This window comes from Meles meles, chromosome 1 (genome assembly GCF_922984935.1).
Source record: "Meles meles chromosome 1, mMelMel3.1 paternal haplotype, whole genome shotgun sequence".
NCBI classification, from domain to species: domain Eukaryota; kingdom Metazoa; phylum Chordata; class Mammalia; order Carnivora; family Mustelidae; genus Meles; species Meles meles.
Window position 1 is genome coordinate 153,381,066 of NC_060066.1, and position 61,542 is coordinate 153,442,607.

General features: G+C 37.7%; 1 protein-coding gene and 1 pseudogene across 1 annotated transcript; one reads left to right on the top strand and one right to left on the bottom strand.

Annotated features, from left to right (window-relative positions):
• Positions 1-3,582: 3,582 nt before the first annotated feature.
• On the bottom strand, positions 3,583-29,183 carry ACADM (acyl-CoA dehydrogenase medium chain). Its single transcript, XM_046021819.1, has 12 exons — positions 29,034-29,183; positions 25,597-25,684; positions 22,519-22,616; positions 22,320-22,389; positions 21,218-21,318; positions 20,346-20,426; positions 18,346-18,476; positions 14,439-14,547; positions 9,712-9,852; positions 9,027-9,122; positions 5,557-5,805; positions 3,583-4,398 (listed from the first exon to the last, which is right to left on the bottom strand). Exons 1-12 carry the CDS (start codon positions 29,061-29,063, stop codon positions 4,327-4,329), a joined length of 1,266 nt encoding a protein of 421 aa, XP_045877775.1. The 5' UTR covers positions 29,064-29,183; the 3' UTR covers positions 3,583-4,326.
• A 16,710-nt stretch (positions 29,184-45,893) lies between these two features.
• On the top strand, positions 45,894-46,976 carry LOC123950549 (annotated as a pseudogene).
• Positions 46,977-61,542: the final 14,566 nt, after the last annotated feature.

Genomic DNA, 61,542 nt, shown 5'->3' on the forward strand with positions numbered 1-61,542 from the left:
TGCTGCTTCATTATTGGTGTATGGACAAGCAACCTATTTCTTCTGTGACTTTGCCGAATTTATGTATTACTTCTAGTTTGTGTGTGTGTGTGTGTGTGTGTGTGTGTGTGTGTAGTCTTTCAGGTTTTCTACAGAGTAACGTGTCTGCAAATGGTGAACGTTTGACTTCCTTGGATTTGGATGCTTTCTATTTCTTTTTGTTGTCTAATTGTTGAGGCTAAGACTTCCAGTACTATGCTAAATAGTAATATAGTGGACATCGCTGTCTTGTTCCTGACCATTGAGGAAAAGCTCTGTTTTTGTCCATTGAGAATTATATTAGTTGTGGGTTTTTCATATATGGCCTTTATGATGTTGAGGTGTGTTCCAACTATATCTACCGGGTTGAGGGTTTGTATTAAGAAAGGATGGTTATTTTGTCAAGTGCTTTTTCTGTATCTATTGAGAGGATCATATGGTTCTTATTCTTTCCTTTATTAATGTGGTATATCATGTTGATTGATTTGTGAACATGGAACCACCCCTGTAGCCAGGAATAAATCCCACTTGATCATGGTGAATAACTCTTTTGATGTATTGTTGAATTTGATTTGCTAGTATCTTGTTGAGAATTTTTCCATCCATGTTCATCAGGGATATTGATAATTCTCTTTTATAGTGAGGTCTGTCTGGTTTTGGAATCAAGGTAATGCTGGCATTCTAGAATGAGTCTGGAAGTTTTCCTTCCATTTCTATTTTGGGGACACTTTGAGAATAAGTATTAACTTCTTTAAACGTATGGTAGAGGGAGACCCAGGTGGCTCACTCAGTTGGGTGTCTGACTCTTGATCTTGGCTCAGGTCTTCATCTCAGGTTGTGAGTTTGAGCCATGCATTGGGGTGCACTAGATGTGAAAACTACTAAAGAAAAGGGGGTCTGATAAAATTCCCCTTGGAAGCCCTCTGGCCCCAGACTTCTGCTTGTTGGGAGATTTTTGATTACAGTTTTGATATTGTTGCTGGCTATGGGTCTGTTCAAATCTTCCATTTCTTCCTGTTTCAGTTTTGGTAGTTCGTATGTTTCTAGAAATTAGTCCCATTTCCTCAAGATTGCTCAGTTTGTTGGCATACAGTTTTTCATACTCTCCTGTAATTGTATTTCTGTAGTGTTGGTTGTGATCTCTCCTCTTTCCGATTTCTCTCTCCTATTCATTTATGGTCTTTTCTTTTTGATAAGCTTGACTAATATTTTATCAGTTTCATTAATTTTTTCAAAGAACCAGCTCTTAGTTTCATTGATCTTAGTTTCATTCATTGTTCTACTGTTTTTGCCTTTTTTTGCTTCTATATTGTTCATACTCTAATTTTTATTTCCTTTCTTCTGCTGGTTTTAGGCTCTATTTGCTATTCCTTCTCTAGCTCCTTTTACATGTAAGCTAAGGTTGTATATTTGATACTTTTCTTGCGTCTTGAGGTAGGCTTGTATCAAAACTTACTTCCCTCTTAGGATCGCCTTTGCTCCAACCCAAAGGTTTTGGACTGGTACGTTTTCATTTTCATTTGTTTCCATGTATTTTTTCATTTTGTCTTTAATTTCCTGGTTAACCCATCCATTCTTTAGTAGGATGGTCTTTAATTGCCATGTGTTTGTGATCTTTCCAAATTTTTGTCATTGACTTCAAGTTTCATAGTGTTGTAGTCTGAAAATACACATGGTAATGATCTCAATCCTTTTGTAATGGTTGAGTGCTGATTTGTGACTAGTTTGTGATCTATTCTGGAGAATGTGCCAACTGGACTTAAAGATAATGTATATTCTGCTGCTTTAGGGTGAAATGTTCTTAATGTATTTGTTAAGGTCATTTGGTCTTGTGTGTCATTCAAAGCCATTGTTTCCTTTTTGTTTTTTTGTTTTGTTTTGTTTTTACTTAGAAGACATGTAGGGGTACTATTGTATTATCATCAATGAGTTACTTTATATTTGTTATTTATATATTTGAGCACTCCCAAGTTGGGGGATATTTACCATTGTTAGATATTCTTGATGTATTGACCCCTTAATCATGATATAATGTCCTTCATCTCTTGCTAAGATCTTTGGGTTAAAAATCTAGTTTGTCTGAAATAAGTATGGCTACTCTGGCTTTCTTTTGATGTCCATTCACATGATAGAATTTTTCCGATCTGCTCCTTTTAATATGCAGGCATCTTTATATCAAAAACGAGTCTCTTTTAGGCCACATATAGTTTTTTTTTTTTTTTTTTAATTTCGTGATACTCTATTTCTTTTGACTGGAGCATTTAGTCCATTTACATTCAGAGTGATGACTGATAGATATGAATTTAGTGCCATGTGCTACCTGTAAAGGTGATATTTCTGTTGGTGTTCTCTGTTGCTTTCTAGTCTTTTTTGCTTTTGGTGTATTTTTTTTTTCCCCACACTCAAGGAGTCCCCTTTAATATTTCTTGCAGGGTTAGTTTAGTGGTCATAACTCCTTTAGTTTTTGTCTGGGAAACTTTTTGTCTCTTCCCCTCTATTCTGAATGACAGCCTTGCTGGGTAAAGTATTATTGATTGCATATTTTTCCCAGTTAGTACTTTGAATGTATCCTGCCATTCTCTTCTGGTCTGCCAAGTTTCTGTGGACCAATCTGCTGCCAATCTGATCTGTCTTCACTTGCAGGTTAGGGATTTCTTTTCCTTTGCTGCTTTCAGGATTCGTAACTTGTCTGTGTATTTTATGAAGTTGACTATGTCTTGGAGATGGCTGGTTTTTGTTGAACTTCATGGGTGTTCTCTGTGCTTCTTGGATTTCAATGTCTGTTTCCTTCCCCAGATTGGGGAGGTTTTCAGCTATCATTTGCTCAAATAAATCTGCCCTTTTTTCCTCTTCCTTTTCTGGGATTCCAAAGACATGAATATGCTTTAAGGAGTCACTAAGTTTCCTAAGTCAACATTTGTGTTCCAATCTTTCTTTCCCTCTTCTTTTCAGCCTCATTATTTTCCATAATCTTATCTTCTACATCACTGATTCATTCATCCTCATCATTGTATCCAGTCAGTTTTGCATCTCAGTTATGGAATTTTTTATTTTGGCCTGACTGGTTTTTAGATCTTTTATCTCTACATTAAGGGATTCTCTAGTGTCTTGTTTTTCTCAAGCCCAACTAGTGTCCTTCTGATTGTTGTTTTGGGACAGCCTGGGGGCCCAGGATGTGTGACTGGTACCTGAAGTGAGTGTTGCTGGTGGGACTGAGCCCATGGAATCTGACGCTAACTATTTGGAGTTAATGTCAGAATAGGATTGAACCACAGGATGCCCAGCTGGGTGTCAAAATCAAAATGGTGTCAGAAATAGCAGTTGGTATAACATTTTGTCAGTATTTGATGTTTAAGATTACAAAGAAATATTAAATTCACAAACTTTGTTTCTTACATTATTTTGTTTTTCGACATGTCTAATAATAGCATCTCGTGAAAAATGAGGAGGTAACTTTATGGAGTTCAAAATCAGACCCATGACTTTTTTCCATTACAGTAAATAAATCAAGCATACATTATTACATGAAGTAATAAAACTTCCTGGAAAGAATACAAACAGATATACTAGTAGGCATTCAACAATTTTATTTCTTTTTATAATGTATGCACATGAAAAGAGATTGTATACAACAGACCAAAGCCTACCCGGATACCAGGACTCATATAAAAATATTTTAAGGCAAATTTTATTTATTTCTAAATAAGGCAAGTAAAATGCAGATTTAGAATTAAACAAGGTTTTCAATAACTTCTGGTCACTATATGGTGAGAGAATTATGAACATCTAATTTTTAAGTATTATTGTACAAAACTGAAAACAAATGCTTTCCAAATTGTAGCAAAACAAACTCCCCCAATACCATTAAGTCTACAAAGACACTATCAAGTTATCTGATGGCATCCAAATCCTATAATGCTTTCTCAATGTAAATTTTGAAACATTCTGAATACTTTTATAAGCCCATTTTTCAAAAATGTCATTGGAAAAATATTGAAATCAAAAGAACTTCTGTTTCTTTAAGTGCTTAACGTAACAAAACAAATATGCTTTTAGGTTAATGTAATTCAAGTACAGTAGTACTAAAGATAACACATAACTTTAATGAAACCTAATCTTTTTGTGAAAAAGCAAGTCAAATTTAAACAAAAGTGGAAAACTAGTATTAGAATCAGCTGCATGAGTTTAGTGTAAGAGTACTTAAAAGTTTTAGCAGAAAAAATCTTAAAGCTCATTCGCTTCTTTGGAGCTTAAACAGTAGGTTGTGTTCTAATCACTCAACAGTTAATCATTTCTATAGCTATCTCTTTAATTTTTATACCTGCCAATGTGTTCACGGGCTATAATAAGTCTTTGAATTTGTGCTGTACCTTCATAAATCTGCAAGAAGAAAGAACACACATAGGTGAAATATCTTCAGTACATAAATACTTCAACTTATTCAATATTTTGGACAGTACCATAAGCTCCACTGTAATACCAAATTGAATCAAACCATATATAGGGTCTGTAATCCATAGAGATTCTGAAACCTGATTTTGTGAAATCATGAAAATATAATTCTCTTATATAAAGTCATTTACCAAAATTTTGGGAGTATCTTAAAATCAAAGGATATCAATATTTCAAAAAGTTTGGGAAATCTGAAGTTTAATGTTGCTAAAATATTTATCCAACTTTTCTGAACTGTTTTTAGCTAGTTGTCATTTTCAGTTATTTTCCATTTTTACTCTAACACCAGATTTTCTCTCTTGCTAAGAAACAGAGTTTCTAAAGAAAAAAATGCTGGAAGGACTTGGTTTTAACTTAGATATTCCTAAGTAGCCAGTCCTTACTTCCAGTTTAAACATCTACCCCCAGCAATTTGTTATATATGGTTCATCTTCTCAGATGAACCTCTATCAAATGGTTAATATCACTTTATCACTATCTCTTCAAGTTGTTTTACTCCCAAATAAGGCTTCAATTGATACAATAGTTGTCGAGAAAGATTCTAAGTAAAATAGTTTATTTTAAATGATATGCGTACTTTTAGGACAGCAGAGGGTGGATTACAATTAGGTAGGATGTTAAGATTCAAGATGGCTGATCCAGACATACACATACATGTCTAACCATTTACTTTGTTAGCCTATTCTCTCAGCCATATACTTGAAGGTAACATTCTTCTGTGTTAATTAGTTTTTAAAGTTTTGGTTTACAGCCATCTATTATAGCTTACTATTTTTTTTAAGATCTCATTTATTTATTTAGAGAGAGAAAGAGCATGTTGGGGGGAGTGCAGAGAGAGAGAGGAAGAGAGAGAATCTCAAGTAGACCCACACCCTGTGCAGAGCCCAATGCGGGGCTTGATCCCAGGACCCCGAGATCATGACCTGGGCTGAAATCAAGAGTTGGACGCTTAACTGACTGAGGTACCCAGGCACCCCTATGATAATTTATTATTTCTAATGGCATAAAATCCCTAAATAATTAGAAATTTGTCATCTGTGAATATTCTTTTACCTAAGAAACAACAAAAATAATTTTTAACCTTACCTGATAGATCTTAGCATCCCTCATTAGTTTTTCTACAGGATATTCTGTATTAAATCCATTGCCTCCAAAAATCTGCACAGCATCAGCAGCTAACTGATTTGCAGTATCTGCAGCAAATGCCTTTGCTATAGAGGCATAGTAGGTATTTCGGCGACCCGAATCAACCTCCCAAGCTGCTCTCTGGTAACTCAATCTAGCTAGTTCAACTTTCATTGCCATTTCAGCCAGCAAAAATGATATTCCTTGGTGCTAGAATTAGAAAGAAAAAAGTTTAAGGATAATAACTATTTAAAAGTTTTTCTCCTAGAGCTTCTTTTAACTTTAAAACTAATTTTAGACTTAAAACATTAAACTCTGCTTCCTCTAATGTTAACATATTACACAACCACAGTATAAACATCAAGACCAGAGTATTAACATTACTATAGTAATATCAACTAAACTATATACTTTATTCAAATTTGGGCAAGTTTTCCACTAATGTCCTTTTCTTTTCTTTTTTTTTTTTTAAGATTATTTATTTATTTATTTGATAGAGAGAGATCACAAGTAGATAGAGAGGCAGGCAGAGAGAGAGAGAGGGAAGCAGGCTCCCTGCCGAGCAGAGAGCCCGATGCGGGACTCGATCCCAGGACCCCGAGATCATGACCTGAGCCGAAGGCAGCGGCTTAACCCACTGAGCCACCCAGGCGCCCCTAATGTCCTTTTCTGTTCAAAGATCCCATCCAGAATTTCAACTATTATTTCTTCTTAGTTTTCCCCAGACTGTTAAGATTCTTCAGTTTCTCCTTGTCTTTTATGACCCTGGCACTTCTGAATAATACTGAGTAGTTATTTTTTTTTGTAGAATGTCCCCCAATTCAGGTTTTTGTGATGTTTTCTCTGAGTTGGAATGAAGTTATGTATTTTTGGCAAAAATACCATAAAAATTATACGTATTCTCCTCCTGATCTGCTGGGACTTTTTTTTTAATGTATACATGTATTTTTAAGTAATCTCTACACCTAGCGTGGGGCTTGAGCTCACAACCACATGCTCAGGAGTTACATGCTCTACTGACTAAGCTAGCCAGAAGCCCCTGCTCGGATTTTTTTAAAAAGAAAATTATTATAGACACAGTGAAAAATGATGTGATACTTTATCAGATGCTAACAGAGGAAAGTAAGCACCAAGAAAAGGACAAATAAAAAATGCTTTTTATCCCCCCTCTAGAAGTTCATAATCAAAGAGAAGACCTAAGACAAACACCTTCAATAAAAGACAGTAAGTATTCTATTAGGTGTACAGCCAAACTATTATAGGATAGAAATATGTTCACCATGTATAGGTAAGTGAAAATTTCAAATATACAGTATGGTTACAGCATTGGAAAAATATATAGTCATAGAAAAAAAGAATACAGAGCAAAATGGTCACTGTAATAATCTCTGGACAATGGGATTATGGAGTTTTATTACTTAATTTGCTTGTACTATATCACATAAGTTATTCTACAATGAACATGGAATGGAACATATGCTTTAAAATACACATTAAAAAAGGACTATAGGCATTTAGAAACAAGAACACTAAAATTATTAAAAAGATGCTTTGTATCATAGGCAACACCAAAATGGGTTTTGAAGACTAAGAGGTTATAAAAACCACACAAATTATGACTGTGTACAGACTAATATGCACCAAATGTCACATAAAACAGAACCTGAGCTGTTCAAGTTCATATATTTACAGTTTTTAAAAAACAAACTATTCCAGAATGTGACAAACTGTTTGAGAGTAGCATGGTACATATGTCTTAAGAGGAGGCAATTATTAAACAATATAAGTAATTCCTACGTAGAACAAGAAGAGTAATATCCTCCCTTATTTCCTTCTGCCTGATTGTGCCCATTCTTCTAAGCCAATGATTCTTTCAAGTTGTTTTTAGTTTTCACTTTTTTTTTTTTTTTTGAATAGGTAATACATCTACCAGTTTGAAGTTCAAACTTTCCTCCTTCTATCAACCCTGCCATCTCCAACCCCATTTAATTCCCCTTCCTGGAGGTAACCAGGCTATTTTTTCATCTTCTCAGAGATCTTATAAACACATATAAGCAAGTATATCTACAGTCTCTCCCTTTTTTACATATATGTTGGCCTACCATGTTGATGGTTCTTCATTTTGCTTTGCTTATCAACAAAGCTGAGTGCTTTCTATAGTAATGTATAAAGAACTTCTTTACACCTTTTTTTATAGCTGTAAACTATTTCGCCGAATGGTGGATAAACATTTTGGTTGTTTCTATATTTGGCTGTTTCTACACCATGTTGAAATGAATAAGCTATAGACATGTCATATTGCACATACGGGAGTAAACCTGAAAGATACATATGAAATACAGGTGCAGAATAACCACTTTTGATATATAATGCCAAAATGTTGTTCATAAAAGGTATAGTGAATTATATTCCCACTGGCAATAAATAGAAGTCCTTATATCACAACTCTGGCAACCTGGTATAAGATACCCATGCTTCTCCCATGAGATGTTAATGAAAAAAATCCCAGTGAGTCTCACTCAGTTTCTTTTCAGCCCATGCTTTGAGAAACCCTGTTCTAAACATAATCCCTGTAATGTCTCAGAACCCCTGTAATGTCTCTGGCCCATCCATGACAGTTTCACCTTTTGGTTTCTCTAACCCAGTCTATAAGCCTTCACACAGGACTTAATCTTATACAGCTCTATATTATTTCTTAATATTTGTTTTAAGATATGTATCGTATCTCCATAGTAAAGTTAAAGGTTCTTGAGTACAGAGTCTATGTCAAACTTCTTTTCTATTCCCAGAAATAGCTCATGTACTGTGCAAAAGGACAGACTCTTTAAGTGACTGGCTGTGTTCAAATCTTGGTTTCATTACGTATTAGGTGAACCTAAAGTTTTACATACAAGAGTACTCACTCCACGGTAATGTGAAGATTAAATGCGTTAATACATGTAAAACCCCTAGAACAGTGCTTGGAACAGAGAAAGTATCCAATTACTAGTATTTTAATATCGTAGGTGTTCAGTTACTATTTGTTGAATGGATGAAATTAAGTTCTTAGTGGAAATGTATTCTAAATGCTAGGAGCTTAAGGGTTACCAAAACAGAAATTCATAGCCTATATGGTGCTTACGTTCAAATGAGAGTAAGGAGAGACTTATAATAAACAAACACATACATGATATAATGTTGAGTGGTGTTAAGAACTATGGGGAAAACAAACCCAAGTGGGATTAGTATATACAGTGTTGGGAGGTGTTGTTTTACACTGGGTGACGAAGATAGACTCATTAGTAAAATGAATGAGGAAGTGGGTATTTGGGGGGAAAGAGGAAAGGTAAAGACAACAGCAAAGGGCCAGTGTGGCTGACAGAAGTCCACTGTAAAAACTCTGGATTTTAATCTGAGTGCTTTGAACACAGCAAATTCAGTAACAAAATTACCTCTACAAGCAGCTTTCCAAAAGTTTTCCTCTCCAGGGCATACTTGGTAGCTTCATCCAAAGCTCTTTGTGCTAGTCCCACAGCACCAGCTGCGACCTAATATTTTAACATTTTACAAAGCATAAGTTCCTGTTGTTTTTAAAACACAGTTCAATGACTATTTGCCTATAATTCTAAGCTAAGGACTATATAAAGAGATGATCTATACCTTTAGGCAACAAAAGAAGGGTGGGGGAGAACAAGCATTTCAATTTGTATTTTTTATGAACCGAAGTATTTGTGAAGCAGAGGATCACAGCCTAGAAAGTCATTCCTTCTGTTTAACAAGGGAAAGCTTCTTAGGGAACTTATTCCTAATGAGTAAGGGAATAGGAAATGAGTACAATCAGCAGGAATGATTAAGTATGGACTGCCTCTCTGTAACAACCTAGCAGTGACTACAGTAATTCTGTATTTGCTAAAGTAATTTCTATAATAGGCAGTAAGACAGTTGAAGAATTCTAAAAAAGAAAGAAAAATGATAGTATCTCTCCAACCTTAATTAGATATTAAAAAGGAAATACACACCAAAGAATGAATAAATAAAAGAGAAAATACATGCAAAATATACCCTGTTCAAATAAAACTACTCAATGTAATAAATAAAAGATCCTCTAAAGATTGTCAAGTCACTGATATTACTTACTGGAGGTCTAGTTTTATCAAAAGCTCCCATTGCAATTTTGAAACCAGCTCCTTCACCAATTAAAACATTTTCTTTAGGCACTCTCACATCCTCAAACACAATTCCTCTTGTATCTGAACATCGCTGACCCATATTCAATTCCTGATAAGGAAAATAGTATATATTAAGGAACACTTTTTGAGCTAGCATGAATTTTTGCTTTAACCTCTGTTTTAGGACTTTCTGCAATTACCTGAAACAGGGGTTAACAAACGACGGGTTGTAATACCTGTTTTGTATTAAAAAAAAAAAGCTTTATTGGACTAGAATCACTACCTATTTGTTTACATATTATCTATGGCTACTTTCTTGCTACAATAACAGAACTGAGTAGTCTGGGACAGAAATCTTGTGGATCTCAAAATCTAAAATAGTTATAAACTGGAAGTTTACAAAACAAGTTTGTCAACCCCTAATTTAAAACGTTTCACAAACTTGAAACCAACAATAGTCTAAAGATATACATGTACATATTACACTACAAAAGCAAATTTCTATGTTTGAAGGCTATCTTTTTTACCATGAATGTCTGGAAAAGCATTTAGCAAACATACTCTGATTTAGGATGCTTAATTTAGCTTAATGGAGCTAGCAAAATAATACATCAACTCGTTCTTAAAATTAGGTTTACTGAAGTGGAATTTACATACAGAAAAATTCACCCTCTTTACATATAAATCTCTAACAGTTTTGACAAATGTATGTGTGGAACCACTACCACAATCAAGATACAGAATACTTCAGCACCCCCCAAAACTCCCTTGTGCTTCTTTTGAGTCAACTCCCTTAGTTTACTCCCAACCTGAAGCAATGACTGATGTGACTTCTGTTCATATAATTTTTCTTTTCCCAGAATGTCATGTTAAGTAGAATGATAATAACAAGTAGTAAGTGCCTTCTGTGTCTAACTTTTCACTTAACAAAGTGCTTTTGAGATCTACCTATACTGCTGCTGCTCAGTACTTTCTTTCTTTTATTGAGTAGTATTCCACTACGGGGATGTACCATATATCCATTATCTATTCACCAGTGATAGACATTCCCCTCTCACTCCAGTTTTTAGCAATTATATAAAGTTGCTATAAATATTTGTGTATAGGCCTTTGTTTTCATTTCTCTTGGATAAATACCTAGGAGTGCTGGGTATGTGGTATGTGCATATTTAATTTTATAATAAACTGCCAAAGTAACTATAGTCCCTCAACTTTTTATTTTGAAAATTTTCAAACAGAAAAGCCATAAGAGTAATGTAACAAATACCTATGTACCCTTTAATTCAATTCACCAATTATCATTTTGTCACATTTGCTTTATTTCTATGTTTTGTGTGTGTAACTAGTAGCATTATTTGCTGAATTATCTGAGAGGAAGTTGCAGATATGGTGACTCTTATCCTTAAGGAAAAAAATTTTAATCTCATTTTTAATCAACATCGTAAGAAGCAAAGAAAATGGGAGCACAGAGCTGTAAATAAACTCTTAAACTTGCTTGCCTTAATAGTATTAGTCTGCTTCTAGGCTTGAAGAAATGGTAACAACCAAATATATAGTTTTACCAAGAAAGAAACCAACATTTCTTTTTTTTTGGTCTTTTTGTTCTTTATAAATCAATAACTCAGACCCTCACTCAACATAATGAGAAAACACTGTTCACAAAAATGGTTTACTTTAGCCTATTTCCCAGACTCACTCCAAACACTAGAACATTTTTTTAAATATTTTTATTTATTTGACAGAGATCACAAGTAGGGAAGAGGCAGACAGAGAGCGAGGAGGAAGCAGGCTCCCTGCCGAGCAAAGAGCCCGATGTGGTGCTCAATCCCAGGACCCTGGGATCATGACCTGAGCTGAAGGCAGAGGCTTTAACCCACTGAGTCACCCAGGTGCCCCTAGAACATTTTTTTAAAAAGGTTTATTTTAAAGAGAGAGGGGGAGAGAGAGAGAGAGAGAGAGCCTGTCCTCCTGTGAGCAAGGGTGGGGGGAAGGGGTAGATGAAGAGGGAGACAAAGAATCCCAAGCAGACTCCCCTCTGACTCACCTCTGGAGGTGGTGGGGCTCAATCCTAGAACCCTGAGATCATGACCTAAGCTGAAACCAAGACCCTGATGCTCAACTGACTGAGCTACCCAGGCACCTCCAAACACTAAAACATTTAAAACCAAAATGCTTCCTGTATCCTCTCAAGCCAGATGACATATAAAACAAAAAGTATTTTTAAAAACATTAAATTTCACAAATCTATAAAATGCCCATATATTTCAAAAAAAGATTTAAGGAGGTTTAAATATATATAATATAATTATCTGTTTTTCTCACTAGAAAGTGAGCTCCCCAAAGGCAGGGATTTTTGTCTGTATTGATCCGTATGGTATCCCCAATAACAGAATAGTGCCTAGTATATAGGATGAACTCAGTAATAAATATTTGTTGAATGAGAGATATTTTTTAAGTGAGAAAATTGGGAAAAAAGAGACTAGAAATAGCATGATAAAATCCACAAGTGGGTTTACTACTAAAAACAGTGTAAGTTGTTAGGTCCTTTGCACTTTTTAGAAATGGCCATAAATTTGGCCTTAAGTTTTCTCGCAACCATCCTTAAAAAGAAAACACGAGGGGCGCCTGGGTGGCTCAGTGGGTTAAGCCGCTGCCTTCGGCTCAGGTCATGATCTCAGCGTCCTGGGATCGAGTCCCACATCGGGCTCTCTGCTCGGCAGGGAGCCTGCTTCCCTCTCTCTCTCTCTCTCTGTCTGCCTCTCTGCCTACTTGTAATCTCTCTCTCACTGTCAAATAAATAAATAAAATCTTTAAAAAAAAAAAAAAACACGAATAGAACATAAATAAAAACAAACCATTTACTTGGAAGAAGCACATCCATTCTTACAACTTACACTTTGTTATACACAACAACCTCACTATAATTTCACTGGTGAAGTACAGTCTACCTTTAATATCTACTCTTGAAACAGAGTATAGAAAAACAGAGTTAGGGCGCCTGGGTGGCTCAGTGGGTTAAGCCGCTGCCTTCGGCTCAGGTCATGATCTCAGGTCCTGGGATCGAGTCCCGCATAGGGCTCTCTGCTCGGCAGGGAGCCTGCTTCCCTCTCTCTCTCTCTCTGCCTGCCTCTCTATCTACCTGTGATCTCTCTCTGTCAAATAAATAAATAAATAAAATCTTAAAAAAAAAAGAAAAAAGAAAAACAGAGTTAGAAGCCACATTGGGGGGCGCCTGGGTGGCTCAGTGGGTTAAAGCCTCTGCCTTTGGCTCAGGTCATGATCTCAGGGTTCTGGGATCGAGCCCCGCATTGGGCTCTCTGCTCATCAGGGAGCTTGCTTCTTCCCTCTCTCTCTCTGCCTGCCTCTCTGCCTACTTGTGATCTCTCTATCAAAAAAATAAAATATTAAAAAAAAAACTGCTATAAAAAAAAAGAAGCCACATTGGGCAAGTTCCTAGGATACTTTAGTAGTGATCTCAACTCCGCCTTTAAGTGTGTAAATCATTTACTTGGATCTCAGTTTCAACATTCAGTGAACAGACTGAAATAATGTGTATATTTTCCACCTTTAATATTCTGTGGCCTCAAAGCAAAGTTGCCCCTCTTCCATATTCTAGTAAATGCTTCCATTTTCAAGAGGCTTGAGTACAACAGAGAGATTCTGATGGCTTTTAATAAAACAGGATTACGCAACCTTTGATAACTATTAATAAACTTCCAAAATTTCTCCTTTCCCTTCAATATAGACATCATTTGGTCATCATTAGGTTTTCTTTTTTACAAATTCATTTTGCAGAGAAGAGTTTTACAGTTGTAAATTTAAGTCTCCTCTTCCTAGTCTCAAAGTTACAATCTTAGCTCTCACTAAAAATGATTTTAATGACTTCATTTCTTCCTTCTTTGATTTGCTAAATTTTTAAACTTTTCTCTTTAGTCTACTTGAAATGTTAGTGCTAAATTATCTCCACACATTCAGAATTACACCAGTTCTCAAATATGTTACATTATCTTTTCTTATTTAAACAAAATTTCTAGCCTTCCCGCATTCAAGGTTCTTTACCATTCCCATACTTTCCTCAGGCACAGAATTTTCTCTTACTGGTGTTATATGATCTGGGGTATTGTTTTAATCACTACAGTGGGCATAATACTAGTTATCCTACCAAAAAGGCTGCTGTGAGGAAGGGAAAAGAGTGGGGAAATCTTCTGAAATCTAAAACTCCATTACTGGGCAGGCCACATAAATGGCAGCTGCATTTCTGCTTCATTATACCTCACAGCTATTATAGACTGGCACCAGGAACAACCAGTTTTCCAAATCATGAATCAAAAGGATTATTCTGAACTTAAAATCTTCAGCTATAATATATAGACTATTTCACCTGATAATATCAAAACATAGCTTTTAAGGGATGGGTTAAATACGTGATGGGGGTTACAGAGCAAACCTATCTTGATGAGCACAGGGGTGACGTATGGAAGTGTTGAATCACTAAGAATCCTGTACACCTGAAACACTGTATGTTAACTGGAATTAAAACAAAAACTTAAAAGAAAAAAAAGGGGGGAAGCTTTATTTTTATTGCAACTTAGTACAAAGAAAATGTTTTCAATAAAGGAAGCTAAAAGAATAATTTTGAAATTTATAGTTAAAATAGTATTTGAGGCCTTAATCACCAATAAATACACACTTTACCTTTCTTCCAATCTGCACCCCTGGGGTATCTGCTTCCACAATAAATCCAGTAAAGGCTCTATTAGCAGGAGTCTTTGGATCCGGATCAGAACGAGCCAGTAAGAAATACCTAATACATATATAATATGGATATGATGACAACACAGTGACATGAATAGACAACACATGGTGACAGCTATCTCATTTAGTCCTTCCAACAATCCCAATTATTATTCTCCCATTTTACAGATTAAGAAATGAAGAATCAGGGCCCTGGGTGGCTCAGTGGTTTAAGCCTCTGCCTTTGGCTCAGGTCATGATCCCAGGGTCCTGGGACCGAGTCCCGCATCGGACTCTCTGCTTGGCGGGGAGCCTGCTTCCTCCTCTCTCTCTCTCTGCTTGCCTCTCTGCCTACTTGTGATCTCTCTCTGTCAAATAAGTAAATAAAATCTTTAAAAAAAAAAAAGAAATGAAGAATCAGAGAGGCTCAAAAGCTTGCCTAAGTCACATACTTATGATGTGACAGAGCTAGTGTTTTAACCCAGGTTACTTCTTACTTAATACTGTATTTAACTTTTTTTTTAGTAGTGTGAGTTCTTAGTAAAAATTCCTCTTATCAAAATTATACAATATAAAAAGAAAAATATGTATCATATTGGAAATGGCATTTTTCCCTTCCCAAAACTAGTCTGATTCTTTAAGGGACAAGCTACCTGGAAAAGGACAACAAATAGAGCTGCCTGCAAAAGGAGTAACAAATGAAATAAAGACACCCGTATTCTGCCTACTGTCTTCTTCTTGCAGCAAAATCACTGTTTTTGTTATAGCTGAATTATTATGAATATTTACCAGGCTTTCCCTCCAGAATTTTCCCCAGAATTGATTTTTTAAAAATTTTTAAAGATTTTATTTTTTTATTTGACAGAGAGAGATCACAAGTAGGCAGAGAGGCAGGCAGAGAGAGGGGGGAAGCAGGCTCCCCGCTGAGCAGAGAGCCCAATGTGGGGCTTGATCCAGGACCCTGTGATCATGACCTGAGCCAAAGGCAGATGCTTAACCCACTAAGCCACCCAGGCACTCCTCCCAGAGGAGGAGTGATTTTTAAAGTGAAACTAAATGTAACCTATGTTCTAAATAGCCTGACATAGGACAATTTTTGAAAAATTGCTTAAACAGGGACGCCTGGGTGGCTCAGTGGGTTAAGTATCTGCCTTCAGCTCGGTCATGATCTCAGGGTCCTGGGACTGAGCCCTGCATCAGGCTCTCTGCTCAACAGGGAGCCCGCTTCCCCTTCTCTCTCTGCCTATTTGTGATCTATCAAATAAATTAATAAAATCTTAAAAAAAATTCCTTAAACAAATTTATATCCTATGCTTAACACTAATAAGTTATTTATAATTTACTCTACAATTTTCTTTGATAGTAGTAAAAATAGTAAAAATTATCTTCTAGTTTCTTATATTACCTAATTTGTCTTACTACATGAGAATTATACCTAATGAATTCTTAAAATTATAAGAACTTTTTTTTTTTTAAAGATTTTATTTATTTATTTGACACAGAGAGAGAGATCACAAGTAGGCAGAGAGGCAGGCAGAGAGAGAAGAGGAAGCAGGCTCCCTGCAGAGCAGAGAGCCCGATGCGGGGCTCGATCCCAGGACCCTGAGATCATGACCTGAGCCGAAGGCAGCGGCTTAATCCACTGAGCCACCCAGGCGCCCCATAAGAACTTTTTTTTAAAAGATTTCATTTATTTATTTGTGAGAGAGAGAGAGTACATGTGCACAAGCAGGCAGAGTGGCAGACAGAGGCAGAGAGGGAAGCAGGCTCCCTGCTGAGCAAGGAGCCTGAGGCGGGACTCAATCCCAGGACCCTGGGATCATGACCTGAGCCGAAAGCAGTGGCCTAACCGACTGAGCCACCCAGGTGTCCCAAATTATGAAAACTTTTAACTGCACTGTTAGATTTCTCTCAACTTGTTAAATTTTAATAGTTCCTTCATTTTTCTATTACATTCTGATATCATGACGACTTACTTAAAGATAATCATCTAGCCCTCCTTAATACTGGACAGTGATAAAGGGGTTGATAGGTACTGTTTAAAATAAATAATTTCCTGGTAGGCTCATTCCCAGGAATAATGCTTTACCTGCTAGAAAACTGCTGAATCAGAATTTTTGCAGACAAGGAGGAACAGCCCATTTAGTTCATTATTTCAATCACCAGCAAACCCTTATCCTAGGAAGTCTCTATCTATATACTTGCAGTCATGGGTAAAAACATTATTTCCCATGACAACTCAATAACACTGGACAGCACTGTTGTTGGAAAAGCTTGTTTTTATGTCTACAGTTTTCTAACTTTTTTTCTTAAGATTTTTATTTATTTATTTGACAGAGAGAGACATAGCAAGAGAGGGAACACAAGCAGGGGGAGTTGGAGGGGGATAAGCAGGCTTCCCGCTGAGCAGGGGGCCTGATGCAGGGCTCAATCCCAGAAGCCTGGGATCATGACCTGCGCGGAAAGCAGATGCTTAACAACGGAGCCACCCAGGCACCCCATTTTTCTAACTTTGACCCATTAATTCCACTGGCTTCCTGAAGCAAATGTATAACACTGCTCTTTAGTCTGTGTGATGTTATTCCAAAACTTTCAAAATTCTTCTAAACTAACTTAATTCCTTTACTCTTCACTGGACATGTTTTCTAGACTCTTCTTAATGAGGGATACTTACTTGCTTCTTAACTTACTCCATTTTTGTCAACGCAAGTCTTAAAATGTGTCATACAGAACTATTACCACTTTTCCCTCATTTGTGTTGTACTTCTATCATTTCAGCCAGAAATTACATTACTTTCTTAGACATCACAGTGTTGATTCCTACTGAATCTACAGGTATCCATTTTACTGTCACCTTTTTTCCACAAATAATGGTATAAATAGGTTCGTCAACATTTTTATTTATGCAGGTGATTTTATGATCCTTTGTTGAACTTCACATCATTGTTTTTAGACCTATACACTTTGACCTTTAGATTTTACTAAAATAACATTCTGTCTTTTCTAAAAGATAATCTGAGTTCTAAGACTGTCTTCGCCTATTGTTCAGAATCAGAGAAATGTACCATACCAATGGCTTTCCTTTTCCACAGTCTTCAGAGAACAGTTCCAAGGAGATGCTAGTATAGCCAGTGGAGATACTAAGCCATGTAGATGGATTCATGTTCAACCAGAGCAGGTGTTTTTGTTTACTTTCTTTTACAAATTAAACTTCTGAAGAGTTAGGTTGAAGAAATAATTCAGGGCTTAAAAATAGTTTTTAAAAATAACTATTTATGGGGCGCCTGGGTGGCTCAGTGGTTTAAGCCGCTGCCTTCGGCTCAGGTCATGATCTCAGGGTCCTGGGATCGAGTCCCGCATCGGGCTCTCTGCTCGGCAGGGAGCCTGCTTCCCTCTCACTCTCTCTGCCTGCCTCTCTGCCTACTTGTGATCTCTCTCTGTCAAATAAATAAATAAAATCTTAAAAAAAAAATAAATAAATAAAAAATAAAAATAACTATTTATTTTTATAAATAATAACTAAACTATTTATGATCTTTTATAGACATTCCAGTTCCATGAATAAAACTTACTTTTTCTAAATATTTTATTTATTTATTTATTTATTTTGACAGAGAGACGGTGAGTGAGCGCATAAGCAGGGAGAGCAGGAGAGGAAGCAGCAGGCTCCCCACTAAGCAGGGTGCCACAGCTGGATACCAGGACCCTGGGATCACAACCTGAGCCAGAGGCAGGTGCTTAACCCACTGACCCACCCTAGGCACCCCTAAAACTTATCTTAATTGTGGTGCTTTAATAAGAAAGGAGAGAAGACTCTGATATGAAGTAATTAACAAGCAATAATATAGAGATGTTTTAAACAACATACCAATTAGCTTTTCCTCCATTGGTTATCCACATCTTCTGACCATTAATAATATATTCATCTCCTTTCCTTTCAGCTTTGGTTTTTATACCAGCTACATCAGAGCCAGCTACAGGTTCTGTTACGCAGTAAGCCTTAAATATATGGAAGCAATAAAAATAATTTAAATTTAATTATTAAATTATGAATGTTTAGAACCAGGAGTGTATTTTATTTTTGAAGCCAGTATTTTAAATATTTTTAAATACCTAAAAATAAGATGTTCTCAGAGAATCAAATAAACTGCTCAAATGTACCAACATTTAATACATAACTCAAAACTAGATATAGGATATCAATAAACCATATAAATCAAAATGTTAGATAACTTCAAGTTAATTCATTCACATGTAATCATTCATTCAAATGTTTCTTTAATATCTACTATGTACCAGGTTATGAACCAGGAGATGGAAAAACTAGAGATAAAAGACCGGTCTTCAAGATTTCCACAAGAGTGGAGATGAATACTAACTATATTCTAATTACATATCTACATACTACAGTCATACACAATGGTCTTGTGAAACTAGTTTAGCTTTAGGATGTCAGGAAAAGCTTTCCAAAGGTGATGCTCACATCAAATCTCAAAAAGGAAAAGGTGTCCTTTGGGGATAAAGAAGGAATGTGTATTCCAGGCAGAATAACAAATGCAAATGATATTAAGATAAATGCAGGGTTACCCAGAGTTTGTAATTCCAAAGTAGCAGAGTCCCATAACATGTAAATTCTATGCATGTAAGGGAATTGACTATTTTCATTTTCATCCTTGACTTCATATTCTGGGTACATTTACTGCCATTATACACTAGCAGGGGAAAAATGTATAGTAAACCTTTATTAATTCAGAAGTTAGAATAACATAGGGACTACAGTAAATTTATTTTTATATATACTGAAGTATTGATAACACACAAAACAGCCAAAAAATATTTAAAATACTTGAACTATTTTTAAAGACTTTTATCTTAGAAATACGTATTTATAAGCAACAATTATAAGTATTCTTATCAGTGCATTAATGTAGGTTTTCCTAAGCAACTCCATACTAAAATTTTTTTAGCTTATTTCTAGTATTATATAGGATACAGAAAAACAATCTAAATGTGTCACACAATCTTAGACAATATTGAGAATTAGCCTACTAAACTCTGATTTAAGAGCTACCAATTAATTTAAAAAATCTGTATAAATGTTTTTATTAAGCAGTTTGCCTAAAATTAAGGTACCTGAAAAGAGAAACCTTGATTTTTAACTTTCTAGTCTTTCAGACCTATATTCACAATTAGTTCAAAACTGATAAAATTTACTATATTTTGGTATCACAATCACACACACCCTAAATTGAAATCTGTTCAGCTGATAAACAAAATTCAAAATCCTTATGTAAAAACACTTTTAGAATAGGTCCTCAGTGTGTGTGTGTGTGTGTGTGTGTATGTATATGTATTTTTTTTAAGTAGGCTCCATGCACAGTGTGGGGCTTGAACTCATGATCCTGTGATCAAGAGTCACCTGTTCTACTGAATGAGCCAGGTGGGGGCCCCAATAACTATCTTTTAAAAATCCAATTTAAATATTTGTTGAGTAGTGCTCAGGGAATTAAATAAAATCTATATTCTTTCCAAGCCACTTGCTCAACAAATAGAGTAACTTTTCAGTCATGTTAATTTCTTCTTAGTTCAAAAGACTATTAGTTCAAACACCTACTGTCATACATTCAGTCTGAACTTTCTGACACACTCACTCAGGTCCTGAACTGCACAGTGCTCCATTAAACAGCAAGTATTTCTTTCTTGGCAATAAGCTAGGAGATTATGACATTTGCCTTGTACCCCAGAAACAACCATTATACCTAAATATGTTGCTAACTTTTGTCTTCATGTGTTACATTCCAGTGTACACATACGTATTAGAAAGAAGAAATAGCACTCTTGTTCCAAGCAGCAGCTGCACATACTCACACACATCAGTGGCTCCTCAGTCAGTCTCCCCAAATACTTCTTTTGTTGTTGGTCATTTCCAGCAATAAGAAGAGGCATTTGCTACCAAAGAAACGTGACATTGAAAAAAGCAAGATATTTTTATTAGGTATGTAAATTCAGAGATACTTTAATTCAAAACGAGAGTACTACTTTCTCCCAAGGGATAAGTCCAAAGAACTGTCTAGCCTTTATTCTTCCTTTAAGAGAGTAAAACCAAGAGGAAATAAATCTGTGAATCTAGTATTTTCAAAAATTAAGTTATATTGGGCTTGTTGGTAATATGTAAAAATCCACTGTAGTAACATACACCAAGAATTAAATTTGGGATAAATAATGTGCTATATATGATCAGCCGTCTTAAGAACTGCTCACTAAATTCAGCACTGCCAGCAGTGGCAGCAAGCCTTCCTGATCCTTCTCTCTGGAATGCTAGTCTTTGGCCTTGCCCTTACCTAAGAATTGCCACTGACACAGCAGCCAAAGCAGACAGTTTCCCCACAAGGACAGCTAGGACTCCAATTACTGGGGACAACAGGAACAGAATGATCAACTTATGCAGTAAGAACTCTAGGCTTCACTGCACAATCTTGTGTTCCTTTTATTCATTTATTTTTAGAAGATTTTGTAGGCAGAGAGAGAGGAGGAAGCAGGCTCCCCGCTGAGCAGAGAGCCCGATGTGGGGCTCGATCCCAGGACCCTGGGATCATGATCTGAGCTGAAGGCAGAGGCTTTAACCCACTGAGCCACCCAGGCGCCCTTCCTGTATTCCTTTTAAAGAAAATTGTGCTGGCCAACTAACCTAACCTAGCAGTACGGTTTCACTTAGGCAATTAATTTTCTAAGAAACTTACCCCCAAAGAATTTGCTTCAATAGCAGTCTGAACCCCTGTGCATCCATAAGCCAATTCTTCAGTAATTAAACAAGCATCAAAAATTCCAAGTCCAAGACCTCCTATAGAATCAAAATATTTTAAGACCCATTGTAATATGTAGTAGATCTTAGAAATAAAGGTGAACTATTTTAATTACCAAGAAACTAAAAAAATGTTCTGGTTAACACAGTAATAAATTACACTTCTCTAAAATAGTTTTAAATATTTCAAAAATTTTTCTATTTGTAATCTGGACCTGCCTTCCTGTTTCAACTTGATTTTGTAAAAATTTGATTCAACTGTGCTAAAACTTTGATTCTTTCACCTGAAGGAGTGACTATCTCACAGAAAAAAGTCTGAACAAAATGTAAAATCAAAGGTAGAACCAAAATGCAACAAATTGACTAATTCTAAAGAAAAATTACCAATGTCTAGGATGAAGTTAAGGTTGAAGTGAGTTATAAAGGAAAAATGCCTTGAAGTATTAATACAGGTTTCTCAAAACAGGCAAATACTCAAGTCTGAACAGAAAGATAAAGGTAGAAAGCCACTTACCATAAATGACTTAAGATGAATGGCAGCTAATATTTGAAAGAATGAGCAGAGTTTTACCATTTTCCCTGTTCATATGCATTATAAGGATTAAAAATGTGAAGAAAAATGAGGACATGGAGAAGCAACATGGAGGGGTAGGGGGATAGGAGAAGAATAAATGAAACAAGATGGGATTGGGAGGGAGACAAACCATAAATGACTCTTAATCTCACAAAACAAACTGGGGGTTGCTGGGGGGAGGTGGGATTGGGAGAGGGGGAGCGGGCTATGGACATTGGGGAGGCGAGGCGAACCGTAAGAGACTATGGACTCTGAAAAACAACCTGAGGGTTTTGAAGGGTCAGGGGTGGGAGGTTGGGGCAACCTGAGGGTTTTGAAGGGTCAGGGGTGGGAGGTTGGGGGAACAGGTGGTGGGTAATGGGGAGGGCACGTTTTGCATGGAGCACTGGGTGTTGTGCAAAAAGAATGAATACTGTTACGCTGAAAAAATAAATAAAATGGAAAAAAAAATGTGAAGAAAACTTACCACAACTCTCTGGAATGTGTGTATTCATTAAGCCAAGTTCCCATGCTCTTTTAATTAGGGGGACAGGGTACTAAAAGGAAAGAAAAAAGTAAAAAAGACCTTTAAAAAAAAAACCAATTACATTAAAAATCTACATAGTTCAATTATATAATCTTAAAAATGTAGAAAACTCTTTTCTCCTTAAAATGCATATACCTACCTCGCCGCTTTTATCATATTCTGCAGCAACTGGGATTATTTCTTCCCTGGCAAATTTACGAGCAGTAGCTTGAAACTCTTTTTGCTGTTCAGTGAGCTCTAAGAGTAAATCATTTAAGAAATATTAAAACAAGATAATGAGCTGAGGAAAAAAGTCCTATGAACTCAGTATGTGAAAATTTATAATGGAGTCTTTAACTCTTGATTAACCAGAAAAGTCCACAAATAAACCACAAAGATCACAACACACTTTTGGACTAGAAAGATTTCACTATATAATATAAATAAACCTATGTCAATACAAGTACCAAAGGACGTAGGTAAGATTTCTATCTTTTACAAATTAATAACAGACATAAATTTGTTTTTCTCTTCTAATTGGTGAGAATAAAAAAAAAATTGTTTTTACTTGTTATTAGTTCCTAAGCAGATTTATCAAATGTTTAGTAATCCTGAGATGAAACTAAACATAAGATACTCCCTGATCTCAAGAATCAGTCCAAGCAGGGAGATGAGACATGCTCAGTGACCATAAACCAATAAAACTTGTTCCAAAGTATCATATAAGAATACCAATATGTGGGGCGCCTGGGTGGCTCAGTGGGTTAAGCCGCTGCCTTCGGCTCGGGTCATGATCTCAGAGTCCTGGGATCGAGTCCCATATCGGGATCTCTGCTCAGCAGGGAGCCTGCTTCCCTCTCTCTCTCCCTCTGCCTACTTGTGATCTCTCTCTCGCTGTCAAATAAATAAATAAAATCTTAAAAAAAAAAAAAATACCAATATGTGGGATGCCTGGGTGGCTCAGTAAGTTAAGCATCTGCCTTCGGCTCAGGTCATAATCTGGGAGTGCTGGAATCGAGCCCTGCATGGAGCCCGGCATGGAGCTCCCTGCTAGGCAGGGACTCTGCTTCTCTCTCTCAAATAAATAAAATTTTAAAAAAAGGAAAGAAAAAAAAAAAGGAATAAAAAAAGACTACCAATACTACAATTTCACTCTCCCTTTAAACTCAGATAATTTAAGGTTATAAATTAGCACAAAGCAACTGGTAAAAAAGTGGTGGGAGGGTTTCTCAAAAGCTAACAGTAAGATAGAACTCTAATTCAACTGTAAAAAATATGAGGTTCTGTTGTTATAAAACTAATGAAATGAATGTGGTGGTTGGACTGAGGACAGGAGCTGATCATTTGGATTTTTTCAAATCCATACTATCATAGGGTTTTAATGTGGTTGTGTCAAACATCAAAGGATAGGTAAGATTTAAAAGAGATATAGGGTATTTCAGGTAAGAACAATAAGAACAAAAACAAAGAGATAAGAATGAGCCATCATATTCAAGACTATAATAATCATTTTGTATAGGGATATGAGAAATAAAACGTAAAAGACATGAGAATTTTGGTGTTGGATCAAATAGCCTAAAATCAAACCTCTCATTTTATAGATAAGGAAACAAAAGCTCAGAATGAGGACATGATAGCCTCACAGTCTTACCATGAATTAGCAGTAAAAGTATACTTGAGTTTCAGTCACTGTTCTCTATATCACAATTACTTCCAATATTGGAACCATTAGATACCAAGGTTGTGGGTGAGTAAAGGAAAGGGAAGGCAGGACCTAGTTTCTATTATTTATTAAGAACCTACTTAAATCTGGTCACTGTGTACTATGGACTTTACATATGCAGTATATTAACCTTCAGATAAATCTCATGTTGTAGAGATTATCTCCACTTTATTTTTTTTTTAAAAGATTTTATTTATTTATTTGACAGAGAGAGATCACAAGTAGATAGAGAGGCAGGCAGAGAGAGAGAGAGGGAAGCAGGCTCTCCGCTGAGCAGAGAGCCCAATGCGGGACTTGATCCCAGGACCCCGAGATCATGAACCGAGCTGAAGGCAGCGGCTTAACCCACTGAGCCACCCAGGTGCCCTTATCTCCACTTTAGAAAGAGCCAGATACAACTGCTCACAGATGTTATCTCTGGTCCTTAAGTTTAATGACTTCACTCCTGAACACCTGGATCTATCCCATCTTGTTACTCAATAAACCACCAGATTTCTCCAGCTGGTTTCTTACTACTAAATATGAATCTATAAGTGACAAACTGAAACTAAATAGCAATGATACCTATGTTAATAACACAGTAGGAGAAAATCCAATGCCCCAAGCTGCTATCCTCACATGGCCTGAAATTTCCCATTTAATTCTCTTTCAAAAACTGTAAAGAAGCTAACAACCTTAAAAAATAAAATGAAAACCAAAAATGATAACCCTGGTGAGCTCTGAGCTTGTCATTTGTATTGGGGTATGAATTATCTGAGCTGACTTGTAATTATTTTCTGAGACCAAGAAACCAGAGAAAATGGATTTTTAACTAAAGGAAAGGTAACAATTTTAAGCAAGAAGCACTTTAGGAGGTGATGGATGCTAAAAATAGGGATTATTATTTCAATTTTTTTTTTTTTGCTCAGGATCTGCATTTTAGAAAGCAAAGGGTGTGCTCGCTTCAGCAGCACATATACTAAAATAGAAAGCAAAGGGTGTGCTCGCTTCAGCAGCACATATACTAAAATAGAAAGCAAAGGGAAAGGGAGATCTTATGCCTTTTCCTTCCCAAACCACATGACTCCCTGATCCCAGGACTTTAAACCCTATCCATTAGCAACAAAACTGCAATTCAGATATATTAGGGTCTAAACAGGCTTTGGCTTCTTAGCAGGTTCCTAGCACTGTGTATCTAAGTGTTCAAAACGTATCTTTTGCATTCAAATTTCTAACTTGAAGACTGTACCTATCAGTAAATTTGTTATTTTAGGGTTACATACTTAGGAAAAGGGGCACAGATATTTATGTCTGCTGCTAACACAGGTCTCTACATAGAATATTACGCTGAAAAAAAAAAAGAGATCAGGAAGAATGGGTGTGACTGGAAATCTGTGGATGGTAATTGGTTCTATTTATTGACAGACAATACTAAGATGATTTACAAATATATTCCAGACAAATACATATACAATGCAATAAAAAATGCATATATATAACAAATATGTTTAAAGTCAAAAGACAGAACAAACATACCAAAATTAAATCCCAATTTTGGTTCATGCTGTAGGGCAGCTTTTTTATGTTGTGATCTCCAGTCAAAACGAGAAACACTTTTTAGGATCTGTAAAGGATAATTTTATTAAAATAAATTTGATAAATTAAACATCAAATAAGAGAATACTGGCAATTACAAGTGAGTACACGTACTTGTTTGACTATACTCAAGAGCATAGTTTTTTAAGTCATTACTTAAATGCCTTCAACTATAACTTGATTTCTATATTAAATAAGCCAAGTATTAGATGTGTGAACACTTACTACAAAAGAAATTTTTTTAAAAAACAATGAAAATAACACTAATCAGCAGTATTAGTACTACTCAAGTGGAGTGTCTCTGAGGCAAACAATAGTCAGGGGTATTACCAGACATAGGACTGCTATCCTGGAAATCTCACAAGCTTTAGGTCATTTGTGATTGAGAAGTTGGGGTGGGGACAAAAATAGGACGGAATAGTACTGTGTTCAAGAGTTCCCTAGTCTTATCAACTTTGATACTCTGTCTGGTGAGCCTCACAGGTATGCCTCTGGGAATCTTCCCCTTGGAGGATTCCATTTTCTAAGATACCTCACTTTATTCAACAAAACAAATTAACCTAAAACTATGTTCTATATTTTCTGCTGCTGTCTATAGGCATTCTTAGAATATTCTAAGGCAGTGGTCAGCACACTATGGCAGCCACCGGTTTTGTAAATAAAATTTTATTAGAACAACATACTGTCTATTGCTGCTTTTCCAGCAGAGTTGTACAGTTATCAGAAACCATGCGGTCCATAAAGCTGAAAATATTTAATGTCCCTTTACAAAAAGGTTTGCCAACCCTGTTCTAAACTATTGCTATGCTACATTTCTTAATATCTGCAATATACCATTTCTTTTAAAATATGTATAAAAAGTATCATATATATATATTGTTCCTTTGCAGTCTATTTTTATACTCATGACAATTTTAATGTACACAAAAATAACCATTTGCATTTATTAAAGTTAATGGAAACCATACCGTAACTCCTTCCTGAAAATGTTGGAGGACAGCAAAACATAGTTTACACTTCAAAGGATTTGATGGAAATATCCCTATGCAATTCTAATATTCCAAAGAAAAAAGAAACTGAACAATATACTTATGTTTGAAACATAAGTATACATATGTTGCTTATGTTTCTTGAAAACTATAAAAAGAAACTGTCCATTTTGTAGGTGACAACTTCAGCTTATACAGAGAATCACCTATATTTGAAGTGACAATAAAGATCATCAAGTATTTTTTTACATTTTTTAAAAAGATTTTATTTATTTATTTGACAGAGTTCACAAGTAGGCAGAGAGGCAGGCAGAGAGAGAGAGAGAGGGAAGCAGGCTCGCCGCTGAGCAGAGAGCCCGATTCGGGACTCGATCCCAGGACCCTGAGATCATGACCTGAGCTGAAGGCAACGGCTTAACCCACTGAGCCACCCAGGCGCCCTGTCAAGTATTTTAAATAGCTCTTTCAAAATAACACTTTATAATTTGGGGGGGAAAAAAACTACAGAGCATGAAAATTAACATTTTCTTTGCAACTTTCATTAAATTTACTTTGGAAGTAAAACATGGTTTCTCTAATCCTTAGTGTTCAGTCATCAAAGACCAAACCTATACTTGTTTACAGTCACATTCCACGTATTAATTCACTGAATCTCTAAGTCAAGCCTAGGATTAAGGCACTACTTTTATTCCTATTTTGCATATGAAGAAACTGAGACTCAGAAGTTCAAATGGAACCAGGATTCTAACATTTACTATAGCGAATCCATACCATCAACCACCTTGCTATACTGCTCTTTCAATTTAAGTCTCCTAATTGGTTATTACATTGAATAAAGAAAAACGTCATCCCACAAAAATCAGACCGAATAAACTCGGCTCTTCTAAATGTGTGTTTAGATGCCAGTGCACAAAAATCAGACCTTACGAAACAGGTAAAATAGTCTGCAAGGCTTTAAATAGGGAATTATTAGTGGATTTAAAATAATGTATAAAAAGTTTACATATTATTTTTCAGGAAAATGTTATATAAAACAAAATACAAAAGTAGCTACAGCCAGGGAACAATCCCCATCTATCTGCTAATTACATATAATGTTAGCCATTTAGAGAGGTGGGTCAGTAGACACAGAATACAGAAACTGTAGACTATTTGGATTTAGGATGGTAAGTCTATATTCCACAAGTATTTCTCAGAGCTTGCACCAATTACTAACTTCCTGTAGCTTCTTTATGAACCTAGAAAATAAGGCCTTTCTTACTGGATAACTTGTTGACATAATTAAATAATGCATCTTGGACACATGCCATATAAATATTGATTTTATTACTTTGGGCGCTCTGCCCAGAACAATACAATTCCAAATCTCCAAAAGACAGCACCTTCAATCAAGCCTCAATTCTGCAATAACAGCACAACTATAATTAAATGCTTTTGTGTATTTCTTAGGAATATAAGAATCCTTAAATTTTATGGGAATGTCAAAGAAGAGATACAGAGGTGAAGTTTTCTGGATCAGGTTTTTCTATATTTTTCATTGCAAATTGAGAAATCGGTCTTTTTTCCCCCTGGTGTCAGAGGGAGTTAAAATTCATTTTTAAAATCCCCCGATTTCTCCCCTCAGGCCCCTTAACGTGTATAGCAATAACAAATATTGGACAACAATCCGTTAGAATTCTTATACATTCTAAAATTTCTACTCTTTTTGGGTCAAGAACGTGAATTTCTTGACTCAATTATAAATGACATTTAAATTGCAGTTTTGTGTTAATATATCAACAATACTTAAGGCACAGAGCATCTAATGATTGAGACAAATTAGAATCTGTGAGCCACAACACTAGAATAGACAAGCTTCGAGCAAAATACTGCGGTAGGTTCTTCTTTTTACTTTGTAATGTACGGAACAGAAGTGTTCTCTTCCACAGTCCAAAACCAAAGATTATTAAAGATATTAAGTATCCCAAGAAGCGGCTGCTTCGTTTTCCTTTTCCCGGTGACTCTGCAGCCCCCCAAGACAAGAATGTCTGAAATCTACACTTTCTAGCATTATCAAAAGCACGATGAAATTTAACTTTTATGATTTCTTCTTGGGCTAGAGATAGCAAGCCAGTAGAGTTTTCTCTAAAACATATTGCAAAAACAAGGCCTTTGCTCTGAGATCCCCGCCCAGTTCAGAGACAGGTTCACGTTCCCCCGGCCGGGGGCGGGGGGGGGGGGGGGGGAGGACATTCTGAAAGTGACCAGCGCCTATATTGGTCCGAGGGAGTCCCTCCTCCCCCAACCCCGGCACAGCACATATTTTCACCCCAGGCTTCCCACCCTCCCACTCCTTCCAAACACCACAACCTCCACTTCCCAACCCCACCGAGCCTTGCTCTCTCTCACCCTGCAGCTACGCCTAAACACCGCTGCCATGTTAACTCCCGGTCCGGACACTCAAACGCCAACTCAGTCCGCGGCGTTGACACTGCTAGGGTCGTCCCCGACGCGGGGCGCTTGATCCCTCTGGCCCCGCCTACATCCTGGTCCCGCCCACCGGCATTGTTGGCGGTGGGGAGGGAGGAGGAGCGGATTGCACAGAAAGGGGGGCGGAAGGGGAAGAGGAGAGAGGGGGAGGGGTTGCGTACGCCCTTCTGGACGCCTGTGGGGCCGCGTCCGTACGACCTTGGGCGAGTGGGAGAAGGGTGTTCGATGATCTCCTGGGGCCTAATGGGCCCCGAGGGGTGGTCCACGAAAAGGCTTCATTTCCCTCGAGCCCTGAGTTCAGACTATGCGACCTCTCGAGTGGTAGCGAAGGGTCATGCTGAGAGGGACCCAGGATTCGCGGTCCGTAACTGGAGCCCGCTGGCGGAGCGGGGCCAGCCGGGAATCTGGGTGAGAGGGCACGGCAAGCGATCACTGCGCGGTGTGTGCCCACGCCTGGCGGAAAGATACCTTTCTGGCCGGCGGCTTTGACCTTTGTTCGGGAAACCGATTGAACCAACCTCGTTTTTGTGCTCTAAGTAGTCCAAGAACACAGACTCTTGGTCCAAAGACTAAAGGATGGACTGTACTTCATAAAACAGGGGAATTGAACCACTTAGGTAAAATTGACCTTTTCTAATATTACCGAGGCTATTTATTACTACCCACGTGCGTGGATGTGCAGTGTTCTTGAAAATAAGAATTTATTTTGAAAATTAAAGCTCCTGGTTCAGCGAATGAATGTTGGCAGTGAATGTCCACGTGAAGAAGTCTACTTAAAGTCACCTCTTCCAGTTAAACCCTGAGTTGGGAGACGGAAGCTGTAATGTTACAGTGCTGGGGGCTTTATAAAGCTCTACAGGTTTGGCTAGCTTTTTTGTGGAAGCTAGTAAGAGCCCCAATGCAAGGGGAGTGTAAATGTTCCCCGTAATTACCAGGACTTTTCTTCCTTCCTTCCATCCCTACTTCCTCCCTCCCTTTCTTTTTTTAAATATTTTTATTTATTTCTGACAGCACAACCAGGGGGAGCGACGGGGAGAGGGAGAAGCTGGCAGAGCCAGATGTGAGGCTCAATCCCAGGATCCGGGATCCTGACCCCAGCTGGCGGCAGTGGCTTAACCTTAACCCACTGAGCCACCCAGGTACCCCAGGACTTTTCATTTTTATTGCTACCATCCTACTTTAGGCTCTCCTCACCACTAAATCTTGTTAACTTGCTAAATAATTCTTTTGCCTGGGGTCTTTAAGACCAGCCATAATCTCATTCTAATTTAGCTTTTTAATTCCAATATCCTGTTACTGTAGTCTCCTACAGGAACCTTCCACTTTGTCCTCTGGGAATTTGTGATGTATTTATTGAGACTGGGCACAAGACAGAATGTTAATTATTGTGCTAAATTCAAAATTGAAGTACCAGGGTAATTCAGAAAACAGAGAACACTGATACATTATACCGTTGTACATCTGTGAGGACATTGTCCTATATAACTACAAAACTTAACACATTTAAGAAGAGGCAGGCAGAGAGAGAGAGGAGGAAGCAGGCTCCCCGCTTTAATCTTAAAAAAAAAAAAAGAAAATGAACTATTATTCTAATATTTAATATCCAGTCAATATTTAGATTTCCCCAGTAGTCTCCTAAATGCCTTTTTTTTTTTAAAGATTTTATTTATTTATTTGACAGAGAGAGATCACAAGTAGGCAGAGAGGCAGGCAGAGAGAGAAGGGGAAGCAGGCTCCCCGCTGAGCAGAGAGCCCGATGTGGGGCTCCATCCCAGGACCCTGAGATCATGACCTGAGCCACCCAGGGCCCCCCCCCCCCCCAATGCCTTTTGTATGTAGTTGGTTTTTGAACTAGGGTCCTATCAATAATTATGTATTGCAGTTGGTTTTTCACTTGCTTTGGTCTCTTTTAACCACAAATTTTTAATCTAATCTCTCTACTCACCCCCCCTCCCAACAATTTTGATTTTTTTTTTTAAGAAACAAAGCCAGTTGTCCTGCAGAATACTGTATTACTGAGCTGTCTGATTGCATTCATTTTTGCTTCTAAACCTTGTATCTCCTATAAACTGCAAGTTCCTGGAGGCTTGAGTAGTTTACATCAAATGTATTTCACAAGGAAGCTTCTTCCTCAGGTCATACTGTTAGGTTAAATTTGGTCATTTGATCAAATACTGTTACTGTAAATTTGATCATTTGATTAAGGTGCGAACAGGCTATTCTATTGTAAAGGTATATTTTTCTCTTTGCAATTAAGTAATGTATAGGGTGATCTCATGTCAAACTGTATTTCTAAATGTTGCTCAGTGCTAGACATGGAATCAGCTCTCAATAAACACTTTTTTAGTTGGACACTGTTCCACAAAACTTTTACTATATTTTTAGGTGAAATAATTCACATAGTTCCCCGATGTTATTTCATCCCTTGCCTTTTCCCCTAACCAGTGGGAATATGATGTAACGATAGGTCATTGTTAATTTGGGACCCTTGAATAAGCTTTAGGCAGATGTGAAAATCCTTTGGAGTTAAATGAAAAATTTGCTATGTGTGGATATATTTCTGAGGAGAAAATCCTTGCAGAGGTAGGAGAGTAAGAGTATATGAGTTCAGATGTTAATAGTGTGGTAGATGTGATAGTGGGAGTAGTTGGAGGTTTTCTTCAGATTGTTTTTGTTTCTCAATGAAATAGGAAGAAGTTATTGGTAGAGAGTGAGGAAATGTTGGAAATTTGAGGAAAGAAGAAAGTGAAAAATTACAATACAGGCTCCTCTTTGCTTAGAGTTTCTGGAAATGAGGATCTGAGGGGATGAGGGACAGTGTAGAGGCGGTAGGTTCAATGCATTGGCATGCCTAGTGGGTTTGAAAAATTAATGAAACAAACATTGGGGAGAATGAGCTAAAAAGATTAAGGGTTGTCAGGTAGAGGAGTGCAATGACAGTAAAGACAAGGTCTAGGTTATCATCTTGGGAGTAAGCAGTTGAAGCAGAGCAGAGAACAAATTTATTGTAGAAAGATAAGTCAACTGAGAGGCCAACTTAATGGAAGGATCATATGTATGGGTATTGAAATTATTAAGACTTGGGGTGTCTGGCTGGCTCAGTTGATACAGCTTGCAACTCTTGATCTCAGGGTCATAGTTCAAGCCCCACATTGAGGATAGAGGTTACTTAAAAAAATAAAATAAATTATTAAGAGTTATGACCAAATTTTGAGATATAGTGACTTTGAGACAAGTGCAAAATTCTTGGTAGTATTTATATTTTTCTTTCTTTCTCAGTTACATTTAAAAAACAGTGCTAGAACTATAATAGTAACCTTACATGTTTGGTGGAAAACAACAACATTAAACTTTTGGTATCTGATTTTTTTTCTCTTTGCTTTTTCAATTTGAACTTTTACTCTCTTTTTCTAGCAATAGTAATAATGCCACACATACTGCATTAGTCGGAGGAATTATTTACTAGAAAAGGGATTTTTTTACAGGGGTGGAGGGACAGAGGGAGTGGGGGAGAATCTTAAACACACTCCATGCCCTGCCCGGAGCAAGACCTCATGACCCAGAGATCACAACTGTAAGGACCTATTTAGAAACTGTCCCTGTTCCCCTTCCCCCAGGGGATTTACTTGGAGACAAGTCCCAGAAACCAGTTTTCGGTAACAAAGCCACAAGGGTGGGTCAGGCCAGGTGGAGACGTCTATCAGTGGAGGGTTGCATACTGTCTCCCTGGTTACCAAGGAGTAGGGACCCCCGCCCTCTGGGAGCCTTTTTGGCGCCAATCCTAATCAAGGTGTAATAGGCTGGTTCTAATGTCTACTAGGGTAAATTGTAATTCAGTTGGTCACCTAGCATCACTGTGGAATTTCCTGTGTGTGTAACATTTTCATTGGCCACCTGTGCGTGGCCAGGCCCAACCACATGGCCTTTGCCCTTAAAAGCTAGTCTGTGAAACAGAGAAGGGTTGCCCTCTCTTGTAAGAGGTGCGGCCCTGAACATTTGGTTAGATTCTTGATGCTTGGCGCGAAATAAAGCTTTGCTTGACCTTCGCTTTGTATCAGTCTTGCTCCTTTAATCACGGACCCATTATTGGGGCATAACACAACCTCATCCGAGATCAGGAGTTGGGCGCTCAACTGACTGAGCCATCCAGGCACCCTAGAAAAGGAATTTATGGTAATACCTCTGCCAAGCCTCTGGGAATCACTTAAGACTTTGTCAGTCTTGACATTGAAAAACCAGTCTCTCTTTCTGTGACATTTTTGTTTTTAAAGCAAAGACCATACTTAAAAATTGTTGATCCCACTTTAAACACTAGATGTAGCTATTTGGCTTAGATCCCAGGAACTAATCTTGATGGTGAGTTTTTCTCCTAAAGACCTCTTTTATATGGGAAGGATTAATCTGTTTATTCATGGGTGTGTGTGTGTGTGTGTGTGTGTGTGTGTGTGTTTTAACCTGCTGGCCCAGAAATTTAAAATGATCAGTTTTTCCCAAATAAGAGCAGAGTCTCTAATTCAACATATGATTCAACATGTGGTTCCCATAAGTCTAGTATTTCTAAATATATATATTTTTAAATTGTATTTATTTATTTATTTATTAAAAGATTTTATTTATTTGACAGAGAGAGAGGGAGTGAGAGGGTACAAGCAGGGGGAGCCACAGAGGGAGAGGGAGAATCATGCTCCCGCTGAGCAGGGAGCCCAATGTGGCGCTTGAGCCCAGGACCCTGGGATCATGACCTGAGCTGAGGGCAGATGCTTAACCAACCCAGGCTCCCTCCAAAATTTACTTATTAAAATTTTAGATAGTCAAAATCTCAGCATTTACTGTTTATCTGATATTTTATCTAGTTTAAGGAGCTAGAATCCAACAGGATACCAGCAGCCTTCTGGGGAGGGGACTAGAGTAAGACCAGCTGGTTGCAGGTGGAATATTGCCTTTAGTTTGGAACATAGGGCCTATAGAGTACACAGCTGAGCTGAGTTGTTACAGAAGGTCGACACTTGTCAAGGAGATTTACCTGTCAAGGTGATTATCAGTGAATGAACTGGAGGTAGCTGACACAGCAATTGTAGAAGTGTAACCAGAGTCTTCAGCTGAGAATAGTTTTACTTCCCAGAGAGCTATGTGTATTTGGTTATGAAGCCATTGACTATAACCAGAAAAGTCTCATAGATTCAAAGTTGAAACTCTGAGATTAAGGTTATAAGTGATTGAGTTACTAGTATGTCAAAATCAGTATAAGAAAACCTCAAAGTGGAGGATTAAGAAAGGCGAGTTTAGGCAGGCATAGGCATAGGACCTAAGAACAAGGAAGATAGTGGAACTGGCATGATGGCCAGTTATTTTTGAAATAAGAATGATTCATCTGATTGTAAATACTAATTTTTAAAAAAATCTTACAAAGGTAAATATAAGGAAGAAAAGCAGTAGTTTAAGTTAATATTTTGGTATATAGCTTTTAGATTTTTCTCTGTGCATGCAACACATTGATATTCATAATCTTTTCTTTTACAAACTTGGATTTTCTTACATATATAATTTTGTATCTGCATTTTAAAAAATTAATTTTTTATATAAATATATAATTGTCATCATGTTTTCATAACCTATGTACTAAATATAACTTAATTTTCCAATTTTTGCAAATGTAGATTAAAGGTTTTACTTTCGTAAGCCCTGGCATAATAGCCATTTTAAACTGGCATCACTACGTACTTGTCCAATTATTTCTTTAGTACCTATTACTGGAATTCATGTACTTCCTGGGTCAAAGGGAATAATGAACATTTTTAAGAATTTTGATATAATTTCACATGTATATAATGTTTTATCAGTTTACATTCCCACTAACCTTGTCAGAAACAAAAATATTATTGAGAGTAATAATAGCAAACATCTATTAGATAATTACTATGTGCCAGCCACATGTCAAATAATTTGTTGCTAAATTTAATCAATAGCAATTTCTTCCCAGCCTTACTTATTTTTAGTCTTTGACAAATTAATAGGTGAAAATTTGTACCTGGTTTTAATTTGCATGTTTTGATTAATGATTATATTGGATTTCTGTGTGTATTAATTAATCTGTCCAAACTTTTGAAAATTTTTCCATTGGAGTAATATCTTTCTTTTGATATTTCTGTTCTGTTCTCCTGGCATTTATTTGAAAATCCCTCACATGGAGTACTTTTTAGGTTTCAGAACAATGGCAAGAGGATAGGTCTTTCATAATAAAATTGTAGAAGATTATCAAGTTAAAGCAGAAAGGACCTTTTATTAGTTTGCCATTAGCTATAACAAACTAATAGAGGGTAGAGGGAAAGGAAGTGATATGATCATATATACATTTGTGTACAACAAATAGAGAATATAAATGTTTGTATTAAAGTGCACATGGGGGCCGCCTGGGTGGCTCAGTTGTGTAAGCGTCTGCCTTCTGCTCAGGTCATAGTCCCAGGGTCCTGGAATCAAGCCCCACATCAGGCTCCCAGCTCAGTGGGGAGTCTGCTTCTTCCTTTCCCTCTGCCCTTACCCCCAATGCGTGCTTTCTCTCGCTCTCAAGTAAATAAATAAAATATTTTTTTAAAAATGAGAACAAAGCCTAGAGATGTATTTGGAGTTATCACTCTGCCTGATTATGGAGACTAAAGATATTCTGTCTATACCTTGTCTCTGAATGTCTAGAGGTTGGCATTGAAATATGGCCTCCTAATTGCTTTCATTGTGTACGGGTAGAAATCCTATCTAACATGTCCTCCTCTGTCCCTAGAGCTGAATTTCTTACTTTCACTTTGAGTCCCTAGTGTCTGACCATCCCCTTGGTGTTTTTTCCTTGAGAAAACTAGAGACCAGTTCTAATCCCCAACTAGATGGCTTATAAACTGTTTTAGCTCAGGTTGCTATAACAAAACACCACAGATTGAGTGGCTTAAGTAACAGACATTTATTTTCTCAGAGTGCTGGAGCCTAGAAGTCTGAGATCACGGTGTCAGCACGGTTGGGTTTTGATGATACCTCCTCACTTGCAGATAACCACCTTCTTGTTATGTCCCAGCATATGATCTTTTCTCCCTTTTTTTTTTTTTAAGATTTATTTATTTGAAAGAGAGAGCAAGAGAGCATGCAGGGTGAGGCTCAGAGGGAGAGGGAGAAGGAGTGGGAGAGAATTTCAAGCAGACACTGAGCATGGAGCCCAACTCAGGTCTGGATCCCACGACCCTAACATCATGACCTGAGCTGAAATCAAGAGCCAGACGCTTAACCGACAGAGCCACCTGGGTGCCCCCTTTTCTCCTCTTATAAGGACACTAATCCCATTATGGGGGACCAGGACCTCATCCAAATCTAGTTATCTCCCAAAGGCCCCACCTCCAAATAGCATTGGTTGCCATCCCAGTGCAAAAATTTTTCTTTGCAAAAATGCCTCTAGCTAAAAGTGGGTCTAGAGGCTAAAATTAAGTCTGGGTTCTGCTAGTTAAGATCTGTGGCTTGGTACAGGGAAGGAAGGGACACTTTTCTTCTTTTTGTAATTTGCATAAATATACTCTGTGGGTTAACAGAAACTTGATTGCCTGTGGGAGGCCACGATAAGGCTTGAGAAGAGAACCAAACCAGGCCCTGACTTGTGTCTCCTTTAAAGTCTGAATAGCCTAACAAAAGGCTTAAGACGGAAAAGTTGAGTTGTACTGAGAAAGGGTCTGTGCTATGTGTTGTGCGCTCCCCTACATGACTTCCCACATGTTTACTAGTTAGATGAGAGCAATTTGGGTGGAGTTATAAATTCTTAACTGGTCCTTGCTGTTCCAGCACAGCTCAAAAAACACTCTCGGGTTTGTTGTTACTTCTTTGTAATTATTATCTGAAGACAAAGACCACTGGCCTTGGAAGATCTGCATTTAGACCTTGAGAAGTAGTTAATGGGGAAGCCTGGAGGGTTGTATGCATATGTAACAAATTCTTTCATAATTAGCTATTGATGGACACTTCTTTGTAATTTTTTTCTGTCAGCTATATAATGCCTTGCTGTCCTGTATAAATTCGGCACTGTTGGACATCCTCCTCAGTGCTCCTCCTGCCCCCATCTCTTTGTCTCTTTAACTTCTTTTCACCATCCTCTTACCCTCATGGTTTTTCCTGGTCGATTTGTTGTGCCGGCCGCAACAATTGCCCTGGCATCTTCTTATCCAGTTTCTCTTGTTTAATTAATCCAGTGTCCTCTAAATATTCTTGAGAACACAAAGTAAATATTTCCTAAGATTTCTTTTGTTTTTGTCAGAAAAATTAGTTGTGTGAAATTTTATCCTTTTCCTTTTTAGTCATCAGAATATTGCTCTCATCTCTTATTGTACACTTTTATATAGCTTTTATATAGAGTGCTGGTGGTTTTTTTTTTTTTTTTCTCCTGATAGTTTAACCTTCATTAAGAGATCTGTAGCTTTTATTATTTACTGAGGTGCAGCATAGACCCTTTTGCTCATCTATGAAGGTAGAGGGTGAGGTGATTTGTAGAGTGTAGGAAAGTTCCTGGTATGTTTGAGATTCTATTTCTGTTCTCAAGATAGGGAAGAAACTGCCCAAACAGTTAAGGCTGAATGTTAGCAAAAGGGGTGGTGTGTGTGTGTGTGTGTGTGTGTGTGTGTCTTGGGCTGTGGGAAATATAGCGGGGAGGATTTATAATGACATGGGGATTTTGAAAGCAAGAGAGAGAAACTTTCATTATTCAGATTGACAAAATTTCCCAAATATTAGCTTCCAGGGATTAAAGGACTCTATCTATCTCAGCCACCACCTCCTAAATTGGGACAGCAATGATGGTTTGACATAGGATTTCATTTTTGTCCTACATCAGATAAGGCTATCTAGTTAAAGGTGAGAGACTAGGGGCTGCCCCAGAGACAAGATGAGTAGCAGGTCTTAGAGCAAAGTTTGTTGGAGTGTGTATGAAAAGCCAGATGGGAAACTAAAAGCACAGAGAATAGACATAAGCAGGTAATCAGTATAGTGCCCTAAGGTGTAGGGAATCCAACTACCAGGCTTGGGATTCAAAAAGGAGACTGGGTCAAGATTAAGGACTGGGACATCAATAGAAATGAAAATTTTTAAAAGATTTTATTTATTTATTTGAGAGAGAAAGAGAGAAAGCGAGTGGGGGGAGGGGCAGAGGGAGAGGGGGAGAGAGGGAATCTCAAGCAGACTCCCCACTGAGCCTGGAGTCCGGACTCCAGACTCCATCTCACAACCTGAGATAATGACCTGAGCCAAGATCAAGAGTTGGACGCTCAATTGACTGAGCGACCCGGGTGCCCCAATAGAAATGAAATTTAAGGAAGCATCACCTGACTGACAGTATTTTACCTGCCAGTGTGCAAGCACTCAAGAGAAAACAGAGGTACAAATTGGATAGGAGATTTAATTTAACAGATTATGTTTAAGGGGTGCCTGGTTGGCACAGTTGGCTTAAGGATCTGTTGGAATTGTGTGTGTGTGTGTCTCTCTCTCTCTCCCTCTTGCCATTGTCCAAAGCAAGAGACAACCATGATGCTTCCAGGCTTTTGGAGGGACTTTGGTCTGGAACCATGCTTGTTTATCTTCTGCTTTGTGGAAACATCTCCATATGCTCCCATCTTCCATCTTCTGACAGTGACCATTGGATCTTTCCATCAGTTATATCATGTTTTCTTTGTGATAATCATACAGTGATACATTCACATGGTAAAAAAAAACTTCAAACAATACAACAGAGAAAAGTAATTTTTCCTTTTATGTAAGCACTTATTTCCATTCCCCTGAAGCAGCCACCATTACCACAGTTTCTTGTGTATCCTTGCATATATTTAACACCTATCTGTTTCTCAGTATCCTGATCTGTAAAATGGAGTTTGGAGTTAGTATTTTCTTTTGCGGGGGTGGGCGGCAGGTGTGCCACAAATGAAAGCATACTCTACACAGGGTTGTGTCTTATGGGGTCTCCTGGAATGAGTGACTTTTGTCTATTGGTTATATAATTGTGTGTGTGATACTGGTTTTTGACAGTGTCCAACAATTAGAATGTAATATGGAATATTGAATTCCTCTGAAAATTTGAACAATTTTGATTTGAAGACATCAGCTTATCCTGTCTTATACAGGCAAATAAGTTGTTTTTTTTTTTCTTTTCTTTTTTTTTTAAGATTTTATTTATTTATTTGACAGAGGGAGAAAAAAAGAACAGGAAGGGGGAGCAGTAGGCAGAGGGAGAAGCAGACTTCCCGCTGAGCAGGGAGCCCAATGTGGGGCTCAATTCCAGGACCCTGGGAACATGACCTGAGCTGAAGGCAGATTCTTAACCAACAGAGCCACCTGGGTGCCCCAAAGTTCTGTTTAAAAGGGAGAACTTTATATAATTCCTTAAGTTTTCAACTTGTAAAGTGAGTTCCTGTATTTCTACAGGGCATTGAATATATTCCTTATGTGAGAAACAGAGATCCCATGAACATTTTTATTGCAGCAACTGCAGGATTAATCTTTTGGCAAGAGAAAATATAAACCAAACCAATGAGAAAATTTCAGATTATTTCTAAAATATACTTAAAGTTTAAATTTAGGCACTTGGATGTTATCCATTTCTAAATGTTCAGATGGTCCTTGAGGCTTATTCTATCTTTATAGTTGTTTCTTCGGTTAGAATTGCAACTAAAACAAGGTTTTGTCACTAGTTCAGCCTGTCAGGTAGTATATTCTAATATTTTTTTTAAAAGATTTTATTTATTTATTTGACAGAGAGAGAGATCACAAGTAGGCAGAGAGGCAGGCAGAGAAAGAGGAGCAAGTGTGTGAGCTTCAGCCTTAACAACTGACATTTCCTTCAGATGTTGGATTGACTCCAGTAACTTATTAATTTATTTTCCATTTTTGGATGAGGTTTCTGAGTTTGTTTCAGTGGCCTACCAAAATCGTAAAGAACTTGAAGGCATATTTATTAGTATAGATGTTAACTTTTAAACCTTTAACGAGTTGGCATAGTTGTGTTAAAGCTATCAGTTCAGCTGTCTGAGCAGAATGAACTATGGTATAAAGAAGTTTTAATCACAGAATGTTAGAAGGAATAGCATATGCAGCATAACATACACATTCATGATCTCAGGGTCCTGGGATCGAGCCCCACATTGGCCTCTTTGCTCAGTGGGGAGCCTGCTTCTCTCTCTCTCTGCCTGCTTATGATCTCTGTCTGTCAAAGAAAAAGAAAGAAAGAAAGATGACAAGATCACAGGGGAAGAGAGGAAAAAATGAAACAAGATGAAACCAGAGAGGGAGACAAACCGTAAGAGACTCCTAATCATAGGAAATAAACTGAGGGTTGTTGGAGAGGAAGTGGGTGGAGAGATGAGGTAACTGGGTGATAGACATTAAGGAGGGCATGTGACGTAATGAACACTGGGTATTATGAAAGAATTACGAATCACAGACCTGTACCTCTGAAACCAATAATACATTATGTTAATTAACTGAATTTAAATTTTAAAAATTGGAGAAAAAAAGAAAGAACCTCTGCAACTGAGCTAACATACAGGATTTAATTGATAAATAAGACTTACACAAGCCATAGATGTTACTTAGTATTAAGTTTTACCAAATAATTTCAAGGATACAATCTAGAGGTTCCAAAGAAGCAGAGAGATTTGGGAACACTAAGATTCCCCAAGGCTCCCCATGTCTTTCCTTCCCACTTGAAATTTGCAGCTCTTCCTCAGAATAGAGAAGAGCCCTAAATGAAGTTTGTGGGGTTTCTCATGGTTGGTGTTTCAGTTTTGAAGCACCTCAATTTTATATGTTACTGAGTTGTGTAGTTTATGTGACATTCTTCCAGAAGACATGCCTCATAGATCCTGATTCTGTTTACTTTAGGCCTTCTTAGATACATTCTGCTAGGGACAAATTCTCTTACTTCTAGCAAATATCATTAGTCTATTGACTTGGAGGACCAGTTGACAGATTAGATTATATCACCAGCTTTCTTTTATTTCCCCTGTGGATCTCCATTCCTTATCCCCCCCCCCCCTTTTTTTTTTAAAGATTTTATTTATTTATTTGACAGAGAGAGATCACAAGCAGACAGAGAGGCAGGCAGAGAGAGAGAGAGGGAAGCAGGCTCGCCGCCGAGCAGAGAGCCCGATGCGGGGCTCGATCCCAGGACCCTGAGATCATGACCTGAGCCGAAGGCAGCGGCTCAATCCACTGAGCCACCCAGGCACCCCATAAGAACTTTTTTTTAAAGATTTCATTTATTTATTTGTGAGAGAGAGAGAGTACATGTGCACAAGCAGGCAGAGTGGCAGACAGAGGCAGAGAGGGAAGCAGGCTCCCTGCTGAGCAAGGAGCCTGAAGCAGGACTCAATCCCAGGACCCTGGGATCATGACCTGAGCCGAAAGCAGTGGCCTAACCGACTGAGCCACCCAGGTGTCCCAAATTATGAAAACTTTTAACTGCACTGTTACATTTCTCTCAACTTGTTAAATTTTAATAGTTCCTTCATTTTTCTATTACGTTCTGATATCATGACGACTTACTTATCGCTGAGCAAGTATGAGCCACAAAGTTGCTCGATAGATCTCAGCAACATTTCAGGGACATCTTTTGACAGAAAGACTATAGTCACTTTTGATACAGCTTCAGCTCTAATAACTACTGTACTTCCAAAATAGCATGAACCTAAATATGTCGAGCTCTCTACAACAATTTAGTATGTTGTGAAATATCTGTGGTTTCTATTTAAGACAACGTCACAGGCATTGGAAATCTTACAGTGTTATTAATTGATTTGCATATGTTCATAAGGCAAAGACACATTAAATTTCAGATTCCTTAAAACTCTCAGCTCACAGTACAAATATTAAAAGCAAATCATAATTGTTAGAAACTAGCTTTTTCAGAGATGAACTTTTGCTTGAAAGTTATTCAGGAGTATGACAAAAGCACAGAAAATCATGGGACAGCTTTTAAAGAAGGCAACATAGGAGGCTCTGAATCCCCTCATCCCACAGGCATACTGAATGAACAGCTACACATAGAGCAATGTCTCTGAAGAGAAATCCAGAAACTAGCAAAGTGATGCCCACACTTCAGGTGAGCAAGAAAATACCCCATCAAAACAGGAAAGACTGGGGCGCCTGGGTGGCTCAGTGGTTTAAGCCTCTGCCTTTGGCTCAGGTCATGATCTCAGGGTCTTGGGATCAAGCCCCGCATTGGGCTCTCTGCTCAGTGGGGAGCCTGTTTCTCCCTCTCTCTCTGCCTGCCTCTCTGCCTACTTGTGACCTCTCTCTCTGTCAAATAAATAAATAAAATATTAAAAAAACAACAACAACAGGAAAGACTGAGACATACTCCATAAATCCTGCCCCTGGCACAATGCCAGACATTAGGAAGGAAGTTTTAGTTTCTCCCTGAGGAGTAATGAGTTGGAATGCCACATCCAATACCCCAACTTTTTTTTTTTTTTAAAGATTTTATCTTTTATTATTTATTTGACACAGAGAGATCACAAGTAGGCAGAGAGGCAGGCAGAGAGAGAGAGGAGGAAGCAGGGTCCCTGCGGAGCAGAGAGCCTGATGCGGGGCTCGATCCCAGGACCCTGAGATCATGACCTGAGCCGAAGGCAGCGACTTAATCCACTGAGCCACCCAGGCGCCCCCAATACCCCAACTTTTAAGACTAAGCATAGGGGTTGCAAAAAAGGCTAATCAAAAGAAAACCACACTGAGACACATTATAATTGTAAAAAAAAAATAATTAAAAAAATATATGTATATATATATAGCAGTAAATTTTTTGGCTCTAATTTTGCAAAATTTTATTTTATTCAAATAAGAATTTTATTCAAACTGCTAAGAAGAGAAACTGAAGTGTCAACCAAAATACTCTGTCTGGCAAAGATGTCCTTCAAAATTGGGGGCGCCTGGGTGGCTCAGTGGGTTAAAGCCTCTGTCTTTGGCTCAGGTCATGATCCCAGGGTCCTGGGATGGAGCCCCGCCTCGGGCTCTCTGCTTGGTGGGGAGCCTGCTTCCCCCCCCCCCCCAGCCTGCCTCTCTGCCTACTTGTGATCTCTGTCAAATAAATAAATAAAATCTTAAAAAAACAAAAAGATGTCCTTCAAAATTGAAGGAGAGGAAAAGTTTTCCAGACATGCAAAAGCTGAAGGAGTTCATCACCACGTACCAGCCTCATAAGAAATGCTAAAGTGAGTTCTTCAAGGTGAAATGAAAGGATGCTAATTAGTAACAGGTGAAAGTAGAAAACTGGTAAGGTAAATATATAGTTAAATTCAGAATAGCCTAATTTGCTCATGGTGGGTAAATGACTTACAACTTTAGAATGAAGTTTAAAACAGAAACATTAAAAATAGCTACAATAATTTGTTAATAGATACACAAGGTAAAAAGATTAAATTGTGACATCAAAAGCATAAAATGTGGAGGAGTATAGACTGTAAAAATGTAGACTGTAAAAATGAGACTGTGTGTGTGTTCAAAGTTTAGTAGTTTCTGGCTTAAAATAGACTATTATGTTAGATGCTTTACGTAAGCCTTACGGTAACCACAAAACTAAAACCTATAGTGTACACACAAAAGATAAAGAGTAAGAAATCCAAGCACACCACTCAGAAAATCATCAAATCATAAAGAGAGAAAGAAAGAAACAAAGGGATTATGAAACAACCAGAAATCTATGAACAAAATGGCAATAGTAAACCAATATTTACTGGGGTGCCTGGCTGACTCAGTTCATAGAGTGTTCAGCTCTTGATCTTGCGGTTGTAAGTTTGAGCCCCACATTGGGTGTAGAGGTTATATAAAAATAAGATCTTTTAAAAAAATCTATATCAGTAATTACTTTAAATGTAAATGGATGAAATTCTCCAGTTTAGTGGCTGATGGATTAAAAAAATAAGACACATTTCACCTTTAAGAACACACATAGGGGGCACCTGGGTGGCTCAGTGGGTTAAAGCCTCTGCCTTCAGCTCAGGTCATGATCCCAGGGTCCTGGGATCAAGCCCCGCATGGGGCTCTCTGCTCAGCAGGGAGCCTGCTTCCCCCTCTCTCTGCCTGCCTCTCCGCCCACTTGTGATCTCTCTGTCAAATAAATAAATTAAATCTTTAAAAAAAAAAAAGAACACACATAGACTGAAATTGAAAGAACAGAAAAAGATATTCCATGTGAGTGGAAACTAAAAGAAAGCAGGGGTAGCTATACTTAAATCAGACAAGAAAAAACAGGCCATTATATAATGATAAATGGGTTAATTCATCAAGAGGATATAACATTTGTAAATAATTATGCACACAGCATAGGTGCACTTAAAAATGTAAAGCAAATAAAACAGATCTGAATGGAGAAATAGCAATATAACAATAGTGGGAAAATTCAGTGTCCCAGTTTCAAGAATGGATAGATCATCCAGACAGCAAATTGATGAAGAAACATAATAAGTCTTAAATTACATGTTAGACTAGGTGGACTTAATGGATGTTTACAGAACATTCAAGAGCACATTCTTGTGCTCTTCTCAAGAGCACATTCTTCTCAAGAGCACATGGAACATTCTCCAAGGTGGATTATACATTAGGCCACAAAAGAATACTGAGTAAATTTAAGAAGATTGAAACCAAATCAAGCATTTTGTCCAAGTGGTATGAAACTAGAAATCAGTTATAAGAAAAACATGCTACTGAACAACCAATCAATCAAAGAATAAATCAAGAGAAATCGCCAGAAATATATTGAGACAAATGACAATGCAAACAGAACATACCAAAATTAGGGGATGTGGCAAAAGCAGTTGTTAAGAGATAAGTTCATGGCGATAAATACATAAATACATAAAGACAAAAGAAAATTTTTAAATAAGCAACCTAGCTTTACACCTCAAGGAATAGAAAAGAAAAAATTAAGCCCAAGTTGGTAGAAGGAGGGGAATAGCAAAGATTGAGTAGAAATAAATGGAAGAGAGACAAAAAAGATCATAGAAAAGATCAATGAAATTAAGAGCTCTTTTCATTTTATTTTATATTTAAAGATTTCCTTTATTTACTTGTCAGAGAGAGAGGAGGGAGAGGGAGAGAACACAAGCAGGGAGAGTGGCAGGCAGGGGTAGAAGCAGGCCCCCTCTGAGCAAAGAGCCTGATGAGGAACTCCATCCCAGGACCCTGAGATAATGACCTGAGTCAAAGGCAGATGCTTACATGACTGAGCCACCCAGGAGTCCCAAAAGCTGTTCTTTTTTAGAAAAGATAATCAAAATTGACAAAACTTCAGCTAGATTTACCAAATTATATATACACACACACACACACACACATATATATATATATATATATATATATATATATATATATATATGACTGGAAGTGTGGGTGTTTTGTGTGAATGTAAACTGATACAATTATATATGGAAAATCTTAAAAACTCTACCAGAATTCAGTAAAGATTCAGGATGCAAAATCAATACATGGAAGTCAGTGGTGTTTTTATACACTAACAACGCTATTGGAAAGAGAAATTAAGAAAATAAACCCATTGGGGCGCCTGGGTGGCTCAGTGGGTTAAGCCTCTGCCTTGGGCTCAGGTCATGATCTCAAGGTCCTGAGATCGAGCCCCGCATCCCGCGCTCTCCTCAGCGGGGAGCCTGCTTCCTCTTCTCTCTCTGCCTGCCTCTCTGCCTACTTGTGATCTCTCTCTCTGTCAAATAAATAAGCGCCAGGGTGGCTGCGTGGGTCCCGGTGAGAGGCTTGTTTGGGGGGCGGCTTGAGCCCCCTAAGGAAACACCTCAGGGACGATGGCGGAGGGAGATAATCTCAGCACCGACCTGCTGGCTGCAGAGACTGCAAGTCTGGAAGAGCAACTGCAGGGATGGGGAGAAGTGATGCTGATGGCTGATAAAGTCCTCAGATGGGAAAGAGCCTGGTTTCCACCTGCCATCATGGGTGTGGTTTCTTTGGTGTTTCTGACTATCTACTATCTAGATCCATCTATTCTGTCTGGTGTTTCCTGTTTGGTTATGTTTTTGTGCCTGGCTGACTACCTTGTTCCCATTCTAGCTCCTAGAATTTTTGGCTCCAATAAATGGACCACTGAGCAACTGCAAAGATTCCATGAAATTTGTAGCAATCTGGTAAAGACTCGACTTAGAACTGTGGGCTGGTGGAAATGTCTCTTTACACTGAAGGGACAAAAGCCTAAAATGTACTTCATGACCATGATCGTTTCTCTTGCTGCGGTTATTTGAGTGGGACAGCAAGTCCACAACCTGCTGCTCACTATCTGATAAGTGACTTTCTTACTGTTGCTTCCTGGATTAAATCAGCACGGAATCATTTTGAAGTACATTGGAATGGCCAAAAGGGAGATAAATAAGCTTCTCAAACAAAAAGAAAAGAAAAATGAATAATGCATCTGCTTTATTCAGTGTAATGAATGGCATATACATTGTCCTTGGGAACAGTTTCTATTATGCTGTCTGGATACTAAAATGTTACAGAAGTAGCTCTTTTCTCTCCCTCTTTCTGCCCTTAGTTTGTAGAAATTCAGACTTGCCAAGTAAGGCTTTATGTCTTCCTGTGAAGTGTAGCAGATACTTTCTCATCAGTTGGCCTTTTATGGACAACTCATTCGTGAGTACTTGTTTTGATTTTTCTCACCCAGGTTAATTGAATTCTTACTTTTAGGCAACTGCCTTTAAAATAATATAGTGGTGAACTTCACCTTTTAGTACAGTTAACTGTGACTTTGGATAATTGTTCCAGTTGATCTTTGCTTTAGCTAGATACAGGCTAGTGGTCTGTGGCTACAGGAAGCTGGTTCTACTGTCTGCTTCCACAATCTGCTTATGCTGTCTGGCTTCATGAATACAGAGACCAAGTTTACCATTTCCAATTAAGAGACCAGTTAAGATTCATTCCTCATGCTGTTTCTAAACTGTAGAAGAAGAATCCTCTGGAATAAAATGAAACCAATTCCATGCCCTAGTATATGCTGGTTTCTGCCTTGTGCAAAACTTAGTAATTTGTAAGAAACATTGATCTTTCCTCCCAAATGGGGAACAGGACAGGCTTCGAGCTCGTCCCTCCTTGCTCTTAGACTTCAAATTAGTAGATCTTCAGAAGCTTTTTTTTTTTTTCAGCAGGCTTCCAGAAACTTGTGTTTAGGATTTTTAGCATATTTTTTAAAAATATTTTATTTATTCATTTGACAGGCAGAGATCATAGGTAGGCAGAGAGACAGGCAGACAGAGAGGAAGAGAAGCAGGCTCCCCGCTGAGCAGAGAGCCCGATGCGGGGCTCAATCCCAGGACCCTGGGATCATGACCCGAGCCGAAGGCAGAGGATTTAACCCACTGAGCCACCCAGGCACCCCAAGGATTTTTAGCATATTTTTAATTTCAGATTTTCAGCTGACTGAAACTAAAGTATGTAATAGGTTAAGACTCAGGTCTATGACCTTCACTCCAACACCAGCCAATAAAGGACAGAAGTCTTCCTGTACTTAGTCAAGACTTATTTCAATAGAAAATAATCTTAGCCTACTAATTTTTCGAGACCAGACTAAGCCTTTAAAGGTAAGCCTCAAGATTCTCATTTGAAGGTAATTGCTGGCTGCTTTGGTCCCAGAGATTTGGCATAGGAGGTGGTGCACTGGTGTCTGACTTTCTTCCTTGATCTCTCTCTGAAGAATGCAAGGGCTGCTGGGGAAAGCAGACTTTTGGCGACGATAGGGGGCCTCTGGTCTACAGAGAGTTTGTAACTGCTTGGAACGTGTCTTAGAATCATTCTCCCTCTTGGTAGCTAGACATTTAGAATAGCTGAAATCTGTAGGAATGAATCTCTGAGGGCCGAAAATGTGACATTTGGGAACAGTTCTTAAACTCTGATTAACTAGCTGTAATATAGTTTTGTGAAGTTACTGCACTGATGCCGGACCTTGTGGTTTATCTGTCCCTCAATAAGTGTTTCCTCCCCTTCAATCGGACTGTAAACAGTAGCATCCATTGTAGCATATGTTTGATTTTTTTTTTAATGTTTCCTATGAAAACTACAAACTACCTTAAGTTTTACATGTGTTTCCTCACTGTAGATAAGCCTATCTTGCTCTCTGGATTTTTTGGTGTATATGTGATCTACCAATTAACTACTTTTGCAGTTTTAATCTTGTATTATTTCTTCTACTTTGTTTTGTGTAAAAGGGGAAAAATAAAAAAAGCTGGAATCCAAAATAAATAAATAAATAAATAAAACCTTGGGGCGCCTGGGTGGCTCAGTGGGTTAAAGCCTCTGCCTTCGGCTCAGGTCATGATCTCAGGGTCCTGGGATGGAGCCCCGCATCGGGCTCTCTGCTCAGCGGGGAGCCTGCTTCCATTCCTCTCTCTCTCTGCCTGCCTCTCTGCCTACTTGTGATCTCTGTCAAATAAAATCTAAAATAAATAAATAAATAAATAAAACCTTTAAAAAATAAAAATAAACCCATTTACAAAGCATCAAAAAGAATAAAATACTTAGGAATAAATTTAACCAAGGAGGCAAAAGGTTTATACAATGAAAACTATGAGACATTGATGAAAGAAGTTGAAGAAGACACAAATAAATCAAAAGATAATTCTGTGCTCCTGCACTGGAAAATTAATATTATTAAAGCATCCATACAATGCAAAGTGATCTATAGATTCAACACAATCCCTACTGAAATTCCAAAGGAACTTATTTTTGCACAGAAATAAAATGAACAATACTCAAATTTGTATGCCACCACAAAAGACTGAAAAGCCAAAGCAATCTTAAGAAAGAAGAACAGAGCTGGAGGTGATTCCTGATTTCAAATAGATTACAAAATTATAATAAAACAATAATCAAATAATCAGAACAATATGGCATTGGCATAAAAACAGACACGATCTATGGAACAGAATAGAGATTCTGGAAATAAACCCACACTTATATGGTCGATTAATTTACAACAAAAGAAAATACACAATGGGGGAAAAGATAGTCTCTTCAACAAATGGTATTTGGGAAACTGGATAGTCATATGTAAAAGAATGAAACTGGAGCCCTCACACCATATACAAAAATCAATCCAAAGTGGATTAATGTTTGAAAATAAGACCTGAAACCATAAAATCCTAGAATGAAACATAGTTGGTAAGCTCCTAAGCACTGTGTTTGGATTTGACACTAAAACCTAAAGTGACAAAAGCAAAAATAATGTTACTAAATCAAACTAAAAAACTTCTACACAGTGAAGGAAACCATAAACAAAACGAAAAGGCAAACTATGGGATGGGAGAAAATATCTAGAAACCATAAATATGATAAGGGGTTAATATCCAAAATATATAAAGAACCTATACAACTCATTAAAATACCATTTTGATTAAAAAACAGGCATAGAAACTGAGTAAACATTTTCACAAAGAAGTCACACAAATGCCTAGTGGGTACATGAAAAGGTTCCAAACATCACTAATCATCAGGGAGATGCAACTCAAAACCACAGTGAGGTGTCCCCTCACACCTGTTAGAATGGCTATCATTTCAAAGACAAGAGTTAAGTATTGTGAAGAGGGAATGTGAAGAAAAGGGGAACCTTGTGTACTATTGGTAAGGTTGTAAATTGGTGCAGCCACTATGGGAAACAGTATTGAGGTTTTTCAAAAAATTAAAAATAAGACTGCCACAAGATCGAGTAATCCCACTTCTGGGTATATGTCCAATTTAGTGAAAACAGGTTCTCAAACACATGTCTGTACTCCCATGTTCATTGCAGCATTATTCACAATAGCCAAGATGTGGAAACAACTTAAGTACCTGTCAACAGGTGAATGGATATAAAAGACATATTCACTTATACACAAATGAGTATTTTTTTAGCCATGAAAAAGAAGGAAATCCTACTATTTGTAACAACAGGGGTAGAACTTGAAGGTATTATTCTAAGTGAAGTTATCATAGAAAGGTACATATTGCATCATATCACTTAAATGCGGGATCTAGAAAAGGTGAACTCACAGAAACAGAGACTACAGCGTCTTTTTCTACAGAGACTATAGGGCCTGGGGGTTGGAGGAAATGGGGGAAATGTTGTTTAAAGAGCACAGACTTCCAGTTATAAGATGAATATGTTTTGAGGGTCTAATGTATAACTTAGTGTTTAGAGTTAGTAGTACTTTATTAGATACTCGAACGTTGCTAAGAGAGTTGATCTTAAATGTTCTCACTACAAAAAGAAATTTGTAATATTTGACATGATGGAGAAATTAGCTAACACTTTGGTGGTAATCATTTTGCAATGCGTTTATGAAATCAACACATTGCATACCTTAAAATTATACAATAATGTAGGTCATTTATAGCTTAGTTGAAGATAGGGGAAAAACAGAAAATATAGTCAGAGACCAAGTATCTGAATTATTACTACTTTAAAAAATATTTTTATTTAGGGCACTTGGGGGCTCAGTGGGTTAACGCATCTGCCTTTGGCTAAGGTCCTGATCCCACGGTTCTGGGATTGAGTCGGGCTTCCTGCAGGGCAAGGAGCCTGCTTCTCCCTTTGCTTCTCTGTCGCCTCCGCACCCGGCTTGTGCTCTCTCTCCCTTCACTCATCTCTCTCTCTGAAATAAGTAAATGCAGGGGCGCCTGGGTGACTCAGAGGGTTAAAGCCTCTGCCTTCAGCTCAGGTCATGATCTGGGGTCCTGGGCATGATCCCGGGGTCCTGGGATCGAGCCCTGCATTAGGCTCTATGCTCAGCAGGGAGCCTGCTTCCCCCTCTCTCGGTCAAGTAAATAAATTTTTAAAAAAAAGTAAATGCAATCTTTAATGAAGTATTTTTGTTTACTAATTTATTACCTTTACATGTACATTTTTGAAACATACTTTAATACACATATGGTTAAGTGACAAATTTAAAATATTTAGCTTTAAAATATATTTGCCTTATTATGTAAGATATTATATACACTATGTTTAATTCATCATCTTAATAAAATTTTAACAGTTCTCTTGATAAACAAATGGATAAAACACGTTCATCCTCTTTATATTCATATCTCTTTGTAATGAGTATATCACCCATTTTTTTTTTAAAGATTTTATTTATTTATTTGACAGAGAGAGATCACAAGTAGGCAGAGAGGCAGGCAGAGAGAGTGAGAGGGAAGCAGGCTCCCTGCTGAGCAGAGAGCCCGATGCGGGACTTGATCCCAGGACCCTGAGATCATGACCTGAGCTGAAGGCAGCGGCTTAAACCACTGAGCCACCCAGGCGCCCCTATATCACCCATTTTAGCTACATCTTTAACCAAAGCAACTAACTTCTGAATTCTCAGTCACAGAAAAACTAGGAGTTAGGTAACTGAGAATATCTATCATAAACCAGCATTTCCCTGGCGGGACTTCAGTGAAAGTTGCTTGTATTTTATGAGTACCCTTCTACATCTCTTTTATATTTGTAAAGTGTAAGTGCAAACATGACCATGTATACTAGCATGACCTAAAGTTATTTGCATGTCTATTTTAAACTATTAACTAATGACCGATGTAGAATGTATACAAATAAGGGATATACATATGTATGATAAAACTGTGTTTGTTTGTTTTTGTTTTCTATGTTTTATGAATTTAGATCTAGTTAGGAATTATCTAGGCAGTCTACGATTATTCTAATTTATACACTAGTCTATGTTCTCAGGGATTTTGTAAATTTTGTTTGAGGTTGAACTTAAACACAGTTTAATTCTTCAGAGAACTACGATATTTAAACATTTTTATAGGTAGTATAGAGCAGACATTCTAGACTGTATGATTTGTGGTTGTCTGAAGTTCATAAATCTTTCAAAAGATAGTTGGACTATAATTTTTATAGGTTTATAACTTTAAACACTTAATGGAAGTAAAAAACCAGTACAGGAAATCTAGGAAGTTAGAATTGATTAGGCTTTCCATGAGAAAATAATATTATGCTAAAATGTTTCACACTATATTAAAATCGGGGAGAACATACAACTATTTTTAAACCCAAATTACCAAACCCATTAATTTCTTCAAGGATTCACCTTGATAGAAATATAACCTAAACTTATATAATTTCTCCTGTATTTATATGACTATTTAAACTTTAAAACATTGTTTAAAAATATTGTGTTTTTTGGGGTGCCTGGGTAGCTAAGTCGTTAAGTCTCTGCCTTCGGCTCAGGTCCTAGGATTGAGCCCAGCCTGCTCGAGGAAGCCTGCTTCTCCCTCTCCCATTCCTGTGTTCCCTCTCTCACTGTGTCTCTCTGTCAAATAAATAAAATCTTAAAAATAAATAAATAAATACATAAATAAATAAATGTATTATGTTTTAAAATACTTTCTCCCCACTGTTTTCCAGCCTGATAACCACTGGTATTTCTCTGGCTTTTCTCTTTTGTTTTTTTTTTTTTTTTTTTTTTTTTTTTTTTTTTCTTTTTTTTATTTCACAGAGAGAGATCACAAGTAGGCAGAGAGAGAGGAGGAAGCAGGCTCCCCACGGAGCAGAGAGCCTGATGCGGGGCTCGATCCCAGGACCCTGAGATCATGACCTGAGCCGAAGGCAGCGGCTTAATCCACTGAGCCACCCAGGCGCCCCGGCTTTTCTCTTTTGTAACCAAGACCATTAATTTAATTTATAGTTAAACAACTCCTCCTTCTATTCCTTTTCCTCCAACTTCTCCTCTTCTTCCTCTACTTTATACTTTTTTCTTCTCTTTTATTGTGTTACAGAGTATCAGCAAGCCTCTGAAGCTTTTATAAATTGTCAGCACACTGATAGGGATTAGTCTACTTCCTAAAGATTACTGAATGTCTTATTAGTCTTTATAAATCAACCAGAACATGAGTTCCTTTAAATTTAAGACTTTGTAATTAAATTTTAAAATTTTCTTGAGAAATAGACAAAAATGTGCCATTTGTTTGTTTAGAAAATATTTCATATTTAATAGCCAAATCTTATAAACCCCTGGGCAAGGAAGAGAACTCTGGAAGAATGTAAGGTTGCTTTTCCTCATATTTTATTATGTGGTTTTTGGAGAGTACTTTCCAGACAGGGTCAACGTATAAGTTCTACTGTAGAATTTTGTGACACCTCATTGTAGTTTACACAAAGCTCTCCCTCACATCTTTACCTGGCTCATTTGTGTATATTTTCATGGGACTTTCTTATTTCTTTTCTGAGAGGAAGGAATCAAAACAAAACAAAATAAAACAAAAGCCATGCACATTATATCCTTGAGTTTTCTCAGAATGTCACAATGCCCCAGAGAAACCAGAAGCAGTCATTCTTATTCCAGTGACATTCAAGCTTGTTCACAAAATTGAAAGGCACAACAAGCAAAGCTATTTTAGAAGCCCAGCTCTATTTTACAAGCTATACAAAATGAGTTTTAATTTTTCCATGTTTTCTTCCCTTTGAAAGTGGATCTTTTTGTACTGAATATCCCTATAGTGTGCTTAAGCAGTAGATCCTTATCATCAACTAATCTTGAAAAGGTTCCCAAAAGAGAAAGGGAGATGATGAGATGGAATCAGTCCAGCTCCAGGAAGAGCTACTAATGAAAGTGGAGTATTATAAAAGACTTACTTCCTTGTCTTATCCTTCTGTATCACACTTCTCTGTATGTCTTACCTATCTCTTCCACATTGACACTGGACTTGGCTGTGTGACTTGTGTCTGATAGATATGAGCAAATCCACACAAGCAGTGGCTTGATAACCATTTGTGCATTGAGTCTTACCCTCTCTGAACATTCCTGGCACAGTACGAAGAAGCCAGCATGAAACACATGGAGAGATGCCCAGCTGGCCTGGGAGTCCAGTCATCTCCGCCAAGATCCTAGACATGATTAAGAAGTTGTCTTAGACCATCCAGCCCTAGCTGAAGTCACAGATGATTGCAAATGCATGAGTGAACCTTGGTGAGATTAGTAGGAGAACCTCAACAAAAATGTGGAGAAATAACAAATTGTTGTTTTTGTGGTTTGTTATACAGTAGTAGATAATTTACATATTAAGACTCTATATACATATTAGAGTTTATATTACATGATAATGGCTTGTTTGTAATTATAGGGATAAAGATTAGAAATACCATGGATATAAAAGTTGAGGCGGTTGGATTGATGTCAGGCTGATTCCATGTGACTCCACTGTATTTGTTTGTTTCCTTCTTTCTCTTTTTTAAAAGATTTTATTTATTTGACAGACAGAGATCACAAGTAGGCAGAGAGTCAGACAGAGAGAAAGGGGGAAGCAGGCTCCCTGCTGAGCAGGTAGCCGGATGCGGGGCTTGATCGAAGGACCCTGGGATCATGACCTGAGCTGAAGGCAGAGGCTTAGCCCACTGAACCATCCAGACACCCCCACCACTGTATTTATTTCTATCATCCTAACTGTCTAGTGAGTATCTTCACATGATCAGTATTCTTTGCATGTTTGATTGATAAGTTGTTGATAGAGTGAATTTTGGTTAAAGTTTTATACTTCTTGGGAACCCACTTCAGTACTTTCTTCATCATCAAATATTCTTCAAGTTTCTACAATCATGATTAGAGCAGAATCCACTTGCTATCTTTTAATCATAGGTACTTTGTGCTTCTGTGGTTTTGAAACAATGGTGGATATCATAGTCATACCTGCCACATAAAAATTGTTTTATTTACAACTTGGACCTCTAATATCATGATGAAATAAGATAATAAATATGGTATCATAGTCTTTAAGAACTCTTTCATTTTTTAATCATATTTATATTATAGAGATATAAATTGTAATAATTTATATGTATTTGTATGTATGTACAAATTTGTATGTACCCCTGGGGATAAAAATACATTATATGTTTATAAAAAAATAAAAAATTTAAAAAAATAATTTACTGACTTGTAATAATTGAGTTAGTAGAATAATTGCTATGTGTTAGCTGTTATTATATCATTGTAATAAACATTATAAAAAGAAGGTCAAGAGCATGTACAATAATTTGGCAAGACCATATCCAGTACTTAGGCTGAATTATACCACTGTGGTACTAAATAAATGGAAGAAAGGTAATTCACTATGCCTTGAATAAAAGTGCCAACACTATTCTAAAGTCTTTTTGGGAAAAACTAATTCAGAGGTTCTAATGGTTTGTTCATTTAAAGGCATGCACTTGTACCTTGTCATGTTTTAATTCTTATAAATTTCCCCACCAAATCCTTTTTTTTTTTGATGTCATCTGCTCCCTCAATTTTAGACAACATTGATAAATCCTTTTTTTTAAAGGTTTTATTTATTTATGTATTTGAGATAGAGAGAGCACACGTGGTGGTGGGGGAGGTGGGAGGATGGTGGAGGCAGAGGGAGAGGGAGAAGCAGACTCTCCCACTGAGCAGGGTGCCTGATGCGGGGCTTCATCCCAGGATCCTGGGATCATGACCTGAGTTGAAGGCAGCTGTTTAACCAAATGAGCTACCCAGGTGTCCCACTATTGATAAAACTTAAATACATAATGGTCTTCTGTTCTCTGGACTTGTACTTCAAATATTTGCCTAATATATCATAAGCACCTCAATGAAAACACTACAGAACCTTCTCCTGTAGGCATGTTTTTCTTTCATACTCCTATTGATTAATGGTACCATTATCTGGGATGACACCCAAACCCAGAGACCTTGTCACCCTCGTTGATTCACACTTCTCGCTTACAGCCTCATCTAACAGCCATTAGGAGGGTGCTCCAGCACGTTTCTTCTCCATTCCTATTTCCTCTGCGTTGATTTAGGTCTGTAAGCCTTTCTTGCCTGCTGTACTACAATAATGACAAAACTCATGTCTTCTCCTTTCTCTACCTTGCTTCTAGAGTTATCTCTCTCAAACATAGGTCTAAAATCTGCCTCCTTGCTTGAAACCTTCCACATTTCGTAGTCCCTTATAAATCAAGTTAAAATGTCTTATCATGGAGTAGGGCTCAGTTAGTGGAGCATGCAGGTCTTGATCTCAGGGTTGGGGGTTGGAGCCCCACATTGTGGATAGAGAGATTATTAAAAAAAAAAAAAAAAAAGCCAAACACAAAACCTTATCCTGTCCTAAATTCCCTTTTTATTTGTATCTCAAGGCAAGTTTTCATTATCTATATTAGTTCTTAGTACTCTGTATTACCATGATTATTTACATATCTGTTCTTCATCTAAAGATAAGCATTTCCTTAAAAGTAAGCACTATAAGGGGCGCCTGGGTGGCTCAGTGGGTTAAGCCTCTGACTTTGGCTCAGGTCATGGTCTCAGGGTCCTGGGATCTAGCCCAGCATCCGGCTCTCTGCTCCGAGGGGTGTGTGCTTCCTCCTCTCTCTCTGCCTGCCTCTCTGCCTACTTGTAAAATCTCTCTCTGTCAAATAAATAAATAAAATCTTAAAAAAAATTAAGCACTATGATTTATTTAATTTTATACTGCCATAGCCTAACAGAGTACCTGGCACTCATAGTTAAAGTTCATTAGCTTTATAAATAATAATTCTAACAAATATTCATTGAACTCTTACTGTGTACCGGACACTGTTCAGAATTTCTTTCACGTGTAAGGTATCCTTCACAACAGTCCTACAAAATAGGTACTCTTAGTATTCCAATTTTATATGTGAAGATACTGAGATTTAGAGCAATTGTATGATGTGTCCCTAGCTACACAGTTAGTAAGTGCCAGTACTGAGTTTTAGATCCAGACATTCTGACGTTAGAACCATTTTTCAAAATCGCCATACATGTCAAGGGAATTGATGAATAAAAGAAAATCAAGAGAAATATTTTCCATATATAATCCTAATCCATCTGTTCGCATTTTTTCCAGCTTTAAAACATCAACTGATGCTGTCAAGTGGAAAATGCTCTAAGATGAACACAGTTAGGAAAGACAAATAAAAATAAAACTAATACACAAAGTGCTTATTCTATGTCAAACACTTAAGATCCAATTCATTTGCTTTTACGCTTTTTTGTTGTTTTGTTAGCTTTACCCTTTCTTAATATAATTCTTTTTCCTAAAATCTTAAGTCAGTTGTTCATTATCTTTATGACCAATTTTAATTTCTTGTTTGTAATAACTATAGGAGCAGGCTTATTTATATTTTAACTTTATAGGAGAAAAAAATCATTAAGACACGTATAAAATCTAAAAGCAATCTAAAATCTAAAATCAATCTAAAAATCAAAAGGGAGGGATGATACCTTGTTGGCTCAGTTGGTTGGGCATTCAACTCTTGATTTCAGCACTGGGTGTTGATTTCAGCCTGGGGTGTTGATTTCAGCCCAGGTGGCGATCTCAGGATCTGCCCTGGGGCACAGTGGGCTTGGTTCTCAGCAGGGAGTTTGCTTTTCCCTCCCCCTCTGTCCCTCCCCCTGCTCGCAGCTTCTCCTCTCTCTCATAAATAAATAAATAAATAAAATCTTTAAAAATTGGAAGGCAGTTGAGAAGGTAATAATCCTGACTGATGAGTTCTTATTTTATTTTCAGTAACACTCAACACTGGTGACCACTCCTTCCTTTTAAATTGATTTTTCCATTGTCCTTGACATTATCATTCTTTGCTTGTTCTCCATTATCTCTTGCAGTGATATTCTTAAGTCTCCTTTCCTGGTTGATTTTTCTTTCTTTCTTTCTTTCTTTCTTTCTTTTTTTTTTTTTAAAGATTTTACTTATTGGGGTGCCTGGGTGGCTCAGTGGGTTAAAGCCTCTGCCTTCAGCTCTGGTCATGATCTCAGCGTCCTGGAATCGAGTCCCGCATCGGGCTCTCTGCTCCGCAGGGAGCCTGCTTCCTCCTCTCTCTCTGCCTGCCTCTCTGCCTACTTGTGATCTCTATCTGTCAAACAAATAAATAAAATCTTAAAAAAAAAAGATTTTATTTATTTATTTCACAGACAGAGATCACAAGTAGGCAGAGAGGCAGGCAGAGAGAGAGGGAAGCAGGCTCCCCGCGGAGCAGAGAGCCCGATGCGGGGACCCGATCCCAGGACCCTGAGATCATGACCTGAGCGGAAGGTAGAGGCTTTAGCCCACTGAGCCACCCAGGTGCCCCCCTGGTTGATTTTTCTTTGTTGCCTACCAACTGTTGATGGCACGTAATGTACACATATCTTGGATTGGGCTCTCTGGAAATGGGGAATTGTATGCATACTGTTTTTTGGAGAGCATGCTTAGGAGATACACTTCTCAGGAAGTAAGGAAGATGGTGTTGGGGGGAAGAAGCTGACTCAATGTGGTTGGAACTGAGACCTCAGCCAATTCTACAGGAAACTCTGGAGCTGGGATGGCCCTTCAGAGTTATCCCAAATTGAGGCAAGAGAGTTGAGTATATATCCCTGTAAGAGCCTGTCACTGGGTGAGGCAGTTCCTCCCAGCTAAATCAATTTCGAGAGAGACAGTTGAGACCTATCACAAGCTAGTATCATAACAGTGTGGAAGTGGGTGCATGGGCCTGGAAGAGGAAATCTGGACAGAGATCCCCAGTATTAATTATACCTACCCTGGCTTGTTATTTATAAGATAAATTCAAAACTTAATTCCATTATAGAAAAGAACATTTACTTCCTAACCCCATGACACTTCTCTGCCCCTTTCCCTCACATTTCTCTTCTGTGTCATGCTCTTTCATACCAACATATCTCTCCACAAACTGATCCCTCTACATATAATACCCTGCCTCTTGGATCCCCCATCTGATTATTACTAATCCTGGGAGAGGCAGCTGAGATGTTGCCCTTGGTGAAATTCCCAAAACGGCTCATGAAATCAAGTATTTTCTCATTTGTGTTCTTTGTACAAACCTCTTTTATAATATAAATGCAATAAAAGGCTATGGCCCTACATGGCCCAGTTTCTACACAGCTATATAATAGAAATCATCATATGGTAATAAAATTATTCAATAGGAGGAATTTAGTATTTTACTTTCATCTCCAAAAAAGCTTTAGAATCAGTTTATAACCGATGGCCACAGTCTGTGTAATCCCCTCCCCCTCTTTTTTTCTGTTGGTGTTTTGTCTTCCATTCTGAAGCTGTGTTCAAGTCTCTCTCTATCCCTCCCTTTATTCTTTATTCCTTATCAAGGGGGAAACCCACATGTGCAGCTCTTGTTCTTCTCATTTTTCTCATCCTCTTTCCTCTCTTCTTCTCTACACTACCTTACTCTCTTCCATCCCCTTTCTTTTCCTCCTCTTTTCCTTTATGGCTTTATAAACATGTAATTCCTGTACCTTCAAATTCACACTTTTAAAATGCACAATGTAATGGTTTTTAGTATATTTACAGAATTGTGCAACCATCACAAATGTCTGATTGATGTAATGTCGAGCATTTCATCATCTGCCAAGAGAAAACTCATACTCATTAGTAGTCACTCCACATTCTCACCTCCTCCCAGGCCCTGACTACATAATCTAATTTTTTTCTATAGATTTGCCTAACTGTTCATGTCATATAAATGGAATAATAGAATATGTGTTCTTTTGTGACTGGCTTCTTTCAGTTAACATGTTTTCAAGGCTTATCCATGTTGTTGTATGTATCAGTACTTCGTTCTTTTTAATGGTTGAATATTCTAGTATGTGGATATGTACCACATTTTATTTATGTACTCATCAGTTGATGGGCACTTGGTCTGTTTCTTTTTAGCTATTAGGAATAATGCTGTTATAAATAACAACATACAATTTTTACATGGATATATATGTTAATTTCACTTGGGATTTATCTAGGCTTGGAATTGTGGGGTCATATGGTAAATATGTTTAACATCTGAGGAACTCTCAAATTGCTTTCCAAAGAAGCTGCATCATTTTACATTCCCGCCAGCAATGTATGAAGAGTCTAATTTCTCTACATCCTCTCCAACACTTGTTATCTGTCTTTTCAATGATTACCATTCCAGGGGATGTGAAATATTTCATTGTGGTTTGGATTTGCATTTCTCTATGCAAATCTCTATTTCTCTATGATCCATCTTTAGTTACTTTTGTGTGTGGTGTGAGATGGGAGTCCAACTTCATTCTTCTGCATGGGTATACAGTTGTGACAGTATCTCATTTTATATGAGTAATCTAAAGCAAAAAAAAGTTCATAATTTTTCCATATTTGGAACTTACTGGTCTTTGATATTGTTTGAGAGGTCTTTTATTCTAGAACCAATTGTTTGGTGACTTAACTGAAGATCCTAAACTTTTTGTGAAATACCATTTTCATTTTTAGTCTTTTCCTTAAAACTTTCCAATCCAATTTTCATGACTGAAACAATTATTCCTTTATTATCTTTCTATTTAAATTTCATTTGGGTTTGCAAAAATCCAATCCAGTGTATGACTGGCCAAAGTTAAAAGCTCAGGTCCTGTTATAAATCATTAAAATAGTATTTGTTGAACATTTGATTGATGTCAGGTGTGGTTTGATTTCATTGATTTTTTTTCTTTCTTTTTTTTCACTGTTGAGAGTGTTACCAGAACCTGGTTTCACCTTTTGGTTAGTGTCAAGCTAAAAGCCACAACCAAGGCAAAGAGTAGGAGAAGGAAGGGTTTTACTTGCAACAAGAAAAGGAAAACTCCAGGGATCTTTCCCAAAGCAATGTCTCACCAACAACAAAATTAGGGAAGCTTTAAGGTAAAGATGCATACTATTCATGAAGAGATGGATATACAGCATGGAAATACAGCATGGAATACAGCATGGAATTGGGGCAAAAGTCATCTGTAAGTGGTTAATTCCAGGTCAAAGTCATAGGTCAGTAGGGTCAGCATCATCAGTTCTCTGGCTCTAGGTGGTCGAGTATTGAGTGCTCAAAAAGTTTAGATCCTGAAATGATAACACAAGAATGTGTGTCAGGCCAGTCTTTACTTCTGAATCAGTGGTGGGAGTTTTACCACTGATTGATGATCAGTGATATGATTAGGCTATCTCCTGACCTGATAGTGATTGTTTGTGCTTACATTCTTTTGTTCCCTTAAAATCATTATCTTCTGAGGTCTAGTCTTCTGCAGTTTCAACATATCCTAGAAAATTCTGCAAGAAATGTGCTTTGTGGGGCGCCCGGGTGGCTCAGTCGGTAAGCAGCAGCCTTCTGCTCAGGTCATGGCCCCAGGATCCTGGAGTCAAGCCATATGGGGCTCCCTGCTCAGCGGGAGCCTGTTTCTCCCTCTCCCATTCCCTCTGCTTGTGTTCCAGCTCTCCCTATGTCTCTCTGTCAAATAAATAAAATCTTAAAAAAAAAAAAAGAAAAGAAAGAAATATGCTTTGTGCAAGTAGTGCAGGTCAGGCATAGGTCATAAAATGGCCGGGGGCCTGAAAGGAATTTTCTTACGTCAAGAAAGCTATGCCTTGTCTTTGTGTTTAGGGACACTTAGTTTTTTCTGATTATAATACCATC

What these genes read in the sequence shown, in the direction of transcription:
- ACADM (XM_046021819.1), bottom strand. Translation starts at nt 29,063, where the DNA reads ATGGCAGCGGTGTTTAGGCGTAGCTGCAGG. An exon ending in CTGAGGAGCCACTGATGTGT is followed by an intron (nt 18,477 to 20,345) that starts GTGAGTATGTGC and finishes CATATATTTAAG; the next exon opens with GCTTACTGCGTAACAGAACC. An exon ending in TTGATAAAACTAGACCTCCA is followed by an intron (nt 9,123 to 9,711) that starts GTAAGTAATATC and finishes TTAAAATATTAG; the next exon opens with GTCGCAGCTGGTGCTGTGGG.